This window comes from Populus alba, chromosome 18 (assembly GCF_005239225.2).
Source record: "Populus alba chromosome 18, ASM523922v2, whole genome shotgun sequence".
NCBI lineage: Eukaryota > Viridiplantae > Streptophyta > Magnoliopsida > Malpighiales > Salicaceae > Populus > Populus alba.
The window spans coordinates 9,744,702-9,816,619 of NC_133301.1; the positions used below are offsets into that span (position 1 = coordinate 9,744,702).

At 32.0% G+C, this 71,918-nt stretch overlaps 6 protein-coding genes and 1 non-coding gene across 12 annotated transcripts; 2 read left to right on the forward strand and 5 right to left on the reverse strand.

Moving 5' to 3' along the window:
- Positions 1–4,220: 4,220 nt before the first annotated feature.
- Positions 4,221–19,046, forward strand: LOC118051690 (ras-related protein RHN1). Of its 3 annotated transcripts, none has more exons than XM_035062417.2 (8): positions 4,221–4,382; positions 4,837–4,914; positions 11,704–11,871; positions 12,426–12,474; positions 17,847–17,920; positions 18,109–18,202; positions 18,527–18,658; positions 18,777–19,046. In XM_035062417.2, exons 1-7 carry the CDS (start codon positions 4,344–4,346, stop codon positions 18,622–18,624), a joined length of 600 nt encoding a protein of 199 aa, XP_034918308.1. In that variant the 5' UTR covers positions 4,221–4,343; the 3' UTR covers positions 18,625–18,658; positions 18,777–19,046. The 3 variants fall into 3 exon arrangements, with proteins under 3 accessions (XP_034918308.1, XP_034918309.1, XP_034918310.1); XM_035062418.2 differs by having other exon boundaries at positions 18,816–19,046; XM_035062419.2 differs by having other exon boundaries at positions 4,233–4,386.
- A 5,305-nt stretch (positions 19,047–24,351) lies between these two features.
- LOC118051669 (uncharacterized) lies at positions 24,352–26,226 on the reverse strand. The gene is given in 2 exon segments (XM_035062398.2): positions 24,352–25,722; positions 25,724–26,226. Coding segments are annotated over 2 exon segments (882 nt in total). The 5' UTR covers positions 26,114–26,226; the 3' UTR covers positions 24,352–25,230.
- Positions 26,227–26,374: 148 nt separating this feature from the next.
- On the reverse strand, positions 26,375–30,783 carry LOC118051668 (uncharacterized). Its single transcript, XM_035062397.2, has 7 exons — positions 30,658–30,783; positions 30,510–30,570; positions 30,302–30,434; positions 29,707–29,810; positions 28,545–28,689; positions 28,322–28,462; positions 26,375–28,074 (listed from the first exon to the last, which is right to left on the reverse strand). The coding sequence occupies exons 2-7, from the start codon at positions 30,548–30,550 to the stop codon at positions 26,728–26,730; spliced, it is 1,911 nt and encodes a 636-aa protein (XP_034918288.1). The 5' UTR covers positions 30,551–30,570; positions 30,658–30,783; the 3' UTR covers positions 26,375–26,727.
- Positions 30,784–36,245: 5,462 nt separating this feature from the next.
- LOC118051670 (large ribosomal subunit protein mL101 (rPPR4)) lies at positions 36,246–38,962 on the reverse strand. Of its 4 annotated transcripts, none has more exons than XM_035062399.2 (3): positions 38,716–38,962; positions 38,185–38,413; positions 36,246–37,749 (listed from the first exon to the last, which is right to left on the reverse strand). In XM_035062399.2, the coding sequence occupies exons 2-3, from the start codon at positions 38,410–38,412 to the stop codon at positions 36,505–36,507; spliced, it is 1,473 nt and encodes a 490-aa protein (XP_034918290.1). In that variant the 5' UTR covers position 38,413; positions 38,716–38,962; the 3' UTR covers positions 36,246–36,504. The 4 variants fall into 4 exon arrangements, with proteins under 4 accessions (XP_034918290.1, XP_073262143.1, XP_073262142.1 ...); XM_073406042.1 differs by having other exon boundaries at positions 38,185–38,423; XM_073406041.1 differs by having other exon boundaries at positions 38,185–38,642; positions 38,716–38,961.
- A 5,496-nt stretch (positions 38,963–44,458) lies between these two features.
- On the reverse strand, positions 44,459–47,127 carry LOC118051686 (uncharacterized). The gene is made up of 2 exons (XM_035062414.2): positions 46,635–47,127; positions 44,459–44,900 (listed from the first exon to the last, which is right to left on the reverse strand). The coding sequence occupies exons 1-2, from the start codon at positions 46,881–46,883 to the stop codon at positions 44,706–44,708; spliced, it is 444 nt and encodes a 147-aa protein (XP_034918305.1). The 5' UTR covers positions 46,884–47,127; the 3' UTR covers positions 44,459–44,705.
- A 2,900-nt stretch (positions 47,128–50,027) lies between these two features.
- Positions 50,028–50,108, reverse strand: TRNAL-AAG (transfer RNA leucine (anticodon AAG)). The gene has a single exon. It is a non-coding gene; the product is annotated as a tRNA-Leu (tRNA).
- A 980-nt stretch (positions 50,109–51,088) lies between these two features.
- Positions 51,089–55,014, forward strand: LOC118051704 (kinesin-like protein KIN-13B). Its single transcript, XM_073406331.1, has 11 exons — positions 51,089–51,420; positions 51,512–51,742; positions 51,827–51,940; positions 52,110–52,187; positions 52,288–52,369; positions 52,778–52,937; positions 53,023–53,325; positions 53,556–53,774; positions 53,860–54,365; positions 54,446–54,507; positions 54,585–55,014. The coding sequence occupies exons 1-11, from the start codon at positions 51,301–51,303 to the stop codon at positions 54,750–54,752; spliced, it is 2,043 nt and encodes a 680-aa protein (XP_073262432.1). The 5' UTR covers positions 51,089–51,300; the 3' UTR covers positions 54,753–55,014.
- The last annotated feature ends 16,904 nt before the right edge of the window (positions 55,015–71,918 follow it).

Sequence of the window (71,918 nt, forward strand, 5' to 3'; positions counted from 1 at the left end):
TTTATATGGTTTTGGAAATAAAACATTTGTTATAAAAATAAAAATAATAATAAAAAAAAAACAACCATTAATTATAGGTACTATCTTATTATTCATGTTATGTTTTTGTGCAAAAAATCCTTATTTTTTTGCCTTTTTACTACTAGCTTATGTTAATCAAAGTATGTAATTACCTATGACTGGAGACCTATACCCAAACACCACTAGCTATCTTTGGTTAGTAAATATATGGGTTGTAGATTACTTTCTAAATTGTGTGACTAAAATGTGTGGTTTTATAGATGATAAGGAGTATAAGACTTATGACTACTACTTCAGTCAATATTTTTCTTTCTTATAATAGTTTTGAAGATTATACCCATGGTATTTGCTTTGAGCATTAATCAATTTCAACTTGGACCCCCCTTCTATGAGAGAAATATATATGATCTTAATTGGTATAAAGTTTGCACTCTTAGTAATGCACTAGAGGATGAGAGTCAGAAATACTAAAAGGTAGTATTGTTTTGTAAAGACTTTTCATGACATATCATTTTCTAACTAATCTTTATTTTTCCAAACCTTGTTGCTAGATAATTTGATTTGTGTCACGATATACCTATCCTTTTATTGAATGTTCATAACTTTTCAAGATACACTTGTAGAGCTATTTATCTTACAAGGTTTTAAATATCTTGGATAACAATATCCTTAGTCATAAAACTATAACCTATTTATCTTAATCTATAATTACTCTCATATATTTAAGCCTTTTTTTTCTTGGTGCGATAACACTTTATGAGGTGCCTAGTTCTCTCAACAAAAAATCTCTCGTTCAATTCTAGCTTTGAAGAGAGATTTTAAAGTGTAGTTACAATGGTATATAACGCATTAGAAACATGTTAAAATTGATCTTTCTTGTTTCAAGCTTTCTTTTGCGTCGGATCCTACATAAAAAGATGTTAAGGCTTTATAAATATCATGGAGTCTGTAAATGAGCTCTCAATGCCTCAGGATGAGCCCTCCATTAAGAAAAAAAAAAATCCTGAAATAAGATCATAAAAAGTTTTCATCCCTTCAGACTTTTGTTTTCATTTTTTGTTCTCTTAATACTTTACTAACTTAGTCTATTCTAAAAGGTTCACAAGGCCTAAGAAATAAATTTTAAAAGAATCATTTGATTCCTTAGTCAATTTTTACATTTCTCACTTAAAGACCAATATTCCTATAATAAAGGATATCTTGATAAGATGATTAGTATTGATGGGATAAAATAGAAAAAAGGAGTCGCCATGTAGTTTTAAGGAAACTAGGAATCATAACTAATGTTTCAGAGGTTCTAGATAAGGGACAAGTTATTCTAAAGAAAACATAAAAATCACCATAAAATAATAAACATTTAAAATACCTGTCAAGATATTAGTTTTGTATATTCTTTTTTCCAACTAGTTTTAAATCAATAAATTTGTTGGCTGGTATGTTATTGTTAGTTTAATATGTTTTGTAACCAATTGGTTGGTTACACATGGCATTATTATATTCATGTAAATACATATTTATTATTAATAAAGGCTTAATATATCTTTCATATTCATATAATAGTATATCAATGAATCTAATACTTGATTTATAAATCTAAAGTAAAGATAAAGGTCATGGCACAAAATGCAAAGAAAATTATAAAGTTGTAATTATAGGATTCCTATTGCATCAAAGCATTGTTTTTAAATTGTTCCTAGTCAATGCTCTTTAAATACTGGATATTTATTAGAGCCATAAAAACTAGTACATATTATATTATTTCCTTTATGAAAAGAAGTAGTTGTTCTCATAAGTTAAGATATAAGTAATACATAAAACTAATATATAAGTGCTTGTCATAAGATATGTACACTGAACTAACCCGCATAAGAATTTCATATGAAGAAATCACATATGTATATGGAAAGGATCACGTGATGGTTATGTAAGTAATCTTTAAACTCAAGATCACTAAGATATTTTATATAAAGAATATTATACTATGATCCTGTTATATATTATCTTAAACTAGAAAACGAAGGGGCAAACATTGTGTATAGCATGAACTATATGAAGGTACTTGAGTGATCAAGAGATGATTCATCACCCTAAGTAATTTAGGAAAAATATTTCATTTGTTTTCAAATAGTATTGACTGAGAAATCATTGGTCAATGTGAAATGAAATTTAAAAGAGTTTCAAATCTTATTCAAACAATCAATGACTATTATATAGAGAACAAGCATGATTTAACATGGCAGACATACATACTTCATATTTTAATGTTAAATCGAAACATTATTAATGAAAGGATATTAATTACACTGAGACATCGGTCACTAAGAGATTAAGTCAAACCACTAATAACTTTTCTAATATTTTGAAGATCATGACACGTTGCAAGACAATGCACTTGATCTTAATCAATTGTTGAATTCATAATAAATTAAATTATTTAATTTTTTTAATTTATTTAATTATAATTATAATTTATAATTGAGCTAACATATTAGGAACCTAATAAGTCAGAGATATTAAGAACCATTAGTCAGAAATTAAACTATGATGATTTAATTAAGTATAACTTGATTAAAAATATATTTTAAAAATTAAGGACTAGAATATAAATAATACAAGAATTATATTTCTAGACCTAGAAAAATCAAGACTTGATTGAGTTAATTTCTAAAATTATTGTGAATTAATATATGGATATTATTCAAGGGATAAATTGATATTTTACCAATTTATATGGTTTTTTATATTTTCCTATAACTAGTAAGTTATGCCTCTTATTTAATATGGGTTTTCTGTTAGACAGAAAAACTATGTAAGTCACAAAATAGAGAACTAGCACTTTAGGCATAACAATTTCTCTTTCCTAAAGACTAAATAATTAACTTGTGATTTGCGACAACCCAACCTTTAAAGAATTATTCAAGGCCAAAGAATATTAAATCTTTAGATAATAAATCCTCAAACAACTCTAAATTTGTCTAACAAGATCCTAGAGAGCTCTGAAAATTTTTGTTTTACTATTTCTATTGTGTGTATTATATTTAGGGACCAATAGTTATACAACTCTTTTCTAACTTTAAAATATAGCTTTTTTTATGTAGTTTTTGTTTTCTTTTTCTTATCATTTTAAAAGAAACATAAAAAAGGAATTATTTTAGATGTTAAAATTAACGAGTAATTACAATGCATATTCAATAAGCTTATATTAATCATTGGATTTTACTCTACTTGATTTTAATTTGAAATATTTAAATTTATCACCTCATTTTGCTTACAACATGATCGGATTTGATTGAAAACTTTCTTTACCTGATGGTGCCTAACAAGAACTTTTTTATTTTTTAAATTATTTTTAAAAAAAATAAATTATATTTCTATTTATGAATCATAAAACATAATGAATTTCAAATTCATGTATAAATTAACCATAAAAATCTTCATGAATAATAAGATAAAAATAAATACATTAAGTTCAAAAATAAAATTAGAACTCCAAAACATTTAAAACAAAAGTTATAAAATTAATGTTGATGGAGTGAAATGAACCTCTAACATGTTTCCGTATCTTACTCAAGTTAAAACGAAACAGACTTTATCTATCTTCTAGTTAAATCATATAAAAACTTGACTTATCGTGTAATTATCATTCCTATAAAAATGTTAATATTTTGGATAGTTCATTATAAATTAGTACTTACAATTTATCAAAATAAATTAAGTAATCCTTGTAAATTAAAAATAATTAAATATTTCTTTGACCAATGTGGAGCATGCTTATGCTTTTTTTTTCTCGCCAAACTTTCCATCCTATCTATTTTTTACCTATTTAATTTTTAAAAATAAAAAAAGAAGCATGAAATGAATGGAAGGGATTAAGTTATAAATGAATATAAAGATATAGATTAAATACTAAGTCTTGAAACTATTAGAACTAATTAATTATTTTTTCAAAACTATAGGGACTAAGTTTATATTACAATTAACTCTATTATGATGCCAACGAGGGTGGGAGGAAAAAGGAACACGCAAAATCCAACCGCTAAGACCCAGAAACCAACCAGTCAAACAAAGCTACCATTCAGCGATCAAAACACTATCACCAGTCATATTTTTCTTCACTAGTCATACTTATGCCCACCTTCGTATTCGTGGAAACAGCAATTATAGCTCTGTTTTTAGCATTTCTGTGCGTTTTCTAGGCACTCATCTGATATTCAGAACATAGTTGGCATTTCGCTTTCAAACTCAGAAATCAATCTCTCTCCCGATCTAAATCTCTCTCTCTCTCTCTCTCTCTCTCTCTGAGATTTCTTCATCGGTCGGCAATGGCAAGGACAGGAAGCAATAACATACAGGCCAAGCTGGTGGGTATGTCTTGCCCTTTTCTTTTTTTCTTTTTTTAATGAAATGGAAAACGAAAGATATCATTGATCGTTTGCTTTGATTAACATGTAACACCACACGTATAATTAATTTATTTTCTTGAGAAAAAGATTAATCTTATGTATTTTTTCCGTAGGATTTATTATGCGATTACATATAGTTTTATCTTTCCATGTATAGATACTTCACGTGCATGCTCTCTCCTCTGGTGAATATGATAAGCCCTCGTTTAGGATGTTGAAATTACAGGAACGAAACATCTTTTGAGATGAATCGATTAATTATTAATGAAGCAAGAAAATTGTTGAACTGAAATTCAACAAAGGGTAGAGGTTGAAAGTGAAGGAAGCTCTTACAATTTTAGTCTTTTAATTAATTGACAGGTTTTTACTGCAGATATAGGTGTAGACTTGATCATTAAAAGTTGTTTTACAGGTGCTCCTCGGGGACATGGGGACCGGGAAGACAAGTTTGGTACTGAGGTTTGTCAAGGGGCAATTTTTGGAGTTCCAGGTACTTTTATAATGTTTTTAATTAATAGTATGGACACACACATGAATACATGATGATGCTCAAAACCTCACATAGATTATTAAAAAAAAGAAAAACATTTAGGGGTTTCCTTATAGATGCACAAATAAAAATATTTTGGATTGTAATAATGTTTTTTTTTTTTCACTCAAGGTTTTTTTTTTTTCAATTTTATCCTTTCAAATCAAGTTAATTTACTATTGGACTTGATGGTTTTCTTTTGTTGGCTTCATGTGGTATAAGGGAAAAAATCTGATGCTCAATTAATGCTTAAAGACCAAGTTTGAAACTGAAATAAATGTTTAGAAACTAAATTAAATAAAAGGTAGAAAGTGATTAGCGTGTGTAACACATACACCAACATATTAGAAGGGCTAATCCCTTTAGCTGATACATGCAGCGGCCAAAGGCATCTATTGGTGACCCTTCTTTGTACCATTTGATACACCTTGGTGTGCTCTTCCTTTCAAGGCAATGTGCATGATAAGGAGCTCTAGTTTGACTTGAATGACCCATTCTTCTCTCTTTTTCTCTCTCCTCTTTTCTCAGTTTTCTTGCCTCGCTCTTTTCAAAATAGCAAAGTGGATTATCATTTATTTTTGAATGTTAACTTTGGTCTTTATTTTTTATTATTATTATTATTTAACATTGGATTGGTTAAAAATTAGGCTTTGTATTTTTTTTCAGTTTTCTTTTTATGGAGTTATCTCAGTGTCATAACCTGGGTTGTAGGTTTGACACGTTAATTCATGTTGACTTAAGTTGTTGTTTTTAAGTCCTTTTTCTTCATTGAATTTTTTGAACTCCATCTTCCAACACCAGGTTGTTTTAGAATTGGGTTTTGTGATTTTTTTTTATTTGCTTTTTATGGGTTATCTTAGTGTTGTGACCCAAGTCATGTGTTTGAAAAGTTAGCTCAAATTGACATGGATCTTTTTTCTTTTTTTTAATTTTTGTAATTTCTTTTATGTTTTTTTTTTTCAAATTCATCCTTCAATGTTGGATTAATTGAGAATTGAGCTTCATGATTCTTTTAGATTTACTTTCTATAAGCTTATATCATTCTTACAACCTGAGTTGCAGATTTCATGATCTGTCCCAAGTCGCAAGTTTAACATTCTGACCCGAGTTGACTCAGATTTTTTTCCTATTATTTTTTTATTGTTTCTTTTTTTTTCTAATTTTGTCCTTCAGCATTGGGTTGGTGAGGAATTTGACTTCAATTTTTTTTTAATTTGCTTTCTATAGGATTATCATATTCGCATGACCTAGGTCATGGGTTTTTTTTACTTGAGTTTTTTTTTCTTTTTTATATATAAAATTCAGTATTTTCTTTTAATTTTGACCTTCAATATTTTATTGATTAAGAATTGGGCTTCTTGATTTGTTTTGATATGCTTTTTATGGAATTATCAGTTTCATATAATATATTGTTATGTCGTTATTTAAAAAATTTCATTCAATATATCACTATCTCAATATTTAAAAATGGTATTGTCCAATGTGCATCAGATTATGTATTCATGATAAGAAAAAAAAAAATCATTCTTAAAAGAGTATTAGTAATGCATAATCATTCTCTTTTATGTTAAGAAAATTAATCTGGCCCATAACATAGCACAAGTCAATAATATAGTAGTTTTGTAATGCTAAAAGATTGCCAAAATGATGAGTTTGGGCAGCTAGAACACATCCAAAACAAGTTTTTTTTATAGGTTTAGAAGACTCTTTGATGTTTAAGTTACCCTATGTTAGAGAAAAAAGCCTCAGAAAGTTATGTAATATGTGTTACAAAGCTTAGAAGAAGAAGAAAAAGAAGAAAAAGAAAATATAGTTTTTTTCATAACAAAAAAAATGGTTGAAGAGATAATTATTTGCCTTAGAGTTCAAGGTTACTTATATAACCTTGAATCCACATATATGTATTTATGTAAGGGTATGATAGTTAATGCACTTATCATCTATAGTTTTGGCTATTTAAAGACAAAGGTATAGAGTGACAACAAGATATTGTAAAAGTTGTCTTAGTTCTGTGTTTTTTAGGCTAGGTATAATTAATAATAATAACAAAATCAATCCCTAAGAGATGCGTTACCAAAAACATATCCCTTTATTTAATGAATGTATATTTTGTCTCTGTAGTTGGTGGCAAGTAGACCAAGTTTGGGAAAAAGATAGTGCATCCAAGGTAACTGTTAGATTTAGGGTCATTTAATTTTAATAATTGAATTCGGATCCCTCAAGTCTTATGGTCTTTTATGTAGACTTGAGCTCATATAGATTGGTTTTGGGTAAAATCTTGAAAGATAAATGCAGCTACTATAAAATTGATCTTAAAAGTATAAGTTTTTTCTTCTATGATAAGTAATCGTATAGCTAGAGGATGTCATATATTCTAGACATACGATGACATTAATGGCAAGTATTATTATTGGTAAATTAAGGACACAACTAACCAATATATGTTCTCCATCTAAAAAATGTGTTACTTGTCCATCCAAACACACTAATATTTATGGTAGTCATGGTTCATGGTTAAGAGTGTAACACCTAAAAAATAATGCATTGTTAGCTTGTTAAATAAGGGATGCATGACTAGTTTTATATGAGGACATGTGGCTGGTCTAACAAAGAGGACAAGGTCAATTTAGAGAGGTAGGGACTTATGGCTAGTTCACTAAGAGGTGTTGCGCAGTAGCCAATCCACCAATGAGGGATAGACAACAAGTCCACTTGCCTGGACTACTAGTCCACCATGAGGGAATGCACATTCAAACCATGATATGAAGAAACATGTTATTCTATCCCATAAAAAGGGTACATGAAGCTAGTTAACTAAAATATATACATGGCTAGTCCAACAAAAGGGATATATGACCAGTCCATCAAGAAAAGATGGACACAAGGCTAACTACTTAGACAACTAGCTTATAAAAGAGAAATATGTGGTTAAGCCCTATTGAGAAGAGACATGTTTTCAAGTTTCATTAAGGAAAGATTTGCAAAAAGTCTAAAGAGTGGGGGCTAGTGGTTAGTCTACTAAAAGGGGGCTAATGGCTGGTCTACCAAGATAGAACTCAAAGTTGGTTCAAGAGAAAAGCATGGCCAAAATGTTGAGAGGGGATTAAGGATAGATCTAGTTGCCTAAATAACCAGTCCATTATAAGGGAATGTCTAGCCAAACCTTATTAAGAAGAGACACATTATTATGTCTTATAGTGAGTGATGGATGATCAGTCCAAATAGGTGGGATATACAACTAGTCCATTAAGAGAGGATGTGTGGCTAGTTCATTGATAGGGGATGTGAGGTTTGTTTATAGAAATGCATGGTCAATCTACTAATTAGAGATTGGAGATAAGTCTAACTATCTAAATGATTAATCCACTAACGAGTAATGTGTGGTTACTAAAAGGAAATTTTGAAAGAAAGGCTACGTAAGGTGGTTTTCCATCACTGGAGGATGATTTCATTTATACCTAGGCAAGGTTTCCATTTATATCTAGAAGGAGTTTAGCCTTTAACCTTTATACCTAGACAAGGTGGTTTTTCATGATCAAAGAGAGATTGCCTTTTTACTTAAGCAAGGTAAATGCCTTTATACCTGGGAAAGGTGGCCTATTATTATAGGGGGGAAATAGCCTTTATACATGGATATAATGGTTTTTCTATGCTTAGAGGGAGAACGACATTATACATGGGAAAGATGGCTCATTATATCAAGGGAAATATAGTCTTTATACTTGAGCAAAAATAGTTTTTTCATAACCTAAAGGTGAATGTATTTAAACTTAGTCAAGATATCCCCTTATATTTAGTGAGATATAACCTTTATACTTGAGCAAGATGGTTTTATTATGACCTAATAATGAATGCTTTTGTACCCAGATAAGGCCTTTTACCAAGGGAGATAGCCTTTATATCTAGGAAAGATAGTTTACTCATGATTGAAAGGTCGATGCCTTTATATCCAGGTAAGGTAATCTCTTGTACCCAAAGGGATATAGCATTTTACCTAGGTAGAATGATTTCATCATAACCAAAAGGAGAATGTCTTTATACCTAAAAAGGTGATCATAGGTTCATAAAGTAACAAAGTCCATAAAGACCAGGATTCTTAGAGAAAAATGATTATTAAAAAAATGTGATGCTTAGAAAAATATGATTTCTAGAGGAATGTGATCATTAAAAAAGCGTGATGCTTGGATGAATATGATTATTGGTTCTAAATGAATATGGTTCATAAAAAATCATTTTTCAATAAACACCAAAGATTCCAAGGTTGGATGACTAAGTGAGGAAAAAATTTATGCTTGAGGTTCTTATGCTAGAAGACCAGAGAAGTAAAAAGAGATGTTTAAGGTTATAATGCTTGATGTCTAGGCAAGAGAGGATGAACATTTAAGGTTCTTGAATTGGATCACTAGGTAAATAAAAAAGGGTGTTTGAGGTTCCTAGGTCATTTGGCTAAAAAGGTGTAGAATGGATACTCGACTAGGTAATAATGGACTTGGATATATGTATAGCTGATAGGGAAGATTTTACTGCATGATTTATATTCAGCTCTCTTAAAAGTAAGTACTTTCATCTATTGTCTTGATTAACGCGCTTAGTTCATATTGAGCTTTTTGGCCTCACTTATCAAATGGATGACTTTTTAGTTTTTTCATGTTATCAAAAAGTGGTTGGTAGGAAAATCTATGATAAATAAAGTTGGGTAAAAGATTGGTTCTATTTGAGTGACCCATACTATACTTGAGCAATTGATTAGGGTGATTATAAAAATATTGTTGCTAGTAAAAAGAGATGTTTGACCAACCCAAGGAGGACTCATCTATAAGTTTGGTGTCTTGTTTTGATACTTCTTCTTAAATCAAAATCTCTTGAAAGTTTATTAAAAACAATTTATTAATGAGATCAGATGAGTAGTATCATATGATCATTCAATATAAATTAATAAATACGCCAAAAAGAAAAACAATAAAGACAGTCTTGGGTATTTATCATTTCATACTTAATCACATTTGTTCATGGTTGTAGTGTTGATGCATATTGTAATGAAAAAGAACTAACAGTATGATATATCTCTCTTGATGAAATGAAATATCATAAGAAATGAATATTTTAAATAAATATAGTAAGTATAAATTTTTGTCTTATTTCATGTAAATTGGTATACCATTTGTTACAAAAATCATTCATATAATGACAAGATTCTTTAAGAATCTAAATGACAAATGATTGGTTTTCATGTGAAATGAAGTGTGGACAATTTACTATAGTCTTAAGAGGGAGAGAGAGAGTTTATGACTAAGTGTTTTTCTTATGGCACTACAGCATTTTAAAAACATAAATGTTTGAAGTTTGTATGAACATCTAATAAATTAAGATGACTAAACTTGCATTTTTTTTTCTTTCACTTTGGTAATATCTTTCTCTTTCTCCCGAACTAAACCAATTTATAGAATCAAAACTCGTTGTAAAAGGTATCGTTTATAGATAAGAATTAATAGATGGAATGATTAACTATGATAAATAGATTTGTTCATCAAGCTAGATGGTAAGCTAGAATACTTATAGTTTTCATCTCTTTATCTTAATTATTAAACATTTATGTATGATGTAATTGCATTATTGGTTTGTAGAATTTGGAAAGCTTAAAACATTATAGTTGCATTGAATGGTGATGATGGTGATGATGGTGATTCCTTCTATTGATGTGGTTGTTATGTCATGAGTCTTCTCTTATCACATCTTAAACTTCTATTTGGAAACCATATTTCATAATAACAACAATGATTTTTATAGGAATTGTGAGAATAACGATGTTCCCTTTTACTTTCTAGTACATAAATTTACCCTTCAAACTCTTTAAAAATAAGTTATTTGCATATAATAGATAGTAAAGGGTATGGTGCTAACATAGGGGCTACATGTAATGGATAAAGTAAGGCCTTCAATTGCTTTTATATGCTCACAAGGACCTTCGTAAGTATTTTTAATTATTGAATTCACTGTTAAAGATTTTGGAATATTAGTGAAGTACTAGTAGTTTGGGGTATGTGACCTATAGAAGGCCTAATTTTATAGGTCGCATACCATTTGAGCTAATTCTATAGGAGGCCTAGTTTGTTGTAACTATTTGAACTCTAATAGACCCTCAAACAAAACCTTATATATGTTTTTTGAGTTATTTTGGTTGTTTTTTCTTGATTTTTTTGTGGATTGCGTTATTTTTATATTTTTTGCTTGTTTTTTTTTTTAGGAATTTTGATTTTTTTTCCTTGTTAAGATCGGTTTCATGTGTATTTAAAAAATTATAAACCTTTTAGAGAGCAGATCTTGTTAGGTTTTATTTTCAAAAATAAAACTCGATATAGAGTTCTTACAAGATTACCCTATTTTAATCAAATACTATGTCTTTTTATCCATTTGTTTTCTTGGTTGTTGGTTGAGTATGTGTCTGGATTAGAATGTGAGTGAGCCTCTATCAAAGGACATTATTTTATTACGCACTATTGAAAACTTAGATCCAATTTGATGGGTTTTGTAGGAAACTCAAATTTCATTATTCATCGATATGTGTGTATATATATCTTGGTATTGGAAATAATGCTATAATGTTGGCATCGGTTGTGATTCCTACATTACGAAGTTGACGTTAAGTTTTTGTCTATTTCATTCAAATCCACACAATCCGATCGATGCTGGTATTTTAAATTCCTCAGAAGTTGATTAATGGTCTCTAGCTAACATGATTGTAATATTTAGGAATCAACAATTGGAGCGGCCTTTTTCACTCAAGTTTTGTCGTTGAATGAAGCAACTATTAAGTTTGATATATGGGACACAGCTGGGCAGGAACGGTACCATAGCTTGGCACCAATGTACTATCGCGGTGCAGCTGCGGCCGTTGTGGTATACGATATCACAAGCATGGTAGATTTTTATCAACCATCTAATTCTTCTATTCTTTAGTATATTAATTATTAGCTTTTACTTCTTTACATGCACGTATGTTCTTGTGTGTCTTGAATAAAGTTGTGTAGAAGGATTCATCATTGTAATTCGATATTAATTAATTCTTGATTTAGCTTAACCCTAATAACTTGAATAGCCCTCGTATGCGTTTCTTTGAATTAGTTTTATATAACCTGTGACGAAACCTGTCACCTTTGCATGAACATTGTAGAAACAGCAGCAAGAAACATCTCCTTAGGTTCGATAAATTATGAAATATAAATTTAAGGATTGTCTTTTGGTCGGACATTGATGATAGGCCTATCTGTACAAAATGTGGTTCCATTTCATGTTTTGTCATCTCATAAATATTGGTATTCACAAATATTCTGTGAATTTATTAGCTGGGTCTTGCTCCATGCCTGTGATGTATGTCAACTAAGATTTTTAGTTTTCTTAGAAATCATTTTTGTTGTAATTTCCTTTATTAGTGGTATAGATCTCCTCTTGATAGAAACATGTTTTATCTCCAGGATTCATTTGAACGAGCTAAGAAGTGGGTTATTGAACTGCAGAGACAAGGTAAATGGCTGCTTTTTTCTTCTACAATGAAACGAGTAATATACCATTCAATAAAATCAAAAATATGTGGGGCTGAGACTCAAGCATCTACCTTCCATGATTTTTTTCCGAAATCTACACCATTTTCTACTCTCATTCTTCAACAACAATCTCTCAAGCTGCTTACCCCATAAGTTAAATGCTGTGGAACCCTAATAGATCTTCTATGATGGACCCCAGCACCAATTAATCTATCGTTTCATCAGCATAACATGCTAGCTATGTTTTATGTTCCCAGGCTACAAGAAAACCACTTGTGCTTGGTGATGTTTTATCATCAATTTACCTTTTCAGCCTTTCAATCTTACCTTGTCGTCTTTATGCTCCCAGTATTTACAAAGTTATACACATTTTTAAGAAGGCCATCTTTGGTTTAGACCATTTGGTTTTTGATCCGGACAAGGGTGTACGTGAAACGGTCCAAGTGGAAGTCCTTTAATTAGTGCTATTAATTAGAATAGAACTGAGAATTGAAGTGAGATTTTGTATTTACAAATTTATGCTGTGCTGTGCCGTATTATAGAATGTAATTATATAGGAAATATTGTAGTCATATTCTTATGTGGTAATCTCCACCTTTACTATTGTATATTGCCCTACTCATATATATAGAAAGGGTTGGCTAACCTATTAGGTCAAGCCTCCTAATTATTTCTCAACTTGGTATCAGAGCCTCCTAATATTTTCTCTCTTTGCAGCCGGCCCTAATTTTCTCCCCCATGGACTCTCCTCCTGCCGCCGTTGCTCCAACCTCTCCCTCCACCGGTGATGCATCATCACCGGCCAGCCCTCTTCCTGCTGCTGGCTCTGCCGTTCCTCTGCCTCTTATGGGAACACAATCTCCAATGGTTCCTCTATCAAACACCCACCATGTTGTGTCGTTGAAACTTACGAACACCAACTATCTTTATTGGAGAATGCAGATGAAGCCATATCTCCTTGGTCAAGGTGTTTTTCAGTTTGTTGACGGCTCCTTGCCGTGTCCTCCATCTCATATGATTGATGCTTCGGCTGATTCTTCTTCTGCCATCAGTCCCTCTTTTCTTCGTTGGAAGCAACAAGATCAACTTATTTTGAGTGCTCTTCTCTCCTCTCTTTCCGTGGATGTGCTGCATCTTGTCGTCGATTGTTCTACTTCACATTGTGTTTGGCGCACGCTTGAGAAGGCACTTGCCTCTCCATCTAATTCTCGGATCATGCAACTACATGGCTCCTTTCAAGACCTTCGGCAAGGTGATGCATCGGTTAGTATGTATATGCAGCAAGCCAAATCGTTATTTGACGAATTGGCTGCTGCTGGTCGCCCAATGTCCCTTGAAGATTTCAATCTCTATGTGTTTCGTGGACTTCGCGGTGAGTTCAAAGACTTGGTAACTAGTCTCATAACCAAGGCTGAACCGCTATCGTATGCTGATCTTCATAGCCATCTCCTTACCCATGAGTTTCTGCACAAGAACTCTTTTCACTCCATGGCTGTCGGTTCATCCTCTTCATCACTGCTGTCTTCTTCTTCTCTGCCGCAGCAGCCACCATTGCTGCCAACACCTCCGAATTCTGCTTATTATGCCATGACTAATCACAGCCGAAACAGGGGACGTTCTAGAGGTAATTGGCGCTCAAACACCAACCGATTTCAGGCCCCAAACAGAGGTCATTCCGCTGTAGATTGGAGGCAAAATCAGTGGCAGAACAGGCGCACCTCTGCTGCAGATTTTCGGCCAAATCAGGGGCAGTGGTCTGGACATGTCCGCTGCCAATTATGTTCCACTCCTGGCCATTCAGCTCTTCAATGCTATCAGTTTCGCAGCAGCACACAGCAGCCCTCTGCTCACCTTGCTGTTGCGAATGATTCTGCTGCAACGACTTGGTTTCCCGACACCGGCGCGAATCAACATGTGACGCCTGATCTTGCAACTCTAACTGATTCTGCTCCTTATCTTGGTAATGATTTCTTGCATGTTGGTGATGGTAAGGCCCTTGACATATCCCATGTTGGACATACTACTTTATATTCCCCCAAACGCTTGTTTACATTAACTAATGTTCTTCGTGTGCCTCACATTACCAAACCGTTGTTATCTGTTCAGAAATTCTGTCGTGATAATCATGTTTATTTTGAATTTCACGATTCTGTGTTTTATGTGAAGGATCTCGTCACCAAGGAAGTTCTTCTTTCCGGTCGGAGTCATGATGGTCTTTATGTTCTCTCCGAGTCCTCGGCTACGTCAGTTCCTCAAGCTTTTTGGTCTCCTTGCATTTCCGCGACTGCCGACTTGTGGCATCGTCGTTTAGGTCATCCAACTCCTCGCATTCTAAATTTGTTAGTTTCTGATAATAAAATTATTTGTACGTCTAAACGATCTTTTACTCAATGTCAAGCATGTCCTTTAGGCAAGTCATCCCGTTTGTCATTACGACCGACGGGTCACAAAACTTCTACCCCACTTGAATTAATTTTTAGTGATGTTTGGGGTCCTGCTCCAATGTTTTCTTCTGATGGTTTTCGTTATTTTGTTATCTTTGTTGATGCGCACACTAAATATATCTGGTATTATCCGCTTGTTGCGAAATCTGATGTATTTTCCACGTTTCAACGTTTTCAGACACTTGTTGAGCGTCAGTTTTCTCTTAAAATTAAATCTGTTCAAACTGATTGGGGTGGTGAATATCGTAAATTAAATACATTTTTTCAAACAATTGGTATTCATCATCGATTAATTTGTCCTCATACTCATGAACAAAATGGCACAGTTGAACGTCGTCATAGACATATTGTCGAAACTGGCCTAACCCTCTTAGGACAGTGTAATGCCCCATTGCGTTTTTGGAACTATGCTATGGAATCATCGGTCTATCTTATTAATCGCATGCCTACTCCTGTTCTTCAAAATAAATCTCCTTTTGCGTGTCTGTTTCATCGCACTCCTGATTATAATTTTCTACGCACTTTTGGGTGTCTTTGTTTTCCATTTTTACGTCCATATCATGCTCATAAATTAGATTTTCGATCTTCTCCTTGTGTGTTTTTAGGCTATAGCTCGTCTCATCTTGGTTATCGGTGTCTTGATTTAGAGTCTGGTCGTGTCTATGTCTCCCGTCATGTTCGTTTTCATGAATGTGTCTTTCCTTTTCAAAAGTCTGAACAGGTAACAACACCCCGGTTCCCCCACTCCACCTACCTATCTTCCATCACTGCAACCCCCTTCCTGTTTTCAGCCTCTTCCTTCCCAACTCGGCAAAACACACAACTCACCTTTGCCCCTTGCCGCAACCCCCCAGCTTGCTCCCCTGCCCGTTGATTTAGCCGACCCTGCCTCACCACCCCACACAGCCATACTATCACCACATGCTTGTCTTTCCAATGATTATTGTGCAGGAACAGGTTCTGACTTGCAGGATTCAGTTGCGGCACAACCTCGCACCTCCCCGGCTTCACCTCCTGGTCTGCAACTTTGTGTTGATCTCTCCTCTTATCCTCTTCAGCACATTCCAGGTACAGGTGTTGCTACTCCATGTCCCGCTGCTCCTAAACACCCCATGGTTCTTCGTCCGAGACAGCCCAAGACAGCGCTGATCACCACCACGGCAGCCACCTCTGCTGCTTCCTTCAGTCGGGTATCTTCTCCTCCCTCGCATGAGCCACTTATTTTTCCTGATGCTAACAGATATGAGGCGTGGCATAATGCTATGCGAGAGGAAATTCAGGCCTTACACGCAAACAGAACATGGACTTTAGTGCCATTTCATCCGTCCATGAATGTTGTTGGTAGCCGATGGGTCTACAAAATTAAACGCAAATCTGATGGTAGCATTGAGAGGTATAAGGCGCGCCTGGTTGCTAGGGGCTTCACTCAGCAAGAAGGTATTGATTACTCAGAAACTTTTAGTCCTGTTATCAAACAGGCAACAGTCCGCTTAGTGTTCTCCATTGCAGTTTCGAGTGGTTGGAAAATTCATCAGCTTGACATTCATAATGCATTTCTAAATGGAGTCCTTGATGAAGAGGTTTACATGAAACAACCTCCAGGTTTTGTTGATTCTGCACTCCCAGGTCATGTATGTCGATTGCATAAATCTCTATATGGGTTAAAACAGGCTCCGCGGGCTTGGTACACTCGTCTGAATGATTTTCTATTATCCATTGGTTTCCGTGCTTCTAAAGTGGATACCTCATTGTTTATCTTCTCGGTTGGTAGTGACATTTGTTATCTTTTGGTTTATGTTGATGATATTCTGCTTACGGGTAATAATGGAACTCTGCTACAACGACTCATTCAGCTACTGAGCTCTGAATTTAAACTTCGGGATTTGGGTGATGTTCATTATTTCTTGGGTATTGAAGTGCAGTGTACTAGTCTGGGACTTATGCTTTGTCAACATAAATATACACTTGATATCCTCACACGAGCTGGTATGTTATCCTGTAAACCAGTTGATACTCCTATTTTGGCATCCAAAGCCACCATTATGCCGGATCCATTGTTTTCTGATGCTACTCGTTTTCGGCAACTTGTTGGTGCTCTCCAATATCTCACTTTCACACGCCCGGATATTTGCTTTGCTGTTAACCGGGTCTGTCAATTTATGCATGCTCCTACAGAATCCCATTGGGCTGCCGTGAAACGCATCTTGCGTTATCTCCGTGGTACGGCATCACATGGTTTACATATTACTCGCAGCTCTTCCTTTACTTTACACGGTTTTACAGATGCAGATTGGGCAGGTAGTATTGAGGATAGAAAGTCTACAGGTGGTTATCTTGTGTTCTTTGGTCAGACGCCAATTTCATGGAAATCGAGTAAGCAACGCACTGTTGCTCGTTCTTCGACGGAAGCTGAGTACAAAGCCTTAGCCGATGGCACGGCTGAAGTTATCTGGCTTCAGTACTTGTTAACGGATCTTCAGATTCCGACTCATTCTGCTCCTATTATCTGGTGTGACAACCTTGGTGCCACGTATTTGTCCGCAAACCCTATATTTCATGCTCGCACAAAACATATTGAGATTGATTATCATTTTGTCCGAGATAGAGTTGCGAAGAAGGAGATTCAGATTCGTTTTATTTCCTCTCAGGATCAACTTGCCGATGTCTTCACTAAGCCACTTCCTGCTGCTTCATTTACTACTTTTAAATTCAAGCTTCGGGTTGATCCTCCACCCTCAGCTTGAGGGGGCGTATTATAGAATGTAATTATATAGGAAATATTGTAGTCATATTCTTATGTGGTAATCTCCACCTTTACTATTGTATATTGCCCTACTCATATATATAGAAAGGGTTGGCTAACCTATTAGGTCAAGCCTCCTAATTATTTCTCAACTTGCCGTATCAGGAAATCCGAATCTGATAATGTTCTTAGTAGGCAACAAGGTTGACTTGAAAGAGAAGAGAAAAGTTGGCATCGAGGTACTTCCACGATTAATCTGATATTCTACGTTTTTTTCACTTCCGTTTTTCTCTGGTTTAATAAATGGACACCCAAATAAATATCGTCGTGAATAAAATGCCTGTGGACAAGGCCACATTTTATTTGAGAAGGTAAAGTACATGAGACATGGGAAACACGTCAATGATTCAACTAATTAATGATGCAGGAAGGTGAGCAGTATGCTAAAGAAAATGGAATGGTATTTCTTGAAACATCTGCGAAAACCACCCAGAATGTGAACGAGCTCTTTTACGAAATAGGTAATTTGTTTATTTTGTTGAATGTTGAGAGACTATTCTTATTCTTCTCATGGATCAATTATTGAGGTTTCCAGCTTTAATTCCCTATCTAGTATCCAATGTTGAATATAAATCTAGCTAGAAACACAGGAGGAAATTGAACTATATAATAAGTCCAAAATTACATGGTTAAGTTCTGCGGGTTGCTTTCTTTTGGCAGTAGAGTAGTTGTTGCGGCCGCAAACATGATCAATCGTTCCAAATGTAGTGATGTGCCCTAGCTGTTGAGATATAATTCAAATACTCTGCTCTTCTTGTTTCTCATGCAAACTTGCCTTGTTGCAGCTAAGAGATTGGCCAAAAAAGCCCCTTCACGTCCAATCGGGATGAAATTGCATAGGAGACCTCAAGAAACTGGAAGAAGAATGTTTTGTTGCTCCTGAAGAATGATGATACCCATGCTTGACATATACTTGGGTATGCTAGGCAGCTTCCCTGTGGTGGATTCAATCATTACTTAAAGTTTTACGATCCTAAATCAAAACAATTTTCCTTAAATACAAATTTGTCGTTTGGCCTGATATTTCTTTAACAGGATTAACCTGGATCTTGTCTGCGGATGTTGCTCTATCAGATTGGAATGCATTGTGGGCCATCAGATTTGAAGATTGAAGATGCTCTCAAGGAAAAAAAAACTTCACATGAATATCTGTTGTGTGCGTGTTGTTACTTCTCACTCAGAAGCTTTGTCACATTTGGAAATAAATACTCTTTGTGCTGGAAAAAACTGTGGAACGGATGAATAAAGAAACAGGTCCCGTAAATTTGTGATTATTTATTTGATCATCTAATACATGTATTGCATTTATCAGAGTTTGTCATTATGTCAATATTTAACATCAGAGAATTCACGAGCAAACACCAACATGATGTAAAATTTGACAAAGGAATAATCTTCGCATGAACCAGTGTGATGCTGGAAAGTTTTTCCTAATACCTACCTAGCTTATGTTAATGTGTATAATTATCAATCTCATCGTATGAAATTATGCTTGAAGATTTAGAGGTCTTCTCTCTTTTAGGGTTGAAATTTCATACTCACTAGAGTTCAAAAAAGCCTTCTCCCGAAATTACTATTTAGAATTTGTTATATTTTCTTAATTGTTTTGGAATTTTTCTTTTCAATTTGATTTAGAACTCTTTTATTATTTTTTGAGCTATATTTAGGATGTTTTTTCTAGTTTGTTTAGAACTTTTATTACACTTTCTTTATTTTTAGGTTTCCTTGTTAATTTAGGTCAGATTTTAGATTTATTTAAGAAGTTGTAAACCTCCTAGAGCGGTAAACTACTTGAAAAGAAATATTTAGTAATAAATTTTAAATTAATGTTTTTTATGTTTTTGGGTTTCCTTGTTGGTTTAGGTTGGATTTTAGGTTTATTTAATGAGTTGTAAACCTCTTAGAGAGATAGACTACTTGAAAAGAAATATTTAGTAATAAAATTTTTAAATTAATATTTCTATATTTTTTAGTTTCCTTGTTGGTATAGGTTGGATTTTAGATTTATTTAATGAGTTGTAATCCTCTTAAAGAGGTAAACTACTTGAAAAGAAATATTTAGTAATAAAGTTTCAAATTAATACTTCTATGTGATCACTATTTGGTAGAATTTTAAATTCTTGCACTTATTATCTTGCGTGTGTTGCTTCCATCTGCGACAATTGGTGTTGGAACCAAACAATCTTGATGGTTATTTGCTTGTTGTATGCTAGAACAAGAAGTAGAATAGGACATTCTCATGGAGGATGGGATAAGAAAGTTTCCCCTAAAAAAAAACGTTTAGGAACTTGTAATTGAAGACATGTAAAGACAGCTTGTAAAATTGAAAAGAAGTGTTCAAAAACTGGTGATAGAAAATATGTGAAGATGAATTACAAAATTGATTCATCAGTTGATAGAGGTGAAGAGTCTGAAGGATCATGAGAAGGGTATTCACGAATCCATTAGTAGTTTTGAAAATCCATTTCAGAAGCATGAGTAGAGAAGACAACGTCTTGATAAAGATAATTATCGTGAAGATGTGATTGGTATTCTCCATCAATATATAATGTTTATTTTGATAATGATTATGTTGATGGTGATAACATAAACATTGATAATAATAGTAGTGATGATATTATTGATAGTGTTCTTGTTGATGAGATAGAGGTTGAGTGTAAAAAAACACATGGAAAGCGCTCACCAATAGAAAATTACTAATTTAAACTATGTTGATCCTCTTGATTACAAGGTTAATGTTATCACAAAGGTAGAAGTGTTCAACGGTTATATAGACACAATACATATTGATGAAGTAAGTTTAAGGTTTGCAATTTATTACTCTAGAAGCCCATGTAAGAGAAATAATATGTCAATTATTGTTTTTTACACAAATTTTAAGATGAAAGGACTAAAAGTTGGTGTCGAAAATTGTTATTCATTTAAAGAAAAAGAAGAAAATATGCTAGAGAGTCTTAATTGGATATCTAAGAGATCAACGTAAAAGCAATTTGAACTTAAGGACGAGTTCTCTCCAACCTAGAGAGACTAATGCAAATATTATTTTTCCTAAGATGCAATTTTATATTAATAGACATAATTGTTAATTTGCATGTTGGATTGAACTAAAAGATTGCTAGAAGATTCTAAAGGCCTTGTTTTCTTCAGGATTAAAATCTCGTACCCATCAAATTTCAGAAAGACTTCCCAATAAGGCCTATAAGTTATTGTTTGGAATTTGTTATATTTTTCCTAGTTGGTTTAGGATTTTTATTTTTCTATTTTATTTTGAACTCTTTTATTATTTTTTTACTTTATATAGAGGGGTTTTTTCCTAGTTTGTTTAGAACTTTTATTAATTTTTTTTTTATTTTTGAGTTTCCTTGTTGATTTAGGTTATATTCTAAGTTTATTCAAGGAGTTGTAAACCTCATAGAAAAGTAGACTACTTAAAAAGAAATGGTCATTAATAAAATTTCAACTTAGGATTTCTATGTAATCTGTATTCGGTAGAATTTTGTGTTATTGTACTTATTGTCTTTCTTGTGTTGCTTTTTTATGTGTTAATACTGATAAAGATAAAAACATAAACAAGAAAACAATAAGCTAAAAAAACATAATTGAATCTAAATAGAATTGTCACACAAAACCCTAATTTACAATTTTATACTGAATATTTCTTTTTATATAGTAACATCTCTAATATGCTTACAACTCCTTACCTAAACCAACGAGGAAACCTAAAAATAAAGAAAAAAAACAATAAATTAAAAAAACTAGGAAAAAAATGTCCTAAATAAATCTAGAAAAATTAATAAAAGAGTTTGAATCCAAACAAAAAAAATCATAAATCAACTAGGAAAATATAATAAATCTTAAATAGTAACTTATAGGCCTTATTTGAAGACCTTCCCAAAATTCAAAAGAAATGACATTTTAATCATAAATAAAACAAGGACTTTGAAATCTTCTAAAAGATTTCAATATGATCTAATGGTCAAATCAATAGTTATTTCCATTAACATCAAATTTGCATATTAGAAAAACATTTCTTGTGTCAGTCTTCCAGGGTTGGAGAACTCATCATCAAGTTCACATTACTCTTATCTTGATCTCTTTTATATATATTCAAAACTCTTTAGCCTCTTTTATCTTTTTTTTATTTGTGTATAGAAATTTTAAACATCAACTTTAGTCTCTTTATATCGAAATTTATATAAGAAATAACATTGGACATATTATTTCTCTTTTTTGACTTGTACAATAATAAATTGCAAACCTTAAACTTGCTTCATAAAAAATGTGTTGTGTCTATATAACTTTAGAAAATCTACATTTGTGATAACATTCACCTTTTAATCAAAGTGATCAATATAGTTTAAATGAACAAATGTTTTTTTGTTAAACACCTTCAATGTTTTATTTGCACTCATTCTGTATCTTATTAACAAGAATATCATCAATGATATTATCATTATTACTATTTTTATAATTTATGATATCATCATCAACATAATCATCATAAAAAAAAATCATAAGTTGGTGGAGAATACCAATGTGCATTGATCTTACCATAAACAAAACTATCAAAATCTTCATAGTAATAATCTCGATCAAGAAGATGTCCCCTTTGCTAATGCTTTTGAAATGGGCTTTCAAAACTACCAATGGATTCATTATCACTTTTATCATGATCGTTATGGCTCTTCATCTCTATCAACTAACGGATTAATTTTGCAATATATCTCTGTTATATCATTGGTTCCTAATCATCTCTTTTCAATTTTGTAATTTGTTTTTGCATGTATTTTATCACTAATTCCTGAACATCTCTTTCTCGAGGAGGAACCTCATCATCCTCTCTTACAAGAACACGACATGTTCTTCTACTTGTTCCATCTATGGTTATTCCAGCACAAACCAAACAAATAACCATCAATGTTATTGTACTTGTTGTCTTTCACTTGTTGCTTTTATTTACGTCAATACTAATGCAAATGCAAACATAAAAAAGAAAACAACTAAAAAGATAAAATTAAAGCTGAATGGAATTGTCACACAAAACCCTAATTCATAATTTTACAACTGAATATATATATAGTCTCATGTTTGTAAGGTTTATAACTCCTTAAATAAAATTAAAAACTTACCTAAACCAACAAGAAAATCTAAAAACAAAGGAAAAACAATAAAATTCCTAAAAAAAAACTAGGAGAAAAATGTTCCAACTAAATTTAAAAAAAATAATAAAAGAGCTTTAATCAAAATAAAAATAAAAAGAATTATAAATCAACTAGAAAAATATAACAAATCTTGAATAGTAACTTATAGGCCTTATTTGTAGGCCTTTCCAATCTCTAAGGGGTATGAAATTTTAACCCTAAAAGAAACAATGTCTCTAAGATATCTCGTAAAATTTCAGCATGATCTAATAATTGAATCAAAAATAATACGAGGGGAAATTTTGAATTAAAATGAACTTGAGCAAAACAACTGAAGCCAAAGTGAAACATATCCTTATTATCTAAATTTACTATATTGATTATAATATTTAATGAAATGATTGTGTTTGGGAATATTGAGATCTTCCTTTCCTTGATTAATTATGAGGTGAGTCCATTACCAATCTATATTGGATTGTATCTCTGAGAAGCTTAGCAAGGTTGTTTCCAAGTCCAATATATATCTTATGCACATTTATGACTAGTTATGTTTCATAATGAAAAATTAAACCTCATGATTTTTTAGATACAAACCACAGTTGGTTCAGTTATATATGTTTTGCATTAATTAAGAATGATAAATAAAATTGAAACTCCTTTCATGCCCGCCATTAGATAATATTTGGTATATGTATAAGATAGAAGTGAAATAATATAGAAAAAAAGAGATGGAACAAAAGAAGTTGTATGTCATAGTAAAGCCTTTACCCTTGTATTTGTCATTATTCAATATGTTAAAAACTCTAAACAATACATAATCTAGGATCCTTTAACAGTGGACAAATTTATAAGCATTTACTCTTGTATTTGTGTATTGTTTAAAGGCTAAAAGAATGGATTTAAGTCTTTACTCTTGTAATTGTCATTATACAACATGCTAAAGACACTAAACATTTTTTTTTGTTTATTTGTATTATGCATATTATACTTATTTAATAATATTAGTAATAAAAAGTTTTTGTTCCACAATATAAAATAATTACTAAAATAAGGGGAGATTGTTTATTTTTTTCTTCAAATTAAAAAGAAATGTTAAACAAATGTTGATTTAATTTGGTTAATTGATTTTTTATTGTAATAAGTTACAAACAAATAGAATAAATTATACCGTACTTTAATAACTAATATTCTTCAATATTCATTCAAAGAAAGTTTTATAATACAATTATAAATCTAACAAATATTTTAAGGGAAAAAAAAAAGACACGGGTCAAAAACCAATTCCATGAGTTGATGGGCTTGGAAGCAAGCCCAGGTATGCTCGGGTTGGAAGGCCATACAGAAGCAAAAATGATGTGCATTAACTTAGTTCTTAAAAGATTCGTTGGAATCTAGTCTAATCGCCTGCCACCATCCAATATATTATTTTAAGTAAAATTGCACGAAAATTACCCCCTCAACCTCCTAAGCACAAATCTAATCTCAAAAGGATTTTTAACTAGAAAATGAACACAAAAACTCAAATTAATGATTTCACATCTAAAATTTTAAATAATATTTTTAAAATTAGTATATTAAAAAAATATAAAAATAAATAAATTCTTACAAATCTTCAACAATTTAAAAATATGTAAATATAATATTTTCCTACAAATCTCCGCGCACTACTAAAAGGGGGGGACGACAATTGCAAAAATGGGTGGTGCCCGAATCACGAAACCATTTCCTTGAGGAGATTTTCCTACAGCCAGAAAAGGACTGAGAAATTAAGGCAGTGCAGAAAGTGAAGCTTCTTCCACTTCTGGAAAAAAAACAACACAATAGGACTGGCCTCCTGGTCTGGTCTGGTCGTATTCTACAGTGGACAAACACCTCGCAGGTGACAGTTTGTTTTGTGCTTTTCATGCATCGAGACAGGAACCCGAGGTCCCTCAAAAACAGATACCTTTTTTTTTTAATTTTTCTATTCCACTCCTGACTTCTTCACATGCTTCTACAATAAAAACAAACGAAATCAAAATTAATGCTTGGGTGGTTGGTTCAGTCTTCCACCAGAACCTAGTTGGAAGTCCAAAAACACCCCATGCAATTACAAGCAGATGAAACCAGAGGCATTTCTGCTTTCTGCAGAGTGAAGATAGAGAGAGAGAGAGAGAGAGAGAGAGGTACTCCCACTTGCCCTAAGAGATTTTTCTATTTAGGATAAGCGTGGGCTCGGGTGACCGAGCAATGGCCATGTCTGCAAAAAAACAAAAAAAAAAGGTGGTAGGGACTTCTTCACTCTAGCTATCACTGTATTCACAATACAGGCATGCAGCTCGAAAGGTTAACATAAAATTAAATGCTAATCACCATGAAGGAGATGTGCATGGAGAGCCTGAGGATGATGATGAGAGGCCATTGTTACTAGCAGAATCACTCCCTGAAGTGCCCAGAGACCTTGCATCTCTCAATGAAACTGAACAAGCCTTAGCTGGGAGCTTCTTCATTGGAGTCAATGGAGGGGTCCCTGGGACTGAATGTGGAGCACATGGGGATGGTAAGGCTATTTCTTCTTCACCTGAACTAGAACCGCATGTTTCCAAACGTGATGGTGAAGAATCAGGAGTTTCATATGGGGTATCCACCCTGCTTGGTCTGCTTGCATCATTGTCGTAAATGGGATTAGATATGTAAACAAGATGTTCTCCACAACCAGCACATTCCCTGACGTCGTTACAGCCATTGCTACTCCTAATTTGAACAGGGTTTTCTTCAACTTGATGGAGTGAAGATACGAAGGCAGTTGATGGAGGTGAAATGTTTATGAGACCAATTTGCTGGGGGCTGAGACCTGGGCTTAACTCTTGGGTATGGACTTCGAGGACACGATGAAGTTGAGAGTGTTCTTTTCTTGTTTCTGCCGACTTGTTTTCTTTGTTGGGTGAAACTGCAGGGAATAAGAAACTTCTTGGAGCCCGAAGGACCCCTTGAGCATAGTAGCTTGATAGAGGAAGGAAGTTGATCCTGGGGTTGTGGTGACTCTGACAGGGAAGTATTAGTGGTGGAAGTGGTGGTGGTGGTGGCAGAGGTGGTGGTGGTGGTGGCAGAGGTGGATCTTAGTTGACGCCGGCGAAGTAAAAGACTGCAGTAAAGCTCAGCTAGCAGCACCAGAACTAGGGCCAAAACAATAGCAAGGCTCACCACCATTGCCAGTGTTGCTCCCATTATGACCTTGGAGGAGCCCTTCATCTCTCTCTCTCTCTCTCTCTCTCTCTCTCTCTATGTGCGTGGGCGTGAAGCGCGGAGTAAGAGGCAGTAAAAGAGGGGCTGTAATAAAAGGCAGGGTGAGAAGCTTTTCGTTTTTGGCGGGAAACAGTACTTTACCTTCGACAAGGATAGCAGGTAGCTACCGAGGGCATGGGGCATGGGAAATTTAAAGGGCTTTTTGTTCTGATCTTAGTGGGGTTTCTCTGACATTCAAGGTCATAACAGTCATTGAACACATAACCATGAAAAAGTACAATGCCCTCTCTCAAGTAATTGCTATTATGAAAAGGAAATGTTTTACAGAAAGACAAATCTTAATCTCAACTTCTCTCGACCAATGGGTGAAAATTGAATAGAAATAGAACAGATATTACAAGCTATGTAAACGCCAATGTCAATAGATTGCAGAGATATGTAATGCCAGTGTGAACGCACCCCCTCTCAATTACAGTAGAAAAAGCCAACCTGCTACTTCAGTGAATACAAGTAGAAAAAAAAAAAGCCCTGTTTCCCTCAAAGGAACACGTGCAAGATTCCGGCTACAGCATGTGATCATGGCAATGATAAAAGATTCTGAATCTGATTGCTCAATGATTTTACCTCCCCTTCAAGGCTGCAAAACGGGCTGCCAGGTCGTCGTAATCTGGTAACTTAGGATGCACATGCCCAGCTGCGCTTGATCTGTCTGGCTGAAAAGAAGCAGCTCGAGTAATCAATTTCATCACCTCCGATGAATTTGTTTCATGAGGAAGTGAAATGGATCGGGGTGGTGCAGAAACCGTCTCTGAGATTTCATCAGGCCCGTCCCTGCTGGTATGCCGTGGGGATTTATCTGCCTCGGTAGTGCCTTGCTGACGTGGGTGACGGCTTTTTGACTTTCTTCTCACCACATCTCCAGGTTCAAACGCAGAAGTTTTCTTGCTGTAATGTATCAAAAGTTTATCTATCATCCTTTCTTCTTCATCATTCCGATAGTGTTCGTCATCAAACAAGATTTGCAGGCCTTTTCTTGAGTCATCCCCCCTTCTCCTGCTCCTTGACCTTCTCTTCACACCACCTGTATCTTCTGAATTTCCAGCATCATCATGAGTGGAGTGTGACTTTGAGTGTCTCCGCCTCATGGATCTTGGTTTTGGTATGGGGTTACCAATACCATCATTCTGATAATAATTACTTTTCTCATGTCCATGATCATCTTGTCTTGTAAGTCCAACATTCTGCTTCTCATGATCCGGATATGATCCTTGTTGGATTTTCTCCGAGCTGTTCCAAGAATTGGCTATGTTATCCCTTGAAGGATCCTTCTGAACTGCATTAATGTCAGAACCAATCTGGGAAGACCCTACACTGGCTCCATGTCTGGTATCCTTCAGTTTAGAATTAGTTTTAGTGTAGGGAGGGGGGATAGCATTGTTATAGTAAGGTTTCAGCTTATGTGCTTCTTCCTTCAAAACATCTCTTGTTGAGTTTTCTATTTTGTGTTGTTCACCATAATTGTTGTGTGCTGCCAATGAATCATTGTTTGACCACAATCCTCCATAACTAGGAGTGATATCTGGCATTCCACGAATTATTGTGTCCTTGTCATCTCTTTTAGGAGCAGAATTCTCCCTGCCATCTAGCATTTTGGATCCACCATCCACACTTTCCATTCTTTTCCTTTGAGATGAACTACCTTGTCTGACAGTTTTCAGGGGAGTATCCTCCTTCCAAGGTTGATGTTTCTCCAGTGTGGCTTCTTGCCTTCCCTGGAGCAGAATGTCCCGGTTGTCCCTTCTAAAGACAATTTCTTCCCTGGCCCTGACTGGCTCGTGTTTGTCATGCTCAAGTCTTTCTTTCGATGGAAAATGATGTTTATGTCCTTTTGGGATGGTGTCCTTGTCATTATTAGGCATGTATCTGTCATCATTGCTGTGTAAACACCCATGAATTTTAGCATGGTCCTGCAAAACAATCAGCCATAAGGAAGATACAGCTTACTGCCCCCAAAAAAACAAAGAAAAAACAGGGGGGGGGGGATTGATTAAAAATAGTGAGAAGAAAAGAGGCAGTTAAGTCTTGGATGAAATGACATTTGAAATCAGATCATAGATATTAACCATTATTACAGTCTGGTAGCAATAATTCACCCTCCACCCCCAACATAAACAAATACACAAAAGACAAAAAAAAGGAAACAAAGGGGCAAACCTTTTTAGATTCTGAGGTTTTGGACATCCTCTGTTGAAATGCATTGGAGTCCCATGTTATGCAGAACTCCGATGCTATTTTTTGCATTAACTGAATTTTCTTCTCCGTCGTCACAAACTTTGACGATAGCTTTTCACGAAACTATTAATGAGGATTTAAAAGATCAGTTATTGAGAGCAATGGATATAAATTGTGTACAAGGAAAGGATCTACAAGGAATTACCTCTTGATTCACAAACAATTCCAGAGAATTCCCATATCTCTCATAAAATACATCTCTAAGGTCACGTAGCTCTGGCAAATTGTTTAATCCTGCAGCAGCAAACATCAGGGATGAAACAGCCTCCCTACAGTCCTCAGGACAGTGCCTGTAAAGATGACAAAAAAAGAATCAAGAGAAATATTCATAAAATTTTGGAATTAGTAATTTGATCTAACTTATAAAAGAATTCATGTTAAAATCTTTCAGTCAAAAGAAACTATATTACAGCTTCTTGGAATTACAATACTCCTGACTCTTGGCAGCCCCAAAACCTGGTCTAAGGAATAATAAACATCCATAACCACTGTTTTACTCTGGTAATTGCCCAAAAATTATCTAAAACTTTTATATGCAACAACATTTTGATGTAAATCTATGTATGATAATTTTAGCAATTCTCGCAGAACAAAGTTGAGTGACTTAGATACCATATTACTATCTTTGGTTTAAATACATCTAGGATACCTTTTAGTGATTCTCACACAACAAAGTTGAATGTTTGGAAGTCATACAATTTTATTTTCCTTTTTATATATGAACGGATTAAAAACCAATCTATCTTTATTGGTTCTTTCAAGCCAAACATACTGTATGCCAATGGCCATGCTAATACAGATGAACATTGTCCAACTCATATTTCCACAGCAATTCATGAATATATTTGTATCACTTTCAACCAAATTGAAATGCAACTCAGTGTAAATGAAAATGGGCGACCATTTGGTAAAAACGACAAGAAGCAAAACCTCCCAGAAAGAATATGTCAAAACAGGCGCTCATTATCATAAAAGCTAACCCCAACAGAAACGTATGTATACATTGCATCTATCTTCAATGACCAACAATGTGACGGTACCTAATCCATGCACTGGAAGCCCTTGATCTTAGCCAAAAGGCTGATAAAAGTCCAATAATGATAATTTTTTTGAAGGAGAACATGGGGCAACAAAGAGACTGTCATCCACAAGAGAACATGGCAGTGTTAAGCAATTATCTGCCTATCTCATAATTTTATATTTACCGTGAATGCCTATAGATCATATCATGTTGCTTGCAAACAATATGAACAAAGAAATATTTGCACAAAACTAAACTTGCCCGGCGAGAAAATAACCACGCATACCTCAATTTCTGCATGACTGATAGATGTTTCAACACGAAATCACAAAATTGCTCAACAAAATCATAGCAAGACAATTGGTCCAATTCAGCTAGCAGTCCCTCAGCCTGAATTAAAATTTTAATATTTCAGAAACTTACTTAAGAGCTTAGATTGGAATCATAAATAAAGAATCAAGAGGAAAAAAACAATTCAATGGACTTCAACTTGGCCTAATGCGCGACCTCATTGAAGGAAGCTTAACAGAAGTTCAAAATAAAAAATCACAAACACAGAAAACAGTTGGACATTTCACATTAGTTACATGCTTCCTATTTGCTTGTCGGTAAAATGAAGAAATTTTATTAAATCTTGCATTCTCCTCTCTACAGACTTTATTACAAAACTTTTAAAAAAAAAAAAAAAACCGAGATATTTCAGACAAATATTGCTTTCGTTTAAATTTTTCAAACGCTGATTTCTTTAATCCTCTTCCAAACTCTTTCTTTTAAGAGAAATCCTATTTTTAACAATAAAGCATTTATCAGATCCAACAGCGGAAAACAATATCAACTTGATTACGTTAAAGAAGGAAAGAAAGAAAAGAAAGGATGAGTACTCTGCCAAAAGCATTGATGTCGAGGCCATTAGCAAGGAGATCAGCCATATCTTTCTTCAAATACTTCAAAGTAGCATTTCTCTTTCTTCTTGCCACTTCGATCTGATTCTTCGTCGACTTTATCAGCGATTTACTGTCAAACCAAAAATTAATCTCTCTCTGTCTCTTTCAAATCATTCTTTAAACATAGCATATCAAATATATTTACCATTTTGCACCAGATCCTCGGCCTAGAATCCCGTCCAGCATCTTCTCTTCTTCTTACTTTCCTTCAACCAAAAAATGCTCGAAAATGTAGATTTGATTGCAGCCAAAAACAAAAATAAAAAAAAAATAAACTAAGAATTAGGCATTACTGAAGAAGCTCTCGTCAACTCTGAACAGAGGGAGAGAAGGGAAAGAGCTTTATGAAGTGAAAACAGTAAGCTCCAAGAAATTAAAAATTAAAAATCGTTTTTGGACACTTTTTCAAATACTAACGACTGGCACTTCGCTCGGCTGTTTCTGTGATTACCTTTATTTCTTATTATTTTTTTCAATTACAATCGTGACCTTTGCCTTCTACTTTTATGCTTTTCTAATGGAGCCCATTATTCGAACGTTATGGAGGGTAACTAAGGAATTAGAATTAGATGTACAATTGCCGGCGTAATTATCTGGGGTTCGGCTTACTCCAACCGTTAGATGGGAAGAGGTTTTTGGGGTCCGGTCTGGAATTGACGGTCGAAGATGATTGCGATTGAAGCAATATATTCTGGTAAGCTGGACCCCCACCATTTTCCTCCTTGCCTCGGCTACAATGGAGATGATTGAACGGCCGTTTTAACGGTAAAATTAACTTGGACTCCAACAACCACAACAAGGCGACGGTATATGACCATGCCTCTTTTTCCTTCTTTTCCCTCGAAAATATTATCATTTTTCTTTTAATGCTTAGCATTGTCTTTCCAAATTAACATCCTAATGTTCAAATATTAGGGAAGCATGCAAAAATTTAAAAATAAAAGATAATGAATTCATCAATTCAGATTGTTATACCTTAAAAATAAAAGATAGTATATTTAGGATCCCATTTACAAAAAAAATATAGTTTCGACAAGAAAAAATTAATTAATATCATGCTTGATTTTTCTAAATTTAGAATTATAATTCTCCATATAAACTACACTCTAGTTCTTAATTTTTAAAACTTGCTTATAATTAAGTCATGCTAGATTAATCGTTCCATTTTAATTTATGATCAATAAATTTTATATGTGTAACTCATTAGGTTCCTAATAAGTTGGCCCAAATATAATTCACAATCCTAAATAAAATAAAATTAAATAAACTAAACAAATTAATTTGTTATCAATTCAACAATTAATTTATATTTAAAATTCAAGTACAATATCTAGTAACCTGTTAAAATCCCTTAAATATTGAAAAAAATCAAAATCTTTCAAATTAATTTATTATCAATTTAAAAAATAATAAATATTTATTAATAAATAAAATATATTAACATAAATAAAATCAAGAATACACTAAAAAGATTTTGGTCATAATTAAATCTTATAATTATAACAACTTTATAAAAAAAAAATCAAAAAACATTTTTGTTCAAGAACTTTATCTTTACTCTAAATTTATTAATTAATATTTAATTTATCACTTAAATATTTGATAAATATTAAAAATAAATAAATATTTATTAATAAATTAAATATATTTACATAAACAAAATTAATATAAGATATAAGCAACTGAATTGAGCAGTTAAAAAGCATACGCACTGACAGGATTTTGGTACACGGCATTAGGAAGTGGAGGGTGACTGAAAAGCAATGAAACAGGATAAAACATGCGAAGGTCAAGGAAAGGGTAGAGATTAAAAGATAATTCCAATCTGACAGTCTTTGTTTTAATAAAATTGCTTTTGACTCAGAGACGTCCTTCTGCAGATTGTGCATTTCCTTGTCAGCAGCACAACCAACAGTTCAAATTGGACGTATTTGTTCAACCACCCATTATCCCATATCAGAAGAAAAACGAAAACTAGGTGCAGAACAATTATAATTAATTAACAATCTAGTTTATTATTTCCTTAAATTAACTTCTTTAACTGCTAACTTACCGGCACTGCACTGCAGGTAAGATCAAATATTATTTTTAACACACAAAAAATAAAAAGAAATGGATAGGTATTGTTTGTGTGTTTTTTAGCAGCATAAAAAAATTAATTGTGAATTAAAAAACTTACGCATGTGCTTAATAAAGTAAATGAAAAATTATATGCTTTTTTAATGAAAACACTTTTCTTAACATAAGCATTTTTTTTTATTAAATAGAAAAAATAGCATGATATGAAAAACAAGTTTTAATAAAAATAAAAACACACATTGAAAATCATATCTAAATATGTTGTGTGCAATCCAAGATTAAAAAAAAAAAAAACAATGATTAGTCTCAAAAAACTATTTTAAAATATAACAAATTATAAACTTTAATCTATCAAGCACAAACTTTTAAAAAAAAAATTGCATGGTAGGTTAATGTATAATAATCAACTAAATGATTGTTAATATTTTATTAAGAAATTATTATAATTTTATTCAAAAATAAATGATAAAATGAATGGTATTGAATGAAATAAAATACTAAGAAAATTAATTATTTAATTATAATGAATAACAAATATATTAAAATGGAAAAGGGTGTTGAACAATGTTAAACATTGTCCACACACTCTCAAAGCACTCTATTTATTAAAGAAGTGTTGTTCTTATTATTGTTGTTGTCGTCGTCGTCGTCGTTTCTTAACTTTTGTTTTCATCAATTGAGCTTAACTTTTGTTTTCATCAATTGAGTCTTTTAATTACAAAGTTAATAGCCAATTACTTTGTATTGTTGACTATGGATAAAATTAAAAAAAAAGGAGGACCAATATAGAAAAGAAGCCAAAAATAAATGGTGTGTTTAAAGGTGGCATGAAAAGTACAACTTAGTCCTTCAATTTGAAAAGTTTAAGCTGTGTGGTCCCTTACATTTTTCTAAATCTAGTTTTGGTACAAAACTTTATTTTTATTATTTTCAAGCCCTAGTTTGTGAAAGAGAGAGGAAATTTCATCTAATTCTAATATATAGAGAGAAAGTCATCATTTTTACATATTTTGGTCGCTAAATTGGTTTATCTTGGTATCCATGAATTTTATTTAAAGAGAGTAGCCTGATGGTGGTTGTTTAAAATTTAATATTACCTCAAAAATAGATCAAATTCGAGGAAGAAAAATCTAACATTGTTTGATTTCATATTTTAGAATTGTTTTCATGGTTTCTTAGGTTGAGAAATTGGTTTATAGATGTTCTAAAGGTGTTTGTGATGTGGTTTTTTTTTTTTAAAAAAAAAAGGGTTACAAATTGAGTTTTTAAAGGAAAATAGGTCCACCCTGATTTTGTAGCTATTACTATGGTGGATGAAATCTAAACAGATAAATAACACGTCGTCTGAAATATTTTATTAAAAAAATAGAAGATAAAAGGCCTAGGCGCAAGGCTTGGGCTGCCAGTCCACATGCCCAACCTCTTTTTTAGGGTTTTTTTAAAATATTTTTTTTATTTTGGTGTATTATTGATTTAAGAAAAAAAAATTATTAGACTTGATTTGGTTTTTGGCGCAAATCAAATTTTTGACGGGTTAAAACACAACATTTGAGCTTTTTTTTTGTTTAATGCATTTTCCCCTTAAAATTTAAGATGAATGCAATTTAACCCTTTGTTGTTATTTTTTTTTTGAACTTATTTTTTTTTTAAATTGCAATTTTCATCGTTGAGTATCATTTAACCAAAAAGAATTATACCCAATTGAGATCATGTTCATGAACCAAGTTGTAAATTTTATATATTAATTCAAGTTGACTAGAGGTAATACAATATGACATATTTTTTAAAATTTTATCTTTAATTCTTTTATAACTCTTCAATTTACTTTCAAATTTAATCCAATATGTGATGAATTAAACCCCAATCAAGACCCAACCAGAAATAGAATAAGAGAAGGAAAACAACAAAAAAGAGATAGATTATCCAACCAGTTAACTCATTATGATCATGTCCATTACTGTTGTGAGTTTCACACATAACTCAAGTCAATATAATGTGTCATCTTTTCATTTTATTCCCTTATTTATTTATTATTGAATCCCTTGACATTTTATTGTTTCATTTTTTTAGCTAGGGTTAAAGAAAGATTAAAACAAAAGTTGTGTAATTTCTTTTTTTAACCAGATCGTCATTTAAACAGGCCAACTAACTCGTTCTTAATCGGCTAGGTCAAAGAAGTCACACCGACTTTTTTTATTTATTAACGCTTATGGTAATTGATTTATTTTGTTTAATATATTGGTTGAGTTTTAATTATCATTTCAAATATTTCATTATATACCGATAAAAATAACAACATTTATATTTTTTAATGCAATTATTAGTTGTTTAGCTGATTTACAACAAAACACGGACTCAAAAGCTAATTTTAACTAAACTCTGAAAGGATAAAAAACCATGAAGGATTGTAAAGAAAAAAAAGAGTAGAACACTTGCTATATTAAAAAACATTCTATAACTTTATCTGAGAGAAAAATTAAAATCTATAGTATTTAATGGAATAATAATAATAATAATAATAATAATAATAATAATATGACTTTATGTCTTCTTTGGTCTAATCTTAATTTTACCTTTTGCCCTTCACATCACTGAGGATAGCTACTCAATATCTTATTCTGTCTCGTTCCTCCAGTTTCGTTCCGCGCACAAAGTACATTAATTGTATCTGTAAGGTTAATGTTTGATGTGAATTTAATAGCGTCCCAAAAACTTTTAGTCCTCTCTTTGAGCTGTGATCAAGCACGCCCTTGGAAACTTAAAATAAACTTCTTCTTCTTCTTCTTCTTCTTCTTTTTTTAATGAGTTCTATGCATAGATTTCAGATAGGTACAAAAACTGGTTTTTGAATTACATTCATTAATTTAAATCAACTCGAATTAATCTAAACAAATTTTAAAAATATATTTAATATTTTAATATTTTATATAAAAAAATTAAAAATTAATCTATATAAATATAGGTTATACATGTTAATATGTTATAACTAATGAAATTTAAAAGATTATTTTAAAAAGATTTTTTTTATCTCATATTAAAAATATATTATGTTAGTACGTTATCCTTTTAAGTTGAAGTATTTAAAACAAAAAGATTTTTTATTTCACATTAAAAGAACATAATTTTTTTTATTGTAAAAATAAAATACATATATTAAAGGACTTCAAATCTAATATTGAAAAAATAAAATATTCTTTTAGTATTTACGCAATGAATTTTGAAAATGATTAATAACCAACTAAAAAATATATATATATAAAAAAGGTCTTTAATTAGAAGAAAAATCATATTTGAAAAATAAAAAAAAATCTTAACCAGGTTTTTTTGCTCATCTCAGTCTTTTACCTTATCCATTACTAGTCTAGATACCAAGTCAATTGCTAGTCTAGATACCAAGTCAATTGGATTTCATTGGATTTCATACCAATCCGCTGGGCTGGCCAGGTTTAATAACTGGAGTAAGATCAAAATAATGAGAAGCGCAGATTAAAATAAACTTGGTTGGCCTGTAGAAGTATTGATTTTGTCTGGTATAGAACGTATTGCTAGCTCTGTAACTATTGCATGCTCAAATTCATAAGCCCACTGCGACACAAAACTCATACTGTTGAACGAGCCTTCTTCTAGGAGAAGAAGATAACGCGGGGGTGAAAGTAGAGTAGAAGCAATTAAGCAGAGCTCAATACAATGTCGCATAAAACACAGCAATTAAGCAAAACTCATTTTTTTAATTTTAGGTACTTACATAAAACACTCAAGAGTCGGATAAAAAATAAACACCATTAAAATGTCGCATTAGTCATTCTCAAAAAATAAAATACTGGGAATAACAAAATGGTAGTGAATTTAGCAGCACCCTTAGTTTCATAGTTTTGGGACAAAGGAGCTTACAAACACAGCATTAAACTTTGTTTATCGTCAGCTATATGCCTACATGTATCTCCACCATAACAAATGAAGCAGATGCAATTCATTATTAGAACAAGTAGCAAGTTAAACCATTCAAAATTGATCCTAGAACAAATGTTATAATGGCAACAAATTGAAACAGTACATAAAACTCACTCCACGCATATTGCTTCAAGCAACTTCTCACAATCATCGCTCACTTCCACATTCTCCATCTTCAATCGGCGACGCATCATCTGGCTTTTCCTTCCAGCCGCTGCATAAGTTCTAATCAATGACTCAAATACCTCCACTGCTACATCATCTACAGCCTTCTTCAAAATCTCAATAAGACCTTCTGCACCATCCACATCCTTCTGCTGCTCAAAATGTGCCATCAAAGACCCTACAATCACAGGTGATGGAACCCACTTCTGACCATTCCCTCTACCAGTAGATACCGCTTTAGCTAAACAATCAACTGCCACTTTGATATCCTCATTTTTCAAATAATAATCTAAAAATATTTCCCAGGTTTTAGCATTAGGTTTGGCTCCTCTCCTGCGGGCCCTCTCCTTGAGCTCCTCTGCCTTATCTAGCATGCCTTCCTTGGCATATGCACTGATGAGAACATTTGCGACCCTGATATCATAAGTTGAGCAACCAGATTCCCATTCCCTGAAGCACTTCTCTGCACCAGGTACATCCTTCAAGTTAACCAGCACTTGAATCATATTTAGATAGCTTATATTTGCAGTTTTAGGAAAAGCAAGCCTCAAAGAACGCCATATTCGATAAACTTCAAGCAAGTTTCCTGTTCGGCCATACAAAGTAATGAGGAACTGAAAGGCAGAAAGGTCTTTGTTTGCATTTCTCTTCTCCAGTTCTTTAAGTGCTGTTTCCGCCTTCTCAAAATAGCCAGCGTCAACATAAATCGAGGCTAAGTTGCTATATGTTGTCCAATCGGCAGCAACTCGGCCATCCCTCTTCATCTCCTCTATTACTCTTTCAACACCAGAAATATCATTTACAGCTGCCAGAGCCCTCATCCAGACATTGTATGTGTAAGAATCTGGCATGACATTGTTAGCCTTCATTTCTTGTATAATTTCTGGGACCCTTTCAGGCTGACCCACTTTTGTGTAGAGAGTCATAAAGCTATTGTAAGACATGGAGCTTAAACCAAGATTGAGCTCCTTCATCTTTTCAATGAGAGCTTCAGCTTCTTCAGTCATCAATTCTTTACAGTAACAGTTGAGAAGAGCTCCATATGTTAGAAGGTTCTTGGATGTTTCGGGTAGATCAATGAAGTAATTTTCTGCAGCAGGTATGCCTCGAGTTTTGGCAACAAGATCAAGATGTATAGCTTGCTCACTCACAGTTTTATTCATACCCCTCTTGGACATAGTTTCTGATAGCTGTGAAACAATGAAATAATGCTATACATTATGCATGGTATGATTGAAAATTTTTAAGCAAATACATGATTATGACATAAGAGGGTGACGGAAAAGAACGAAGAAAAATACAAAGTAACCATAATATACATTAACCCTGGAAACATTGAGGGCCAAAAAATAAGGTACAACAGTTTTTAATACGGGGATTCAGAACATACACTAGTTTGAGACAAATGGTCATAGAGTAACTGTAAGGCACAAAATAAAATTTTAAAAAATGGACTTAAATGTTCATAAAATTTGACATGTTTCAACTTCTAGATTCAGACAATCATATCACATAAGCATTGAAGTTCTAAACCATAGGAGTAAAATGTTCATTAATTGTATATAATATCACAAACAATTAATTAGAATACAGGAACATGAAATTGAGGATTTGGAGAAGGATACCTTGAGAGCAGGGTGATAAAGATTGCGACTGCGAAGCTTCTTGATGGTGTCGCTTACTTCCCATTTGAAGACAAGCTTGGAGCTCTTGAGGAACTGATTTAACTGTTGTCTCACACTTACCTCTGAGCTGCCTTCTCTGAACAGCCTCACATACAGTGCTTCTTCCAGGTACTTCTTTGATCTTTTGGTCACATTTTTTGTCCGCCCATATAACTGTGGTATCGCCATTCTTTTTCGTGCTTGCCAATAAACGGTCGAAAATCACAACCAATCAACTCATATCGATTCAAAATACCATCATTACCAATCCAATGACAACCGTACACAAGTTATTCACATTTAGTTTCCAAAACACAATATGCCGAGGTCCCGGAAAATGTTGAGATTTTTCCAAGTGAATGTCTAAGAATTCCATCTAACCTCTCTCAAAACTTAACAATTCTTTAGCCCACATAACTCTACGATTCAATCAGACATTCATAAACTGATTCAATGATAAGAATATATTACATATTTACAGTTACCACTAACCTTGAAAGTATGCCTCCAAGTTCAAGCTGAAGCAAGGTCCGAGCACGGCTTGGTTAATAGAATAAAGGACTGCCACAACCGGATTCCGACAGCAGGATAACAACCGCCGATGGCTAGATGAGTGTGAGTTGGTGGAGTTCCGACGTTACGCTCAAAGTTACCGATAATGAATTCTTTGTGGGTGGATGGTTTAGGGTTTATGCAAACGAAGGGAAGGGAACTTTTTTATCTTTATTATTATTATTATTATTATTATTATTTAGGTTATATTCACTTTTTTTCATTTCTTTGAACTTAGACCATATTTATTTTCTAGAAAATAATTTTTGAAAAATAATTTTTTAAATTTTTTTATGTTTGTTTATTATTAGAAAAAGTGATCAATGGAAAACACTTTCAACAAAAAATATTTCAATAAAAAAAAATTTAACTTGGTTTTCAGGAAAGTATTTTCTCTTAACTGTGTTTGTTTTCAGGAAATTGATTTCCGGAAAATCACTTTTTAAACTTTTTTGTGTTTGTTTGCCATTAGAAAAGTTGGTCAATGGAAAACATTTTCTAATAAAAGGAAAATTTGGCTTGGTTTTCAGGAAAGTATTTTCCTAAAAAATTTGAGCAAAAAACACTTTTCCGGAAGTTGTGAAAAAATTAGAAATATCATTATTTGCTGATTATATCAAATTTAATCTTCAAACTTTTGATTGCTATATATATTTTGTTTTGAATATTTATTTTTCAATTTCATCTTTTAAAGTTTTATTTTTATATTAACTTTGGTTCTTATTTTTATAATTGTTATTTGTTTTTTCCTTATCATTTTTTTATTGAAATTTTTTATCTATCAAATTTGATCCTCATTCTTTTGATTGTTACTTATTTTTATTTAAAATAATTTATGAAATGTTGATTATTATTATTTTAATTTCTTCATCTTTCATTTTTTTTTAATTTTTTAGGTTTGATCTCTATTATTTTGATTATTATTTATTTTATTTGAGATAATTTATGAAAAAAAAAATTTCAATTTCATTTTCATTCAACTTTTTAATTTGTAAGATTTGTTCCTCATTATTTTAATAAACTTTAGAAAAATAAAATATTAATAAGTTATTTTCCAGCTTATTTTTCATGACATAACTAAACACTGGAAAATGTTATCCAACTTATTTTTCATTATACTACCAAACATCAAAAAATATTTTCTCGAAATTCACTTTCTAAAAAAAAACTACTTTCCAGCAAACAAATGGGTTAAAGATGTTTGGCTTTGAAATCAATTTCTTTTTTAAAAAAAAAAAAAAAAAAACTAACAACAATATACTTTATCATTAGCGCTAACTATATTGGGATAAGTTAATTTAAAAAAATATAAAAAAAAAATTCTAAGTATTGTTAATATTTTTGTTAGTAAAATAAATTAAAATATATAAAAATTGATATAATTTAATTTAATTAACTTAGATTCAAAGAGAACTTGGAAATCATTTAAAATGTAATTTGACTAAAGAAATTCATGTTAATATTTTTTTTAATATTAATACGACAATATATTATATTGATCCAAGTTAATTAACTGTCAAATTCACAAGTTAAATTATGAGACAATGATATCCTCATAAAAAATAAATTAAGAAGTTCAATTCTTAATCAACTCAATATTAAAGAATGAATTTTTTAAAAAAATCAATTAAAAAAAAAAAACACGACCTGAGTTAACCCGGGCTAACTTGCTAAATCCACAACTAAACTCATGAAACTAGGATAACTTTATAAAAAGCAAATCAAAACAAATTATGAAGTTCAATTTTCAATCAATTCAACGTTGAATGATGAAATTAAAAAAAAAAACAATAAAAAATCTAAAAAAACACTCAAGTAAACTCGTAACCGAGGTCATGAAACCAAGATAAGCTCATAAAAGGTAAATCAAAATAAATTATGAAATCTAATTCCTAATAAACTCAATATTAAAAGATAGAATTGAAAAAAAAAAACTAAAAAAAAAAAACAAAGCACTATTCTAGTAAACATCAATTTTTTTTTTTTAATAGACAATGAAAATTATAAATGTAATCTTCTTTTTTTTTTGAAATTTTTAAGTATTGGTATTTTATATCTTATATGGTTTTTGTTTTTTTTTTAGTTCAATATTCCTTTTAATTTTCACCAAGCTAGCATCTCAACATTTAAAATATTTTTAAGCATACATGTTCGCCTAAATAGAAATTAAGATCTAAAGTCCAGTCACTTAGAAAATCTTAGATTTAACATATCATTATACCAAGATAGTGAGTGAGATCTCACATCCTAACACTTAGTGAATTTGATGGTACTAGATTTTAACTATCCCAGGGGTATCCTTGTTTTTGGCTTGACCTGGACAAGTCTAGTTCATTAAAAGATTTGACCTTCGTAATCTTGTACTTAATTTTTTTTTTTTATAAGAATACTTGTTGAGGGCCATCCATATGAGTAAGGTTGTATACACCCTTATACTTAGGTAAGATGGCCTTTTATATCCATGAGGGTTTTTTGCCTTTATACTTGGGGCAAGGTAATGTTCCTATAATAAATGAGCCATTTCTTTTATACTTGGAAAAGATGATCTTTTCTATCTATATATAGTAACCTTTATGCCCGAACAAAATAATTTATAATGTTCAAAAGTCATTGCCTTTATACCTGGAAATGATGGTAATTTAATATAGTAAGAAGATTAATACTAGAGGAAAAAGCATGTACTTTTTCATTCATTCATGGTGCTCAAAATACTTAATGATATAGATATTAAATCCTTAACCTAACGATAGTATATTTTTAAATGATTTGAGTGTCATGCACAAATTAGGTTTTTCCCAATGGTGTTCAAAAGGTGATAAGTTTTTGCATCAATCATATAAACAATTTTGTAAGGGTTATCCCATTTCGGTGATAGTTTTTTTTCCCCTCAGAGTTTCCTATTACCTTTAGTTTTCTCAAGACTAGATAGTTCCCTAATATAGAAACATTTGCTTCTCACTTTTTGATTATTGTATTGAGTTGTTTTTTGTTTATAAATCTCATTCCTATTCGAGTCATCAATTGGGTTTTCTTTAATAGGTCCAGATTCACTATAAGTTCTTTTTTATTCTCTTTACTAAAATAGTTTTGTACCATGTATCTTGGGCACCCAATCTTCATAAGGAACATCTATTTTCTGCTATAAGTCAGGAGAAATGAGGTTTCATCCATGAAGGTCATTTGGATGGTTTTATAGACCCATACAATCTTATCCAAGAGGTCTATCCATTCTTGTTTTGCTTTTTCAATCTTTTTCTTGAGCTTATTTAGATCTATTTTATTCATGAGCTTTATTTGTCCATTTATCTATGGATGGGACACATAGGAGAATATTTTTTTTATATATATTTATAGTCTTTGTTAGAGTTCTTTTAATTTTTATATTGTCATATTAGGTCTTACTATTTATAATCAAACCTTAGGTGAGATAAAATAACAAATTATATTTTTTATATGATGAAGTTTTATATATATATATATATATATATATATATATATATATTAATTAGGGCTTTAACCTCTATCCATTTTCTGAAAGACTCTACAACTACTAAACAAATTATCTTCTTTCATATGCCTTAAAGAATGGTCCTATTATGTTCATTTTTTACTAAAACAAGGGTAAAAAGGATGTAATGACAATCATTCCAATCAAGGATCAATAAGGTAAAAGGACGAACCCTTAGAACTTGTTGTATTTTTAATAAAATCCACGACATTTTAGGTAATGGTGGGCCAATAAAAATTTGCTCGAGCTAGTTAAGCTTTTAGGGCTCTTATACGCATATATATGTCATAAACCCTTTCGTGGATTTATTTTCAACACATATTGGATCTCGTATATTGATACACAATTTAAAAATAGTGTAGTTATAGATCTTTGATACAACTGATCATTCACCAATCAATATCATATTGCCTTACCTATAAGGTGAACAACCTTAACCTTATCCATAAAGTAATCTTTAGTTAATTCATATTTCTTAACAAAAATCCTCCAATCTTTATCTTCATCTCCATCGCTGACCTTGATTACACCCACATGCATCTTTTTATTCTTAATACTTGGACTTTTGATGACCTTTATCAACACATATAGGAGAAGATCTGTTGAGTTAGCGCTTACTAACTTTAATAAAAGATTTTATCAATTATTTTTCTTTATCAAAATTCTTATAAGAGAGATTGTGTTTCCTTTCTCTTCTCAACCAACTAGTAGCCCAAATATCTTTTATCGGTACCTGATCATCAAGGAATCCTTTTCTTTAAATTATCTCATACTAGTCCATTATCAATTATTAGTCGCCATATACTTTAAATGGAAAATTGTTCAAAACCTTTGCCATCATTGAGCCAGCTAGGAGAGCTTGATACCTTGTGGTATTATTAGATGATACAAACTCAAAACATAATATATATACTTAAAGACATTTTTTTTAAGGCTAATAAACACAATTTTGTCTTCAAACTAGAACATATTACATGATACATCCACAAGTGACTCATTAAAGTAGTACTCAACTATAAAGTCCATTATCCTAGATGAGAGATAAATCTATTAAGGGTTGTCACCCTTCTTATGAGCTTTTGTACATCCATGATTTACAATAAAGGTGTTATATTTAAGATATTTTGTATATAATTGTGAATGACTGCAACAACTATAACTAGTTTATAATTATGATTGATCATAAGAGCAATAGTCATTATGTAAATTATAATTGACCACAACAGTTAAAACTAAAAATGTTAAAAATAAAAATAAATAAATAAGCTATAATAATAAAGACTAGTAAATTTATATATGATTAGCCGGTCATTTGGATGGAGACTACTGTGATTGATTGATATCATAATCGATCATTTGGATGAGAACTACTGTGATTGATTAGTATTATAGATGGATTTTTGGATGGAGACTGTGGATACAAATATGTGATTAATTGAATGTTTGGACGGAAACTAATGTGATTGATTGGTATCATAGTTGACTATTTAGAAGATAATAGATGCGGATATGTAAATTAGTTGGTTGTTTAGACAGACTAACATAGTGGATTTAGTATCATAGTCGGCTATTTGAATGAATACTATGAATATAGATATGAGTATTAGTTGCGATTTAGATGAAGACTAATGTGGATAGTTGTGTTAAGGGGGGAGTGTTCTATAATGTGCCTAGCCCAAAACATAATTCAAATTTATGTTTGGAACCCATATATTTAGTAGCTTTGAAGGCTTCGTTAGAAATTAGAGTTATACCTCCTGCATTTTTCGGTGCCCCAAATGACATACTACTTTCTCAGTTTGTTTTATTTTTATTTTTTTGACACCTGCTGCTGTCCTGCCAAGCTTTATCTTCTAGTTAAATTAGACAGCAATCCAACTGGACAATGCTTGAGAAAAAAAAAACGTTTGTAATAGAGTTTCCTTACCTAGAATGACAAGTTCTGAGATTATAGATCGTTTATTACAAGGAAAACATATTTCATATTTATGTCTAGAACCCATACGTTTAATAGCCTTGAAGCCTTTGTTAGAAAATAGACTTTCCATACCTTGGATCGTTGTTTATAAGAAATCCATCATAAAGTCTATTCTTTGTAGCAGCAATTTATTTCAGAAATGGTACTGCAGGCAGATAGTGAAAATAGAAATTATTAATGAAGCACAACATAGAATATTTAAAACTTCAACACAGCAATGAATTAACATCTATTTATCGCATTTTGCCATGTATTATGTCCCATTGCAAGATCTTTGCAGCTCATACTGGTAAATACCAGCCACAACATCACCCTACCTTGGATGATTACTACATTCCATCCACTTCCTATTACCAATGAAAAGCTAGACTTGGCTCATCAAAAACTTGGGGAATTGATAGACAATTCAAAAGAAAATTCAAGGCTACCACACTGCTACTAACACTACTGCTTCTCGGGCTTATCTGGTTCTTCTTCCTTTTCAGGATCTTCCTCCTCCTCCTCTTTCTTTTTCTCTTCTTCTTCTTCCTCATCTTCTTCAGGAGGATCATATGGCAATGGGGGTGGTATCGGTGTCTTCATAGGGCTAAACTTCGGGAATATATCAGGCCTACTCCCCGGCTTCGGCCTTTCCCACTCCTGCCATGTGAATAAGATGAAGGTAAACCACCAAGTTCAGATATCAATGAACTCTACAGAAGACTATTATTCACCATGCCATGTCAAGCAGCAGATATTCAGGACAACACTACAAGCCCATAATGTTCCCAAAAGATCTAATTGATGGAATTAAAATTTTTGAAGATTTAACATATAGAGGAAGTTTCATTTATTTCCCATTAATTCATAAGAACCAAACCAGGGCCCAACTTTATGCTTTCAGCAAAAACAGCACAAAATTTGAAGAACCACATGAAAAAGAAGATTAACACTAATACACAATTTTTCAGTGGAGTAGAGACAAAAGATGAAAGCTATCTAAATGAATAAAGCAGCTTTGATAATTAGAACCATTCACCTAGCAATTCCTCATGCAACTCGCATAGCAATTCAAAATGTTCATGCAAATTTTTCAAGCTTGATCGCTCAAGATATACAGGAATAGAGCAGTTGACTAGATAACCAGTCACTCAGACAATGATTCCCTCATGCATGATGTCAAAAGGCAACATGGGTGATTTTGAGCGCAGTATATCCTTTTTCTCTCTGTCTATCTAATATTGCATGGTTTTCAAGGAATCTACCTCAAAATACAACTGTAGCCCCTGATGCAACACAAGCCAAATGGAGATCAAGTTGCAGAACTACAACTTCAAGAATAAGATTTCCATCTCTAATTATGATGCATAAACAAAATACAACCCTGAAAATTTGCACAACTGGGCTTTGGTGGCTGTACCTGAATATGATATATCATCCTAGATCAAATCAACCTTGTTTGTTATCCAATAAAGCAACCTTATTAACTCTCCATGAAAAAAATTGAATGAGATCAATTAGTAGAGAAAATCAAATAGTAGAATTGGATGACAACATTCTAGAAGTTGAGCAGAAAGATAGTTTTGGTTGGTTTGGATGATCTTATAGTCTACATGACCTGGTTAGACAATATACTCGAATTTGAGTGCTCCGCAGAACTCATAAAGCAAAAAATCAAACTCTATATTCCACCCACCACCAAGACAGAAGGAAAACCCAACACCTCAACCTTTGAGTATGTTTCAATCAATAGCCCTATGAAATCAAGCAGACAATAACTTGATCCACTTTGCATCGATAAAACTAAGCTCACATCAACCATGGATGCTCACTAGTCATTCTTAAGAACTCCACGAAGCCTAATGAATCACAAGGATGAAGCATAGAAGAAAATAAGAGCAAATGACATCATTATCCAAATAGCACGACACTCGGAAATAATCTACAAACACAACATTTGAATATCAATTGAGCATATGACCTAGTTTCAGTTTTGAATTCCAAAGGGTGTTTGCAGACCTTTTGAATACATTGTCAGCTTCACTTGGAATTGTTACTAACTGAAGAGCTCCTTTGCTACATTAATACCCATATGGGCTGTGGCACATTTTCTTTAGAGATTTTTGCACATCACTACCCTCAACAGCACCTCTTTCGTGTTTAATATAGATAGAAGAAATTCGAACAACAAAAGAAATCAAAGATGTGAAACATGGATTACCACAATGAAAAACACCCCTTCCTTGCTTCCTTCCCTTATGCAACTTTCGTCGAAACATGTCTTTGAGGGTGTTTAACTTAGGTTTTGACGACACTAATTCAACATAATTAATAATATTCTTTGACACGACAATTTAAGAATAAGTAAAAGTAGTAGTAGGGAGAGGGAAGTACGATAGGGAAATCGAGAGGACTTCGGCGAGTCAATTTCTCTTCATCAGGTGCCATAGAAACAACCTGCATCTGCTTCTTCTGTTTCCTGCTCCCGGAACAAACCAATCGTCCAGCCACAAAGCATCCGCAAAATTGGCTTTTAAAACAAGATGAAGACGACGACGCTGAAGCTGTTGTTCTTCCTGCAGATTTAGGTGGCGCCGCTAGGGGTTTCGAAGTTGAACATATCGAGAGGTAAATGGATGCCATCGTTTTTTTCTCCCTGTTCGAATAATCTCTTATGGAACAGTTTGCTGTTGTTCTTCTTCACTGATTTGATTCCACAAATTCGGAAGAGAGACGGACTCTGTCTTTCTTTTAATTTCTGGTATCAATCAATACGGCGAGAGAACAAGCAGCTACCGCCTCACTCTCTCTCTCGACCCTCAACGCAAACTGCTAGAACACACCTCAATTTTTATTTATTTTTTGCCGATTATCCTCCAACCTCATTTTCTAGGCGGGCGTGGTTCCTCAATTCTCATATACCTTTCGTGGGTCTTGTTGCTGGTCCGGCCCAACTCCCAGCTTTCCACCAAGCCCGACTCACGATGAGATTCACCAGTACGTTCAAAGTTACCGATTCCAATACAAATCCAAATAAATTATCTTAAGTATTTTCAGATTAATAATGAACAAGATAGTTTCAATAATTCCTCAAGTTGTCATCGTAGCCATTGCCTTGTTCTCGGTTCAACTAATGATTAGGATACCATTGTTTGTTTCTTTATGTTTATGTATCATCAACATAAACTAAAACAAAAGGTGAGTAACCATGCTTGTGACAATAAAATAATAAATAATTAGTTTCGATTGTGTAAAACTAGCATAAAAAAATATCAGAAAACTTAGAAAACCGATTCATGGAGACTTGTTTAAGCCTATAAATAGAATTATTAAGATCACAAGGTAATTATTTTCATATGCTTGTAACTCGGTGGAAGTTTTATATAGACTTATTTTGATAAATTTTCATGCAAAAATATATTATTAACATTTTGATTAATAAAAAAAATTATTTTTTAACCATAGCTACTTCAAGAAGAACTCGCACAAAACAAGTTTTGCAGCTAGAGAAAAAGTCTTGTGATAATCAATACTTTTAGTTTAAGTATATTTTTTAGCCACAAGCCTAGACTAGTAGAGTTTGATAGAACCATTAAATCGTTGTTTAATCTTGTGCATCTATTTGTATTAATGTACTATTATTTTGTGGAAGATGTATAAATGACTGAATGTTATTTTTTTTTAGAGCCTCCCACCATTCTAGAGTTTGCACTATTTTTTAAAAATACTTGTGTCAATGATTTCATGAGTCATGAGAAGTAGTAAAACAATCATATGGTTAATACTTTTCTATTGAAAAATAGATACATGCACTTAAGGTGACTTGAAGGTGAAGAATTAGATTGTACACAAAATAATGATAGTTTTTTAAATATGAAGGCAGTTCACAACTCATTAGTTATAAATTATTTTATTTGAAATAATTTATATATATATATATATATTATGCTAATATACATATTTAATTTCTTTTATTCTTGATTGATTAGATGAGTTTCTCTTATTCTTGTTTAATTTCAAAGAGGATACCAATGCTATAAACACAAAATAATAATAGTTATTGAGAATTTATGAATACACAAGACATGAAATAATAAAGAGAGATAATTATTTATTAGGTGGTCTAATGATAATGATAAGAGTTTGAGATTAAGATGTTTGTTTCCCTTGTGGTCTCAAGTTCGAGTTTTATGATTGCTAATATGATAACCACTATAGGCTTATATGATCGTTAACTTCATGACCTGTAGGATTAGTCGAAATACATGCAAACTGGTTTAGATATCCATGTTAATAAAAAGAGAGAGAGAGAGATGATTCATAAAGTAATATTAAACATTAAATATATAAAAGTAATACTAATAATTATAAATAATTGGATGATAATCTTAAAATATGTCGTCAACTTAACTTGTCATAACAACTTTAATGAAATTCATTTTTTTTTCATCGGTGTTTGAGATTATAATAAATGTTTTTTATTTGAAAATATATTAAAATAATATTTATTTTAACATCATAACAATTTAAAATCATAAAAAAATAATTTTAATAAAAAAATTTAAAATTTGAGTTTTTGTACCACTGTGAATTTTAGAGCCACCATCTTCATCCAAGACACTAAAAAATCACAACCCAAACCTCCATCTCTCTTTGTCCCACCAAAATATCACAAAACTTTGATGTGAATCCTGGTCTTTTCCATAACTGATATCTTTTTTCTACAACTTATATGGCATCCATAACTCTTTACAGCCTATATTAAAAAATTCTAAAAAAATCCCTAGCAATTAGGTTTTTTAAAATAAATTATGAAGGTAATTCTTAATTAATTTATTATTGAACAAAATTAAAAAAAAACTAATTAAAAAACAATTATAAAAAACCACCCGAGTTAAACAAACAAATCTATAAATTGTGTTATAAGATCAGGCTAAACTTATATAGCACAAACTGAAATAAATTATGAAATTTAATTCTCAACCAATATAATATTAAAGGATGAAATTGAAAAAAATTCAACTAAAAAAAGAATAAAAAACATTCAAGTTATCTTGTCTAACCCATAATTGAGTTATAAGATTATGATAACCCTATATAAAATAAATATTAAAAAAAATTATAATATTCAATTCCTAATCAACCCAATATTGAAGCATTAAGTTAGAAAAATAAAAAATGACTCGAGTTAACTAGAGATAACCTACTAAACCTAGGTCAAAAGACTAGAACAATTATATAGAAATCAAATAAAAAAAAAGTTAAAATTCTCCATCAATCCAATGTTGTATGATGAAATAAATAAATAAATAAATAAATTAAGAAACGAACAAAAAAAAACCCGATTCAACATGATTAACCTGTAAAACTCGCGAGATAGATTATGAGACCATGATATACTCATAAAAAACAAATGAAATAATAATTATGAAGCTCAATTCTCAATCAACTGAATGTTAAAAATGATGAAGTTGATAAATAAATAAATAATTAAAAAATAACAAATAAACCTACGACTAACGTACAAAACTAATGATATGGGTTATGAAACTGATAAACTTTTTAGAAAATAAATCAAAATAAGTTATGAAGTCTAATATCCAATAAATCTAACATTAAAAAATTAAATTTAAAAAAAAAATTAATTTTTTTTTTAAATGCTCAGGACCAAAGTAAAAAGGACTATAAAGAAAATCCAAGCACTTTTAATACATGTTTCAAGCTATGTTACGGGAATAAAAATATACATGTTTCAAGCTATGTTCCGGGAATAAAAAATATGCTTTCTGTTGAGAGTGGGATTTGAACCCACGCCCTTTCGGACCAGAACCTTAATCTGGCGCCTTAGACCAACTCGGCCATCTCAACAAGACAGCGTGATGAGTCAAACTAATATAAATTAATCAGTATCACTTGTTTTGTTTTCTTGGCAGCAGCTTATAATTGAATGACAGTTCAAAGCTTTGATAATTGAATGACAACGCAAAAGAGCATGCAATTAAGGTATCTGTTATTCAATTTCCTCACTCATTAGTTTGATTTTTTTAAATTAAAACCATTTTTCAATTAAAAATAATTTAAAATAAATCAAATGTTTTTATGCATGCTAAAGAATTTTTTTTAATAAAATAATTGAATCCAATCTTATAGGAACATGTTTAATAATACAATGGCAACATTTTAAAAAAATATTTTTTAATTATTTTGATTTAATAATGTTAAGAATCTCAAAAGAAACTATCAATTCAGCTAAATTAATTTTGAAATTTATATAACAAACACATGTCCATGTTTCAAATGTCCATAACCACTCTGGAATTAACAATATTTCTATTAATAATTTAGTGCATAGTTGTGATCGCAACTTCAAATTCAATTTTCCCACTCATTAATGAAAAAAAAAACTTATGTCCCAAAACGCGACCTTATCCAAACCAAATCCCGCAATTCACTAAATCGTGATTCGCAGGTAATGCAAGCATTTAAAAAACTCCAAAACATGGGCTCCACACCCTTCAGATCACAATCCAACGGCACAGAATTATTCCAACACAAAAAAAATGAGTGAGATTCACCGATGTGGAAGTGGGGCCACCGCCCACACACAACGACGAGAGCAGCATGCTCTCTGCCCCCCTCTCGTTTTGACAGCTTCAATAGCTGGAGAAGAAAGAGACCTGGGCGCGTGAACCCTTTCTTCCATCTCGCGCGTTGCCCAACCAGCACATTCAAAAGTAAGTCAAAAGACACGAGACAAAACATCACTCATTCCCTTCACTCATTCAAAATGGGCCCCGATGCTTCTTTGTTCCACCTCCACAACAACGCGCCCGCTTCACTGTGTGCCCTCCCACCCCTGCCTCCGGTCCTTGCCTTTAAGAGTTTGAAAATCCTCTCTCATTTTCTTGTCCTTCAATCAACAAAAACTATAATTGTTTCTTTACACTTTACATGCAAAAAGAGATAGAGTTGGTAACTGTAGGGGCGGCAGCAGAGATTGAGATAATTGATTTTTGAAAAGAAAAGGAAAAACACAAAATCTAACAGAGAGAGATCAAGGATGAACGTTGTAGGGAGACGACAGATGCCGAGATCGAATTCGACGACGGCGCATCACCACCGTCAGTACTCGGATAATTTCCTGGACAGTAGTAGATGGCTTCTTCAGTCATCTTCACAGGTTAGTTAGTTAGTTAATTAGTTAATCTCAATCTTTCTTTGCCTATGTTTCTTCTTAAGAAAAAGAGATGGATGGCGTTTGGAAATTGCAGGACTTTGGACACAGGTCAAGATCATCGAGTCTAAGAAAGATCGGAGATGATCAGTTCAGTCCTGGTCTATTCGATCTCCATTCTTTTGATACTGACTTGTTGCCAGAGCTAAAACCACTTAATCAAGCAGCAGCTGCAAGTCGAGGTGAAAATAATAACCTTAGTAAAAGTATGTCCTTGGACAAGGAAAGATTGAACAGCAACAACAATGTTGCCAAGATCAAAGTTGTGGTATGTTTACTCTGTTTATTTACTCAAATCAAAATCTTTTCTTGTAGTTGTAGTGATTGGTTGAGAGAATTTGCAATCTTGCAGGTACGTAAGAGACCGTTAAACAAAAAGGAGATAGCAAAGAAAGAGGAAGACATCATCACCATCGAATCGAATTCGAATTCGAATTCTCTCACAGTTCATGAAACCAAACTCAAGGTGATTACTGCTTGCTGACTAAATGTTTTTTTACATTGATATTGTTGAGGTATTTGTATGTACAATGTGAATCCAAGGATGTCGTCGTGCATTGAATCTCTATTATTTTTCTTTGTTGTTGTTTCGAATGGAAGGGTGTAAAATGCTATGATAATGAATGCATGTGCAGGTTGATTTGACTGAATATGTTGAGAAACATGAATTTGTTTTTGATGCGGTGCTGAATGAAGGTGTATCGAATGATGAAGTGAGTATTAGTATATCGACAATTGGTGTTTCATTAGAGGATGAATTATCATCACATTCAGCTGGTTTCATCTGATATTTTTTTTTATTGATGTATCTAGGTGTACTCTCAGACTGTTCAACCAATAGTTCCTCTAATTTTCCAGCGAACAAAAGCAACTTGCTTTGCATATGGGCAAACAGGCAAGCAGTTTGGATTTATATGATATTGTCACTGCTTGATACTGACTAACAGAATCACTTTCCTTGTTATAAATTCTTCTAACTTATTTCTTCTCATTCTCCTGCTTTTACCTTGGCTATAACTAAACTACACAAGTCAGTGCTTGGTCTTCCATGTCATGTAACTTTCCCTGGTTTAACGGCATGGTAAAACTCTTTTAATATTTGGGGTAATGGTGTTTAAATGTGGTCTACAAATGCAGCAAATGACCTTCATAGAAAGTGAAAAAGGGAAGAATAGGAGGAAAGAAATCCTGTGTTTTGGTTTGTTGTTTCTATGGTCTTATTGGTTTATGTTTTCCATGCCTTCCTTACACCTTTCCATCGTATTTTTGTGAATAAACTTGGTGATTAATAATTCCCAACCAGGGAGTGGAAAGACTTATACCATGCAACCGCTGCCTCTCAAAGCATCCCAAGACATATTAGGATTGATGCGCCATACATATTGGAACCAAGGCTTTCAATTGTTTGTCAGTTTCTTTGAGATATATGGAGGGAAACTATTTGATCTCCTCAATGATCGGAAGTAAGTTATTGAAGGTCATAGGTTTTGGGTTGGCTAAAAATCTAAAGTTATGTTCAATCATCCAAACGGCTTCTTGGTTCTGCAGAAAGCTGTGCATGAGGGAGGATGGGAAACAACAGGTCTGCATTGTTGGTTTGCAAGAATACAGAGTTTCAGATGTTGAGGCAATTAGGGAGTTCATTGAGAAAGGAAATGCTACAAGAAGCACTGGCACAACTGGTGCAAATGAGGAATCCTCTCGATCACATGCTATACTTCAGCTTGCCATCAAGAAGTCAGCCAATGGCTCTGACTCAAAGCCTTCCCGATTAGTGGGAAAATTGTCTTTTATAGATCTTGCTGGAAGCGAGCGCGGGGCAGATACTACTGATAATGATAAACAGACAAGGTAGACCATGCTCTTACTATCTTGTTTCTCTGGAACTGTCCTTATTTCAACTAGTTGTGGTTCCATTGGATGCCCAAACAGATCTTCTTGGTCACAAATTGCACCAAGTCAACAATTGACCTTTTTTTCTTTCTTCTACAAATATGACTACTGTCTTAGCACCTTGATGTCAAAAAAATTCTGCGGGGTTCAATTAAACCACTAAATAATTTTTACTATTTTTTTTTCAGAATAGAAGGTGCTGAAATTAATAAGAGCTTACTCGCCCTGAAAGAATGTATCAGAGCTCTTGACAGTGACCAGGGTCACATACCCTTCAGAGGCAGTAAGCTGACAGAAGTTCTTAGAGATTCATTTGTTGGTGACTCACGCACTGTTATGATTTCATGTATTTCACCAAGCTCAGGATCATGTGAACACACTCTCAACACTCTAAGATATGCTGACAGGTATGGGGCTTTGTAACTGAAGTAGCTGTGAGGAAGTGAGCTCTTTGTTTTGCTTGAATACCTCTGACAGACATTTATTTTCCAGGGTTAAGAGTCTATCAAAAGGGAACAACTCCAAGAGGGATCCATTGTCTTCTTCAAACCTTAGGGACTCAACTACCTTGCCCTTGACTTCATTTTCACCATCTGAACCAACCTTTGTAGATAGCATAGCTGATTTTCCCAATGAGAAGAGCAGGTTTGGATGGTCAAGACCAACTGAGAGAGAAACATCTCCACCTTTTAATATGGACCGTGTTCCAAGCGGAAGGGCAGAGGGAAATTTATCTGCATCTGTTCAAACAGATTATTACAAGGTCCCGAGTGTTGGTCAAAGTGGCATCATTGCTAATGATTGCAATTACACTGAGGAATCCTATGAACATGAAAAACCACCATGGATGAATAATAATAAGAAGGTAGATACCTTCCAAAAATCAGCTTTGGAGGATAGGCGGAGAACTGATTCTCTGATGAAACAGAGGGATGTCCTTGCAGTTCAGGCTAACAATTCTCATTCAGATGATGAACTTAATGTCCTGTTGAAGGCAAGTGCATTCTAGATATTCTATATTGTTTCCGAACAGTTGTTCAATTGCGAATTAAATTTTGCTGTGGCTTCTTTTAGGAAGAGGAAGATCTTGTATCTGCGCACCGAAAACAAGTGGAGGAGACAATAGACATTGTTAGGGAGGTGAGTCATGATATCTTTTTGATGCATCACATTTCTCTGCCATAATAAAACTGAAATAATCTTTCATATTTATGCAGGAGATGGAGTTGCTTGCTGAAGCTGACCAACCGGGCAATCAACTTGATGAATATATCTCCAAGTTAAATGCCATTCTTTCACAGAAGGCTGCAGGAATTGTACAACTGCAGACCCGCTTGGCTCAATTCCAGAAACTTATGAATGAGTATAATGTTTTAGTATCATAATTGTCCACTTGATCAATATCAAAGAGTGCCAGGGATCAAATGTAGGTCTGATTATTTGTTGTGATGGCCCTTCTTCACTTGTTGCGGTTTTGGTTTGATTATATTGTAACTTAACCCGGTTACAAGGGGATAATGCTTTTTTAGGGTTGGGGTGAGTGGTTGGATTTGAGCCTTGTTTCTTCCCCTAATAGCCAGCAGTATTGTGGCTCGACATGGATATCCTGTTTGGATTGCAAAGCTATAATACACATTTTTTAAAGAACCGTGACATTAAAATGTGTTTTAGCAAAATATATATCCTGTTTGGATTGCAAAGCTATAATGCAAACGCTGTTGATTGCTAGCATATTGTTTTTGATGGTTACTCCACATGGATCATGCTGGAATTGATACAATTGATTTGCTGTTCTCTGGAACTCATCGTGAATGAATAATTCTGCCGCTGCATTTCTATCAACAGCTTGCTGGTTTTGTTGCTGCGAAGGCATGTGATGCTTGGACATGGCGATCACTTCTGTATCTCTAGCTAAGAGAGTAGTGCTTTTATTTTCATTTTCCTTTATTATTGTCCCAGTTTGGTTGCTTGATTTCTAGTAAACTTTTCTGACGACATGCTGGTAGATTATTAGCCCTTTTCGGCAGCTGTCATTGCATTTGCTTATTGTCCATCTGCCAAACTTGAGCAAGCTTGGCATTTGCTCATGATACGAGGGTCCTTTAACTTGGAGATTTTTTATACCTAATTAGCAACCCAGACAATGTGGTCCTCTGGTAGAAATAATGCCCTCGTAGACTCGAACTAGCCCATCTGAGTTGCATGGTTTAACATGGACCGGAAATGTAAATAGAGTTAAGAGACATGGGTTGTAGCCATCAGGTCTGGATTTCAGACCTTTTCAGTTGCAGATAGTTCAATGGTTGACTACATCATTCCATTCTGGTTTCTTTTTTATTTTTGATTAACATTAATGTCCGAGTTAGTATCTCGATTAATCCCACGGATCTTGAAGTTAATGATCATATAAGTCTCTAGTAGTCTTTGTAGGACTCGAATTAGTGATATTTAGAAAGTAAATCTAGAATCTAACCAGTTAAGGTATATATTGCAATTGGTTTAATATAAAAATTATTAATTTATTATTATAAATCCCAATAAACAGAAAACAATAAACTTAGTTGTTATTGCAGCACCTCTATTACATATGGCCTAAAAGAAACAAGACAAATATAAACATGAATAGCAAAACAATGATGGATCATAGAAACACCATTAGCAGCAGATAGCCTAGAAGTCAGAAGGCCAGAGCCATGTTCTGTCCACATTCATGACAAGCCCACAAGATGGATCGACATTGTCTAGCTTATTTATTGTTAAATCCAAATAAAGGAGGGGTTTTTCAAGTGAGAAACATGAGAGGACAGGCTTCTTTGGGACCCCTTTGAGTTCATTTGAGACTGTGGGCGCATTCAACACATGACACTGCGAGCAAAAGTTGAATGAGAAACAAGGAGGTGGCACTCTTTTCAATCACATGAAAGCATCGTGGGGCTACAACATTTGGATGATTTTAATGTCATCTTGTTGGTTGGGCACTTGAACTTTAGTTAGCCACAACGAATCAACTATCACTAAAAGATTGAAGACATTTATGTTTACCAACATGCTTGTAGTTTGATGGTGCTTTTGTAAAATACAGTGGTAGAGGTCTTAGTATAAGCTTTTGTGAATCCATTGCCGACGAGTCGCGGTTCCGGTGTTTGTCAAGAAGCATTTACTATTTTAAAATTATGTTTTGAGATTTTTTTTTATTGATGATTTTTTGTTGAATTATAAAAAAACTATATGATAGCACATTAAGAAAATGTAAGGGAAAAAACTTTGTTGGTCTTGCTCTCATAACCTAGTTTTGACTCTCTTTCTGACTTTTTGTTTTTGAAAAAAATTCAAAAGATAGCAAAAATTAAAAAGAAATTCAAAAAATATATTTTTGATGTATTTGCATTGTTTTTGGCATTTTCAATGTCTTTTTAAAAGAATCAAAAATTAAAAAATGTACTTTCGACGCATTCATTTTAAAATCATTGATTTATTTTTCTAATCGAGTTGACGTTGATGTTGTGTTATTTTTTTTTTAAATATTTGAACAAGATGACCAAAAGTGCAAAAAGAAAAAGAAAAATGAGGGACCAAAGTGATTTTGGGTTGCTTAGTCATCAAGTTTGCTTGAGAGCCAAGCAATTGGAAGAAAAGAAAAAAATTATTTTACCTATAAATATTGAGGGAATCTCATATACAGGGGGGGATGGGTAGGAGCTTAGCCAAAAAATAATAAAAAAAAAAGCTAAAAAACATTATACCTCACATTCTCTCCCAAAAATATAAAAAACCCTATTCTTGTTATTCCTAAACCCAGCCGCTAACCATACAGAGGAGAGAACAAAAAAACACCATGGGAGCCATCTTATCTAGCATCATTATAACCCTTTCTCAGAACACCATATCCATCATATTTAGCACCATCATAACCCTTTCTCAGAACACCATAGCCACCATATCTTTTCTAAAACCTATCATCAACTATAACCAGAAGTCAAATATGCTCATTTTCTAAAAATCACAGCGCCTTCCCTAAACCACAATAAAGAAAAACCAAACATTGCATTCATAATCTCTATATCTCATTATTGAAATCCCTTCTAGCCACACAAGCTAGTGTGATACGAACAAAGTTAAGTCCAAATTTAGCCTTAAAATGTTTGTTGATTAGTTTTGCGAGATTAGACATATCTCTTAAACTATACATCGAAATAAGTTGAAATTTTACAAGGAGATACTAGATACATGGAATTATATTTTGGTAAATGTTTAGGTCAAATGGATTTCGGGAACATATTATTTCAGAGAGACAAAGTTATTAGAAAAATCCTATCAAATATGTCAGACTAGACCTTTGGTATTGTTTAAGACATATTTGGAGCTACAAGTGAAATATTTCTTCAATTCAAGTTTTTTTTGAATCTAGACATCTCAAACTTTCCAACTATATATGGTAGGCCTAATAATGCATCCTGATGAGAGTGAATGACATGTTTGAAGGTAAGACTAAAAATCTGCCAATAATGTGTGAAAATTAGATGTACAGGCTACATGAAGAAATTGTGGCATGAAGACTTTGTTTTTATTATCATATTTTATTTATTTATTTCATTTTGAATAATTATTTTTAATTTTAGTTTTTTCTGGCCCATTAGATATTATTTAGGGGCTTATTTTGTTATTTAACTTATATTAATTATTTACTAGTTTAGGTTCATTAGTTTGCAACCCAAAAGAGATCCATTAGAGTTTATTAGAGGAGATTATATTATATTTTTTTAGCTGCAAATTTTGTCATCAAGTTGGAGAATAAACATGAGTTTTACTTTTCTTTGTTTATGATAAAATAACTTTTTTTTTATAGAGGCAAAGATCGTACATTGACTCATCGTAGATCAACTAGCTTTGTGACGTCATTCACATACTTAAGGTTCTTAGATACAAGGTTATCTTTAGATCCAAGTCTTTTTCCAATACTTTTGGTTTTTAAGTACATCATTACATCCGGGTCAAGATTCTATCAAATCTAATTTTTTATTTTCTAGTTTGTTATCTAATTTTTTATTTTCTAGGTTGCTCATGTTTTTCTCTCTTTCTACATGCCATTATCGGCCACCAATCAAAGCACCAGTAACAGACTAACAAACTTCTCTAATAGGCGTGACACCTACAACCAACAGCTCCTACAATGGTGGCTCCTATTACCCACGACAACCTCTTCTCCTCCCATCTTTGACTATTAACACAGTAACAAATAATAGTGGAGTTGAACCTATATATATAAAAGAAGATCATGAGAGAGAAAGAAGTAGATCTATATAAAAAATAGAAAGAAGATCTTGCTGTGTATTTTTTTTTATTTACAGCTCTTTGTTCATGATACTACCAGCACATAAAGAAGGAAAAGAAAAAAATTGATCTAAATCTACCATTTTTCTCTTCACCGACAACAATGTGTGGACTCACATGCTGCCAATGATGGTGGCGTGTGGAGATGACATGCCACAATTGTTTCCACACTATCAGTGCACTCTAGAGGCTTTGTAGACCACTCATAACTCGTCCAGTCACCCTTGGAAGGTCTACTTATAACCTCAGATCACCATTTTTGGCAAATTGTGAAATTCATGACTTTTTTATTCTTGTATATATTTTTGAATTGGTTGGACATTGTGTATTAAAATTGTTGTGTGTTCTTGAATTGAGATGCTTTGATAATTTTATGGTGGATTTTGAGTTTATTTTCTTAGAGCTACGATATCTAAATGAACATTTAATCTTGGTTCATGATTTATGGTTGAGTTTATAATGATTTGAACATTAAATAGTGATTCATGAATTGTGTTTGGGTTGGTGTTGATTTTCTTGAATTGGTATGCAATTGAACAAAATTCATGAATCAATAAAATTCGTGTGGATCTTTGGTGTTGTTTGGTTTTGAATTAATGAACAATAATTCATTTTGAATTGATATCGTGTTTAAAATAGCTTAACATTAGTGGATCCTCTAACCTTGACATTTGTTTTTATAATTGATTAATCCTCCCATTAATCTCACATTTAAAAATTATCTTTAACTCATTATTATTATTATTATTATTATTATTATAGTTAACCTTCTTGTGGTTCGATCGCAGTCTTACCAGATTATTTATTACTTCACACTTCTACACTTGGGATAAGACATTAATATTTTGATCGTGTCAGTAAGATAGCAGTAGTAGAGGTCATGGTGGTGGTATAATAGCAAATATTATAGTGGTGGTGAAGTGATGGATGGTGGTTATATGATGATTGTTAAATGATATTATGAATGAATTACTGTTTTATATAATATTTTTCATAAGGTAACTTAACGAGGTAAAAGTACTTTTTAATAAATTAACCAAGAATATGCATTTACCTTTTGAGTTCTTTGTTTAAAAGTTGATTATAAAATATTGTATTTTTAAATTTTATTAGTGTTTGTCCAAAAGAGTGAAAGATAATGTAAAATAATAACAAAAAATACTCTAAAAAATTGACTAAGGATTCAATATAATTATTGCATCAAATATTTTCTTTGATGTAATTTAATTATTTACAAATTTTAATATTTAATTATTTTTATTGACTTTTATTTTGGCACTTTTAGCGCTTCTTTGACTGTTGTTGTGCTAAACTCGTCAAATTATTTGGCAATGTATCGTGTTGTACTATTAGTCAAAAGTGAGAATTTTCATGAAGATAATAATTTATTTTTAATTTTTTTTTTTTAAAATAAATTATTATCTTCATGAAAATTCTCACTTATAAAAAAATTAAATATTTTATTAAAAAACTAAATGAATTGCTTTAAAAAATGAATTATTTCTATGAAAAAAACTCAAATATCATAAAGAAATGAGTAAAAAATAAGCAATAATAGGAATATTACATATATATTTTTTAATCAAATAGAACTACTAAATAATTTAATTAAAATATATACAAGTTGATGTAATATACTTCAAATAAAATAATTAAGGCTAGTTAGAGCATGTTTGATCCCGTACTTTTCTAGCTTTTATTGATTTGTTTTAAATCAAAACACTAGAAAAAGTGTTTGATTAAGATTTAAAAAAATCAGTTGCTTAGCTTCTGAGAGTAGATTGTAATTTTTATAATATAATTTTAAGGCTTATTAGCTTCCACTAAAAAAAAAAACATGGGAAGTAATGTTTATATATATATATATATATATATATATATATATATATATATATATATAAAAGGCTTTTTATTTCATTTAAACATAAAATTATCTTTAATATTTTATAATTTACATGAAGTTGTATTTTTTTACTGATTTTTTTAAAAATTTATAGTTTGCATCTTGAATTTTATATGAGTATTTAATCCTCTACTTTCTTGATCAATGGACTAAAAAATAATAAGAACACAAACCCATATAAACTTCTAGCTAGTGAGATGACAAGAAATCTGACGAGCCACCCAACAAGCTTCCTTTATGTCGTTTTTCTTTTGTACTGTCTCTTGAATGAAGATACCTGATCGACCCACTTTCCTGAATTCCTTTTCCTTTTTCAGGCTTTTTTTTACGTCGTTTTAGTCATCATCGTGGATGGGTGGTGATGTGGCTGAAAGAGAGGGAAGATTGGGATCGGTTTTGTGAAGGTGGGCTGGAATATCATTGCTGTGATGATGGTGGTTATGGGAAATTAATTGGTGATGGAGGAGATAGGGCTAATGAAGGAGTAGTGGGTGGAAAGATAACATCTAGAAAACCACCAAATAGAATGCGTTCCAAGCTGAAATATCATAAATACCGCCTCGTCCCGGACCATTATAAAAAAAACCATAACCCAAATTTTTTTTATCTGATATTAACTTAGAATCACGCACATTTAAAACATTTTTTTACTAAGATCAATGTAGTTGTATCTAAATCTAAAACAATAGCATGATTAACCATAAAGTCTTCAGGCTCTATTATTAAGAATAATGAATTATTATTCTTATTAATAGTATTTAACCATTTACTTCAACCTGCATTGAAGATAGAGTGTGTTTGATATTGTGATAGTTTTTGTGGTTGTAATTTTAAAAAAAATTGTTTTATAAAAAATATTTTTTATTGAAGTTGGTTTGGTATTTATATATGTTTAGTTAAAAATACTTTTTAAATTGAGGTTATAAAAATAATAATAATAATAATAAAAAATAATAATAATAATTTTTATTGTTCCATTAAACTATCTACAATTCCATCATGTACGAAATCCAACTGACAATGACTGTAGTTTTTATGGTTTCTTAAGCATGCAATAACATCAGGTAAAATATTATCAGGAACAAAATTGAGATTGCGATCAAATTCTGTAAATATTACGTCATCATGCGATCTTCTATTAATTTATGTAGTGTCATTAAATAATATTAAACACTAGTTTTTTGAGGAAAATACAATTAAAAAAAATTAAATTTTTTTTTACTGGGTCAGATGCGGTCCAATGTATTTAAGTTTGGATTGGACCCGATCCGGCTATGAACAGTAGAAACATTCTTCACTGTTTACTGTTCAACAATGTAGAATTAAACTCTGCACTGACCCAACGCTAAAAAAAGAAAAGCATATTGATATTGGTTTTGAGTAATCTGTGTTTGAAACGTAAATTCTATGCATAATAAACAAAGTTTTATATTTAATAAAATATTTTATTTTTATAATTTGTTTTAAAAGTAGAAACAATCACATAAACAAACGCTCTTCAGCTTCTATGAAAATGATGAGGTGAGTGGCGTCGTGGTTGGAGAAAGGAGATGAAGATGGGAGAATTTAGGTGGTGGAGGGGGGGGGGTGTTAGATTTTTCGCGGGGAGAGAGAGAGTTTTTCGCGGGGAGAGAGAGAGCTATGGATGTTGGTGTTTGAGGCTTCTGTTTGTACAGTGGTGTGGGGGAAGATGATGTGGATGGCTGGTTAGCTAGGGTTTTTGTTGAACGTGTCTAGGCTCTGGACAAAAGAGTTTTAGAGAAGATTCATCTCCTTTCTCCCTCACATCACTAGGTAGCCGACCATAGATTTAAGCCAATCCTGCTTTCCACAGCTTCCCGAGAAGAGACAAATGCGCAAAAAATTATTAGGTTTGATTTAGAATTAAAAAAAAAAGGAGAAATGTCAGGATAAGAGATAAATTAATTTTTCTGGAAGAAGATTTTTAGTCTATTGATGAGAAAATAAATGATAAGTTGTTCGGGTTAATAATATAAAAATTATTAGAATGTAAATTATAAAATTTTTAAATTCAGTTGGTAAGGATAATTTTAACCAAATTATAGGAAGTTAGGGGTAATTTTTTATTATTTAAAAGACAAAAATATTCTTACAAGTTATAAAACTAACTATTTTAAATCATTTTTGTTTATACATGGTAATTAAATAATATTTAATAACATAGTTACTAGACTTAAATATTTTAAAATTAATCAACTTCAGTTAATTAATTTTAATTATGTTAGATTATAACTTGTATAGATCTTAATTAAATTATTTATTAGTTACATTTACTAAAAAACTATGTAATATTTTAATTTCTTAATAAATTCATTTAGTTTAATAAACAAGATATTTAATTTCTAAAAATAATAATTTAAGTTATGTACTCAATGATAATTTTATCTTAAATGATTTTACCAATAATCCAAAACAACACAATTTGATGTTATTAATCTCACAACATGGTAGGGGTTAAATGGAATTTTAAGTTTAAAATATCAAAGGTTATTAACTATCATTTAATTAATATGTATAAAAAATGATTTAAATTAGTTAATTAAAAACTATTTTAGGTTATTTTTTAAAAATAAGATAAGCAACTTTTCATCTTAAAATGTATTACTTCTCATGTCTTTTGAATTAAAAGCTAATATGAGTTTAAATTATTTTTTATAAAAATTGTCTCCCACTCTAAAAAAAATGAAGTAAAGCAATAAAAGCAAAGCAAAGAGTAAGAAAGCCTTAAAAGTTAGAAAAACATCTTTTTAGTGATTTGTTTTAAAGCAAAGCAATAAAAGTTAAAAAAGAAGAACCTTTTCTTATATATAATTCTTAAAAATAATAAATGAGGAAAAATATATATAATTCTTAAAAATAATAAATAATATATATATATTTCTTAAAATATTTTTTTTCTTAATACTATATTATCATGAACCTTTTCTTATTTTATATATTTTTAAAATTATTGTTACGTGAATATAAATTACCATTACATATATGAATAGAAACCGTATAAATTACGTTTTTGATAAATCTTTTATTTTTCAATATTATTAATGTTTGTCTAAAAGAGTAAAAAAAACAAAACAAGAAATTAATAAATATTACCTTAAATTAAAAGACTAATTAAAGATTGATCTAATAATTTGATAAATTTTGATATAATTTAAGTTGTTTTATATTTTCATATTTTATGTTTTTTATTTGCTTTATAAAGCTGTATAGAGTTTTGATTGTAGCTGTACTAATAAAAAGAGTTATGATAGTTAAAATAAAGAACATACAATACCAAGGAGTGACTTAAATAGCTCATTTTATATACTTTAGATTTTGTATTGGGTATAAATAAAATTACAATAAAAAAGACTAATCTATATTTTAGTAATTATTATAAAATATAACATATTTTTTGGAATTACTATTTTTATTTTAGAATTTTTATTAATTTTTAATTAATGATGTGATTGAATTTACTTATTGCTATTGCTAGTACATTATAATTATTCTATTGTATTTAGAGTACAGAAGTCCATCAAAAGCTTTTAAAGAGGTCGGCTTTTCTAAATATAGTTATGGATTTTATCTGATTATCAATGATGTTTCTGAATTAATTATAAGTGAATAAGGTTGCATAATTATTACATTAAAATGTTTGATTTTAAACTATGAAGTTTTTTTTTTTTTTTTAATCTAAAGTTTGAAATTTTATAAATAAAATTGGATTGTTTTTATTGTTTTTGGGTATTAGCAAAAATGTCAAAATTAATTATATGAATTTCATCAATCTTAACAATATTTTTTTCAATATTAGTAGAGTTTGATAGAAGGAATATTATAGATTTTATTAATACTTTAATTCTTAGAAGTAAAAACTAATGTAAAAGAATGACGAAAAACATCCTATAAAACAATTAAGGATTCAATTTAATAAATTAATGAGTTTTAATGTAATTTAAGACTTTGTATTTTAATATTATTGATTTTACTTACTTGTTACTGGGGATTTTTATGTAATTAAAATCAATACTAGTGTTAATGAGCTACTGTGTTGAGTTAGAGCTAGGGCTAAGTAAAAAAATTGAAAAACAGATTAAACTGAAAAAACTGGAAAAAATAACAAAAAAAATAGAATTGTGAAAAAACCGATCGTTTCGGTTTTATAAACTTGAAACCGAAAAAATCAAACAGAACCGAACCCAAACCGAAAAACCCAATTGAAACCGAAAAAACCCGAGTCAAATCGGAAAAATCGAGCCAAACCATTAAAACCGAGCCAAAACTGTTTGAACTAGTTTTTGTCCTAAAAAACTGTACCGAAACCAGTCAGTTTGAACCGATTTCAATTTTTTTAGAAAATTTTTTTGGTTTAATTATTTTTTTTATATAAAAATTAAACTGAAAAAATAAAAATGTACTAGTGAGAGCGTGTACAAAAACTATTTTATAATTTGTAAGGTTTAAGTGAAAAACAAGATTCAATACCTGCAGGCATTTTGGAATCGGTTTTCAACAATCTGCGTGACATTTTCATTTGACAAGACAGCATGATCTTCGAGATTTGAATACAAATCTCGTCTTACCCCAGCAAAGCCCTATCTTTAACAGCTACGATTCCTTTCACACCATGAATATCTCTCTACCAGGTCATTAAGATTAACCTTTCTGATGTTGTAGACGCTTCCTCGTTGCTCTAGGATCCTTCATCCATTACTTTCAACAAGAACATATCGAATGTGACCCGCAAACACATGTGAATCTCTCATGCATGGTGGAGAAGCATCAGAACTTCAAATATATTAAATTAAATGGAATTATGAGAGCTACTTTTATATTACTACCAATCACATGGGAAGAAAGTTTGCTTTGGAGTTGTTCTAGCTTGAATTCTTAGATCTTAAAGGAATTAAATATTGGTCTTGTTATATGTTTTGGTACATAAAGCAACCAATAGCTAGATAAGAGGCTTCTAGCTTGAATTTCTAGACTGGTTTTAAGTTTGGTAGATTGAAATAGAAGGATTTCGATATAATTTAAGCATCATTAATGGCTACCTAGAACCTACGCAATTAATTGGAGCCAGGATTCGATGCATTTTTTGTCAACTATATATAATAGGGTGTCATGGTTACAACCGTCTAGGGTGCCCGATAATGATGCTCAAGAACAACGACAGAGAGACATGAAAAATAAAATGATTGAACCCACCATATTATTAATTAGGTTTGTTGATTTAACTGTAGATTCTTGTCAAGTTGCATTATTTACTGAGAATGCGACGTATTTCTTTTTTTGTTTTAAAGCAATTCTTACTTTTTTTTATTAATTTTTTTCTTCAATTTTATCCTTACAAATGAAATTAAATGAGATTTTGAGATCACAATATGCTTAAAATATTTTTCTATAGAGTTCTCAAGATGTCAAAAAATATATTTCAGCATTAAATTAGTGTTTGATTCAGTAAGATATAAATCAATTTTATTCATTAAAAAAAATTGAAACTTTAAGGACTAAAATTGATAATAGAAAACATGACAGCCCATTTTTCTTTCTTTTTTATAACTATACACGGTGCTTTTTTGAAAAAAGATTGGTCCCTAAAGTTTTTCAATTTTTCAAGCTTGATCCCTTTTTGGAGGCTTTTACATTTTGGTCCAAAACATAGTTTTATTCATGTTTTATTCCTTGAGTTTGAGAAAAGTTGATGAAAAATAAAAGAGAAGAGAGAAAATAAACGGTTGTTCATATTGCTATGACAAAAAAACCTGATTTTGGTATTAATGTGTTCAATTCGATGATGGAAGTTCCATTAAAGTGTTTTTTTTACCTTTTATTGATTTTTTTGAAAAAAACTATATCGGGCTTGAGAAAGAAAATTTTTCTTTGGTTAGATTTTGTATTTCTAGACCAATTTAGGGTTTTTTAGGTTAAGATATTGGTTTATTGAGATTCTAAAGATATTTTTTTAGGTTTTTTTAGGGTTTGTCCTTTTAACATTGGCATAACCTATTTTTAACCCATGTTTTTTCAATGTGTTTTAAATTTACAAAAGCAATGTCTTTTTAATAAGATTTCTTAGTCAATTTATGATCATTTAATGATGTTTGTCATTTTTATTTATTTATTTTATACAAGTTCTTATAGTAAAATAAAAAAAAGTTTAGTGAAATGATACGCAAGGAAGGAAAAAAGGGCTAAGATGATAGGAAATTAAATATTATAATAGAAGATCATGCAAATGAAAAAAAAAAAAAATAGATAGAGATTCAAATAAATTAGAAAAAAAAAATCATAGTGAGAGGCTATCATTCAAGAAGAAAATAATATAAGAATCATTCAATTTTATATTTTCTAGTTTTGACAAGAAACCCAACACTATAGGTTAAGGCTTAGGACAAAGGAAAAAGAAGAGAAAAATAGACATTAAAAAAAATAGAAAAAAAAGAGACAAGGAGAACTAAAAGAAAGAAAGAAAGAAAGAAAGAAAGAAAGAAAGAAACTCTCTCACACACTCTCTTGAAAAAGAAAAGAAAAGAAAAGAAAAAAGAATCCTAACTAATTAAAAAGATCGTCAGAACAATCCCCTTATTTTCCCCTTCATTTTCAGTGATAAAATAAAAACCTTAAAATCCTCTCCTTTCCTGTAAAAAAACAAAACTAGTATCCTATAATGTATGGACAACATGTTAAATTATTTTTTATATATTTTTGAAAAAATGTTTTTTTTAGTTTTATTTGAAAAATGGATGGACTAATATATTTTTAAGTCACCTTTTAAAAATTATAATATAATAAACAAGTTATTTTGTAAACATCTAAGATGGAAACAAGGAGTGCATGGTGAATTTACTTATATCCAATCATAGAACAACATTGATTCAATGCTATAACACTTGGATCTCGAATCTTTTGAGAGCTCATTCTTGGCTTAGTTAGTTTTGAGTTTAGGGGGGGGGTGTTTCTTGAAAGCCTAAATCAAACCTAGGCATGGAAAATGAAGAGAGATCTCATGCCAAGAAGAATCATCAATGTAAGATAAAATCCATCAAGGATGTTAGCTAGCTTATTTGAACAAATTCTTTAATCCAAATAGATAGTATATAATTTGCAACAAAAAAAAAAACAAAAAACAAAAACAAAAAAATGATGATAATAAAAACGTAGATAAATTTGGTTTCGTAACCTCCTAAACTTAAGCAATTAAGCCCGAATGAGTGTTTTAACACCTAATACCCTAAAATCAACTAACTTGGGAGCTATTGGCCTAACGCTTGTTACATGGATTGAGGAGAAAAACTTAAGGGAATCAAACATTACACTATCTATGTATCAGTATCGGCAACCCGAGTTACTAAGCTCATAAGAGTGTCTTAACACCTAATGCCCTAAGATCAACTGGTCTGGGAGTCATTAGCCAGAAGCTTGTTATATGGGTTAAAGATGCGTTGTGTTTTAAGTTATGTGTATGTGTGTGTATATATATATATATATATATATATATATTAAAAAGAACAAAGAAAAAAAGAAAAGGAAGTTAACCTTGAACATTAGAATATAATATTATTTTCTTCCAATAAAAGCCCCATCCTCTATGCTTTCATACATTGAGCACATAAAAAGAAAGGTTTATTAATATTTTGTTTAAGAGGTATTAAGCAGCTATATGAATATAATAAGAGTTTGTTTATTAGGATAGATTAATAGAAGTTGAATAATGAATGCCTTGCTTTGTGGAATTTGCAATTTTTTTTTATTTTAACGCTTTAATTACTAGGGACTAATAATAAGCTGGTTTGGGGGGGGGAGGGTGTGATTAGTATTTAAAAGTGCATTTTTATCAAGGTTTTATATCATTATTTTACATTTGAAGTATCAATAACTCTTTAACTAAATAATGTTTTATAATAACATATCTAATAATATAAGATACCTTTAATTTATGATAAATGTTCATCTTAAATGCAGGTCTATCACATAAATAAAATGATTGATTGATGAGTTTAAGTACTGAAATTGAAAGGACAAAGAGAGGGCCAAACTTAGAAAAGAGATGTTGGTTAAAGGAGTAGATTTATATGAACCTTACAATTATGGATGCATTCACTAACGAGTTCCACAAGTTAAAGTCATTTGATGACATTGATCAAGATAAGATGACAACACTAGAATCCAGAATCAGGGCCATTAAAGGAGTAGATTTGTATGACCCAATACAAGCTATATAAATATGTTTCATCTTAAATATGGTTATACTGAAGAAGTTTTATGTTCCCAAGTTTATTAAATACATCGAAACACATTGCTTCATTACCCATCTCAAATCCTACTACAACAAAAATGACAAAAGTAGTATATGATGTGAAGCTACTAATGCATTTTGAGTTGGTATATAAGACTAGACAACACTAAGATTTATTGAAGGAAAGATCTGGTGGATGCTTTCGTCAAACAATACAAGTACAACATGGACATTACTCCTGATAGGACCAGCTTCTCCAATTTGAAAAAAAAAAAAGGACAAGGAAGAGATAAGGGAATGCGTCTAAATGTGGAGAATTTTGGTTATACTGGTGCATCCTCCACTTTTTGACAAAGAAATGATTACTTTATTTGCCAACACACTCATTAATGATGTGGCAGTGGCAAAGTGTACAAAGCAAGGAGTGAAGAGTGGTAGAATCTCTGCATTCGTAGAGAAAAAAATGTTTTGAAGAGAAAAGAAAGGAGGTCGACCATGTTGAAGGTGGCTATAGGGGGTAAGAAAAACAAGTTCTGAAGCTACCACACTCCATGCCTTTCACTCCAAATTGCCATCATCAATTTCAACATTTCATTTTTTACTAGAAAACTTGAACTTCGAATAAAAAACCTAACTAAAAGTTTTTAAAAAGCTTAGGAACAACTACCTCTATTATCGCTATCCCTAAATGAGATGTACCAAAAGCTATTAAACATTAGACATGTAGCTCTAGAATCACTTACGCCTTTGCATCGACCTTACCTTAACTGGTACAAACCCAATCTCATTTACGAGCACCATGCTAGCATTGTAGGACATAACATTTATTCATGTTGTGCCTTCAAGAACAAGCTCCTCTAATTAATTAAAGTTAGGTGGATAATGTTCAAAGAAACTTAAAACATGAGTATAAATCTCCTATCCAATCATGTTTCAGGTAGTGGATCGATAAATGCACTAGTGGCAAAATGTCCGGGAAACCTAAAAGCATCAATAGTAAGAGTAGGGTGTGGAAAAGGTAGTGGAGATTCTTGAGGGACTCGAATTTAAAAGGGTGTCCATGATGGAATTAGAGGACGAAGTTCTACCACAGCTTTTTGTCCACACCATTGATGAGATTTCTGCAAGAGCTTTCATAGGGAGGCTGGCCAAAGAGGAAGCATACTTGAGTCAGAAAATAAAGCTTTTTCCTATTATGTTTAAGAAAGAAAATAATTTCCTCTTGTCTGATCATGTATGCATAATTATTTTGATTTTGTCATGTTTTAACCTATTTTAGTCTTGTCAGCAACTTGGCTCATAATGCCACAAGAATTTCTTTGTCAAATGAGCCCATTCTTTTAAATAAGATCACGTGTTTTCTTGTGCCTTTATTTTTGTTGTTGTTTCATGCAAATAACACTTACACGAGCACACCCTTTACTCACAAAACCACTGAACCAAGAATTCTTTGGTGTGTTTCCCTTTCCCTAAAAAAAACTATGCACAATATCATGTTTCTTAAAGGTTTTTGAAAAAAATCAAAGTTTTAGTACAAAAATAAAAATCAAATTGGTATAAAATATATGAATTCTACCAATAGGCATGTTTCCTGGTACAACCTTACCACTTTAAAAAGTCTTTCATAAAGATCATCCTTTTCTTTACAAACCCTATCTCATTTTCCTTCAAGAGTGCTTTCTAGCCCTATCTTCTTCCTTTCGATTGCACATTTGAGCCCTCATCTCTTGGGGTAGTGTGTTTTTTAACCTTATCTCCTTTTGAGTGTGCCTTTGAGCTCTCATCTTTCAGGTAGTGTGTTTTCTAACCTTACCTCATTTCGAGTGCGCTTTTGAGCCTTCATCCCCTTTAAAGCTCTATCTCTCTTTGAGTGCTCATTTGAGCTCTCTTCTCCTAGATAATATGCCTTTAAGCCCTATCCCATTGTCCATTCAAGACATCTCTAGCCAAATCCTTTCGCCAGGTAAGTTGTATTTTTCATCTGGGTTGGTCACCTATTATAATTAGACCACTTTGAAAAATCATTTTATTTTTCACATGGGTAGGTTGCCTATTATAATAAAAATACTGTGAAAAATCTTTGTATTTTTTACCTGGTTAGGTCACTCATTACAATGAGACCACTCTGAAAAATCTTTGTATTTTTTCTATGGGTAGGTCAACAATTACAATGAGACCACTTTGAAAATCTTGCATTTTCCACCTCGACAGGTCGCCCATTATAATGAGATCTTTTTGCAAACTTTGCATTTTCCACTAAGGTAGGTTGCCCATTACAATGAAACCACTTTGAAAAATCTTTGCATTTTTCACCTGGAAAGGTCACCCATTATAATAAGATTACTTTGAAAAATCTTTGCATATTCCACTTGGTTAGGTCACCCATTACAATGACACCACTATGAAAAAACTTTAGTATTTTTTTATCTTGGTATGTCACCCATGATGATACGACCATTTCAAAATCTTTGAATTCTACCAATAGATAGGTTGTCTGATACAACCATACCACTTGAAAAAGTCTTTCAGAAAGATCATTCTTTTCTTTTCAAACCTTATCTTATTTTTCTTCAAGTGCACTTTCTAGTCCTCATCTTTCAGATAGTGCCATTTCTAGCCTTATCCTTTTTTTTTTCTCCCTCTCTGAGTGTGCTTTTGACCCCTAACTTCAAACATTTAAGAAGAATTGACAATTTCTTGATCTGCTGAATATGTTATCTCGTATTCCTTTTTCTTCTTTACAAACCTTACTATCTAAAGTGCCTTATGAGATTTTCTATCGTAAACATTATAAAGATGAGGGCAACTATCGTAACCATTTTTTGGATTATTCCCCAAATCCATCTTCTTTCTTTCCAAAATAAAAAAATAAAAAATAATTAATAATAGTAAAACGACTAGCATTTTGGAAAAAAAAAACAAGCTGTGAGGATTTCAAATATAAAGGAAGATCAAGTTGTAATTTTGAATGAATTGGGTGCCAAATTATACCCCATTTTATCAAAAAGTAAAAAGGCAATGTAAATTCAAGTTCAAATTAAATCATTATTAGAAGAATCTACATAACAGTTAAGC

What these genes read in the sequence shown, in the direction of transcription:
- LOC118051704 (XM_073406331.1), top strand. Translation starts at nt 51,301, where the DNA reads ATGAACGTTGTAGGGAGACGACAGATGCCGAGATCGAATTCGACGACG. An exon ending in TTCTTCAGTCATCTTCACAG is followed by an intron (nt 51,421 to 51,511) that starts GTTAGTTAGTTA and finishes TGGAAATTGCAG; the next exon opens with GACTTTGGACACAGGTCAAG. An exon ending in GATAATGATAAACAGACAAG is followed by an intron (nt 53,326 to 53,555) that starts GTAGACCATGCT and finishes TTTTTTTTTCAG; the next exon opens with AATAGAAGGTGCTGAAATTA.
- LOC118051668 (XM_035062397.2), bottom strand. Translation starts at nt 30,550, where the DNA reads ATGCTGGACGGGATTCTAGGCCGAGGATCTGGTGCAAAATG. An exon ending in ACATCAATGCTTTTGGCAGA is followed by an intron (nt 29,811 to 30,301) that starts GTACTCATCCTT and finishes ATTTTAATTCAG; the next exon opens with GCTGAGGGACTGCTAGCTGA. An exon ending in AATTGTTTGTGAATCAAGAG is followed by an intron (nt 28,463 to 28,544) that starts GTAATTCCTTGT and finishes CCTCATTAATAG; the next exon opens with TTTCGTGAAAAGCTATCGTC.
- LOC118051686 (XM_035062414.2), bottom strand. Translation starts at nt 46,883, where the DNA reads ATGGCATCCATTTACCTCTCGATATGTTCAACTTCGAAACCCCTAGCG. An exon ending in GTCCTCTCGATTTCCCTATC is followed by an intron (nt 44,901 to 46,634) that starts GTACTTCCCTCT and finishes TTCACATGGCAG; the next exon opens with GAGTGGGAAAGGCCGAAGCC.
- LOC118051670 (XM_035062399.2), bottom strand. Translation starts at nt 38,412, where the DNA reads ATGGCGATACCACAGTTATATGGGCGGACAAAAAATGTGACCAAAAGA. An exon ending in TTTATCACCCTGCTCTCAAG is followed by an intron (nt 37,750 to 38,184) that starts GTATCCTTCTCC and finishes ATTGTTTCACAG; the next exon opens with CTATCAGAAACTATGTCCAA.
- LOC118051690 (XM_035062417.2), top strand. Translation starts at nt 4,344, where the DNA reads ATGGCAAGGACAGGAAGCAATAACATACAGGCCAAGCTG. An exon ending in GGCAATTTTTGGAGTTCCAG is followed by an intron (nt 4,915 to 11,703) that starts GTACTTTTATAA and finishes TGTAATATTTAG; the next exon opens with GAATCAACAATTGGAGCGGC. An exon ending in TATTGAACTGCAGAGACAAG is followed by an intron (nt 12,475 to 17,846) that starts GTAAATGGCTGC and finishes TTGCCGTATCAG; the next exon opens with GAAATCCGAATCTGATAATG.